Source organism: Scomber japonicus, chromosome 18 (assembly GCF_027409825.1).
Source record: "Scomber japonicus isolate fScoJap1 chromosome 18, fScoJap1.pri, whole genome shotgun sequence".
NCBI lineage: Eukaryota > Metazoa > Chordata > Actinopteri > Scombriformes > Scombridae > Scomber > Scomber japonicus.
Genome location: NC_070595.1, coordinates 14,466,206 through 14,527,153, shown reverse-complemented (window position 1 = coordinate 14,527,153; position 60,948 = coordinate 14,466,206). Strand labels below are relative to the sequence as shown.

The 60,948-nt window shown below is 39.9% G+C and overlaps 6 protein-coding genes and 2 non-coding genes across 12 annotated transcripts in view; 7 read left to right on the top strand and 1 right to left on the bottom strand.

Annotated features, from left to right (window-relative positions):
* Positions 1 to 814: 814 nt before the first annotated feature.
* Positions 815 to 12,181, bottom strand: rfx1a (regulatory factor X, 1a (influences HLA class II expression)). Of its 3 annotated transcripts, none has more exons than XM_053339078.1 (18): positions 12,078 to 12,181; positions 9,945 to 10,325; positions 8,439 to 8,548; positions 8,241 to 8,336; positions 7,352 to 7,449; positions 6,808 to 7,231; positions 5,948 to 6,129; positions 5,333 to 5,452; positions 4,949 to 5,082; positions 4,595 to 4,713; positions 4,367 to 4,473; positions 4,068 to 4,219; positions 3,448 to 3,545; positions 2,907 to 3,056; positions 2,356 to 2,564; positions 1,896 to 2,049; positions 1,739 to 1,784; positions 815 to 1,652 (listed from the first exon to the last, which is right to left on the bottom strand). In XM_053339078.1, the coding sequence occupies exons 2-18, from the start codon at positions 10,303 to 10,305 to the stop codon at positions 1,486 to 1,488; spliced, it is 2,727 nt and encodes a 908-aa protein (XP_053195053.1). In that variant the 5' UTR covers positions 10,306 to 10,325; positions 12,078 to 12,181; the 3' UTR covers positions 815 to 1,485. The 3 variants fall into 3 exon arrangements, with proteins under 3 accessions (XP_053195053.1, XP_053195055.1, XP_053195054.1); XM_053339080.1 differs by having other exon boundaries at positions 5,948 to 6,123; positions 6,859 to 7,231; XM_053339079.1 differs by having other exon boundaries at positions 7,394 to 7,449.
* A 2,481-nt stretch (positions 12,182 to 14,662) lies between these two features.
* rln3a (relaxin 3a) lies at positions 14,663 to 15,664 on the top strand. The gene is made up of 2 exons (XM_053339091.1): positions 14,663 to 14,822; positions 15,378 to 15,664. Exons 1-2 carry the CDS (start codon positions 14,663 to 14,665, stop codon positions 15,662 to 15,664), a joined length of 447 nt encoding a protein of 148 aa, XP_053195066.1.
* Positions 15,665 to 18,551: 2,887 nt separating this feature from the next.
* il12rb2l (interleukin 12 receptor, beta 2a, like) lies at positions 18,552 to 26,593 on the top strand. Of its 2 annotated transcripts, XM_053339082.1 has the most exons (15): positions 18,552 to 18,687; positions 19,153 to 19,251; positions 21,077 to 21,224; positions 21,341 to 21,492; positions 22,044 to 22,201; positions 22,400 to 22,538; positions 22,691 to 22,764; positions 22,878 to 23,112; positions 23,411 to 23,611; positions 23,902 to 24,006; positions 24,128 to 24,262; positions 24,888 to 25,064; positions 25,251 to 25,314; positions 25,483 to 25,567; positions 25,754 to 26,593. In XM_053339082.1, exons 2-15 carry the CDS (start codon positions 19,179 to 19,181, stop codon positions 26,144 to 26,146), a joined length of 2,139 nt encoding a protein of 712 aa, XP_053195057.1. In that variant the 5' UTR covers positions 18,552 to 18,687; positions 19,153 to 19,178; the 3' UTR covers positions 26,147 to 26,593. The 2 variants fall into 2 exon arrangements, with proteins under 2 accessions (XP_053195057.1, XP_053195058.1); XM_053339083.1 differs by lacking the exon at positions 18,552 to 18,687 and having other exon boundaries at positions 19,097 to 19,251.
* A 938-nt stretch (positions 26,594 to 27,531) lies between these two features.
* On the top strand, positions 27,532 to 41,346 carry LOC128378326 (transportin-2-like). 2 transcript variants are annotated; one of them, XM_053337805.1, is made up of 26 exons: positions 27,532 to 27,607; positions 28,808 to 28,907; positions 29,422 to 29,497; positions 30,056 to 30,205; positions 30,427 to 30,533; positions 32,495 to 32,628; positions 33,056 to 33,137; positions 33,261 to 33,383; positions 33,704 to 33,822; positions 34,132 to 34,192; positions 34,432 to 34,603; positions 34,731 to 34,883; positions 35,235 to 35,460; positions 35,658 to 35,829; positions 36,843 to 36,929; positions 37,052 to 37,159; positions 37,266 to 37,424; positions 37,538 to 37,625; positions 37,721 to 37,819; positions 39,073 to 39,108; positions 39,727 to 39,822; positions 39,948 to 40,023; positions 40,237 to 40,336; positions 40,473 to 40,547; positions 40,825 to 40,973; positions 41,222 to 41,346. In XM_053337805.1, the coding sequence occupies exons 2-25, from the start codon at positions 28,809 to 28,811 to the stop codon at positions 40,930 to 40,932; spliced, it is 2,706 nt and encodes a 901-aa protein (XP_053193780.1). In that variant the 5' UTR covers positions 27,532 to 27,607; position 28,808; the 3' UTR covers positions 40,933 to 40,973; positions 41,222 to 41,346. The 2 variants fall into 2 exon arrangements, with proteins under 2 accessions (XP_053193780.1, XP_053193783.1); XM_053337808.1 differs by lacking the exon at positions 39,073 to 39,108.
* On the top strand, positions 28,639 to 28,706 carry LOC128379682 (small nucleolar RNA SNORD41). The gene has a single exon (XR_008323452.1). It is a non-coding gene; the product is annotated as a small nucleolar RNA SNORD41 (small nucleolar RNA).
* LOC128379683 (small nucleolar RNA SNORD41) lies at positions 32,680 to 32,747 on the top strand. Its single transcript, XR_008323453.1, has one exon. It is a non-coding gene; the product is annotated as a small nucleolar RNA SNORD41 (small nucleolar RNA).
* A 12,290-nt stretch (positions 41,347 to 53,636) lies between the features above and the next one.
* fbxw9 (F-box and WD repeat domain containing 9) lies at positions 53,637 to 57,491 on the top strand. Its single transcript, XM_053338332.1, has 7 exons — positions 53,637 to 53,919; positions 54,007 to 54,154; positions 54,586 to 55,603; positions 55,763 to 55,911; positions 56,011 to 56,214; positions 56,307 to 56,372; positions 56,511 to 57,491. The coding sequence occupies exons 1-7, from the start codon at positions 53,831 to 53,833 to the stop codon at positions 56,583 to 56,585; spliced, it is 1,749 nt and encodes a 582-aa protein (XP_053194307.1). The 5' UTR covers positions 53,637 to 53,830; the 3' UTR covers positions 56,586 to 57,491.
* Positions 57,492 to 59,812: 2,321 nt separating this feature from the next.
* dhps (deoxyhypusine synthase) overlaps positions 59,813 to 60,948 on the top strand; it is a 6,791-nt gene continuing 5,655 nt past the window's right edge. Inside the window, exon 1 of the mRNA XM_053338096.1 lies at positions 59,813 to 59,925. The gene's annotated coding sequence lies outside the window, so the exon portion shown is untranslated. The remainder of the gene's footprint in view (positions 59,926 to 60,948) is intronic.

Here is a 60,948-nt window from a genome sequence, read left to right as displayed (position 1 = left end):
TAAAAGACATTAGTCAATATGTGCAAAGAGGCAGGGCCTTAGCCTGTTCGTGGAAAAAAGTCATCAGATATGGTAAGAGGATTGAGAGCTGAACATACAATCACAAATCAATAATGCACACAAAGGTTGCTTACAATGTGTGACAACACAGCACCATACACTGCACAAGAGGTTCACTTAGTGACAACAAAATTCAAAATAGTGGATAAATACAGTAGAATATAAGTATATCACCGTTCTTACTCAGGCACAGTCCTCCTTAAAACATATAAAAGATCATTTAAAAACAATGAGATTTGGGATCAAAGCAAACAGGTTTGGCACAGATATGGGAAAAAAATCAAGTGAAATAAGGCTAGAAAATGATATGTCAAAAAGGGAAATGAGGCCACAGAGGAACTTATTACATGGACAGGAATGAAGCACTTTGAACATAAATATATGACACAGTACAGTACCTCTCTCGTCAACAACAGGAAATCTATGCCTGTCTCCAAAACTTAAACTGAATGCCTTTAGAAAATATATACAGAGGAAACAGTCTGCACTTGGCGTGACTCACTGTCACACAACCAGTCATACACACCTGCCACACAAGTGTACACACCTTCATGAAAAAACCCTTTCAGTCAGCCTCCAGGGATAACAGCAGAGTGGCGTGACCCCAGTGTTCATCCGAGCATACAGGAAACACACAACAGGGGCTATGAAACACACACACACACACACACACACACAGACACACACACACACACACACACACACAGACAAGCACACTCACAACAAACCCAGCTTAAAAATCTCAACCGCCTGTTTTCCACAAAACGAATGCCTTTTATGAATAAGTAACAACTAGATTCAGCAACCGTTTACTGCTGAGGTTCCACTTTGAGTCCTCCTCCTGTAAAAGTTACCTTTACACACGCACACACACATACGCACGCACAACACACATCACAGTATTTTCAAGACCACTTTGATACGGCAGTGACAGTTTTAGGAGGATCTAGGGTGAGCACAAGTTTCTCAGCAAGGACACAGCGAGGCTACGGGTTGCAATGTGATGGGAGAAAAAAAACTAAAACACATGCCTGGCTTCAGTTCATTTTTACAGATCCAAACAACTGAAGGTTAAAATGCTCTGTGTGTGTCTCTCTCTTTGCACCAAGAGATTCTGGTGTTTATCCTATCGCAATTCCAATAATTGCGTATTCAATCAATAGCGCCAACAGGTGTTTTGTGCCATCCAGGCAGCAGCAGTACTGAGTGGGTGTGTGTTTCCACTGTGTGTGCATAAACAAGTGGGAGAGTTACAGTATGCAGGACTGACTGCGCACACATTTACAAGATCTATATACATGTGACAAATAAATTGACAAGTATAAATTAGTGTTCTTTGTACATCTCTATGTGTGTGTGTGTGTGTGTGTGTGTGTGTGTGTGTGTGTATTATCAATATTGAGACCCACGTCCAGTAGCGTTAGTCTATGCTAAGTTGTCAGCTGAGCCGGTGGTGAAGAGGACTCTCTGGTCAGTCCTGGCCAGCTTGGCAGGGGGCTCCAGAGACTCGTCTCCGAGCACCACGCCGTCTGAGGGGAGGGACAGTTCCTGACCCTCATCATCACTCTCCTCCTCCTCTTCCTCTTCTTCTTCTGAGATAGACACCAGTTGTTACTTTACAGACAAGGCTTTAGGCATGAATGTAGTTAGTCTGAGTCACAGTGTCAAGTGTTATTACCTTTGTCAGGATCCAGCTGGTTTAGACCCCGGCCTAAACTAGCAAACTAATGAAAAAACAAACAAACAGGAAATGTGTTAGAGCTGTAAACATGGCCTACGCACATATACATATTTGTTTCATTTAGGTATATTTGAATCTGTGTGTGTGTTGGTACCTCTCCCATGACAGCAATCGGGGTCTCTCCTTTAGCTTGGGCTACTCTGTGCTCTATCAGGTAATACATGTACTCATCATACAGCAGGCGGATCAGGTGAAAGGAACCAAAACTGGCTGCACTCCTCAGGGTCAGGTCCCTAATCACCATGGAACTGGAGACCAGAGAAGTTGTGAATTCAACCATTGTGCGGCATATATTCTGTAACTGTTTCACTTCCTCTCTAACACTTAATGGGTCGTGTCTGTCAGTGCTTTGCTATGACACAATCCTGTTGCTAAAAACTCAGCAATGACAAAATATAGAGGAACTGTGGTTAAAACCATGGTTACATTTGTTGGTTAAGTTGAAAATGTGCAGCTGGAATGTGGTTATGATAAATAGTCCTCTTCATTACCTGCTTGGCACTGACATTGTCTTATAACCTGCAACTGACCCTACTATTACTGTCCTATCGCACCTGTAAAAGGACCACTTGAGCAGGAAGAGTTTGGCAGCCTTAGGGAAGGTAGGGCTGTGTTGGTAGGGCTTGAGGACCTGGGAGACCACACCATCCAGCCACGCAGCCCATTGCTCCAGGGAGTTCTGCTGCTGGAGAGTAAGCTTGAAGTCCTGCTCTAGCCGCTGAACAACACGGTCTTCACATCGACATACCCATGAAGCCTGCTCCTGCAAAGGGTAGACAGGATGGGGGCAATGTGTCAATAAGATTCACACCTGTCATTAGTTGCTGCCAAATTGTCTTTGAGCGATACACAACATCGCATGTATTTAACCACATGCGCTCTGAAGGAAGGAGAAAAAAAGATGAGTTTCTGAGAAGAAGCAAGAGGTCTGGGTGTACACTTCCTGGGTAGTGAAGCTGCAGAAAACAATGATTCACCCCCCATGCTACAGTGGAAATTGCTGCACATGCACAACACTGAAACCAATGAAAGACTCAACCACAGGCACTAGTGTGTTTGAGTTGAGATGAATGTTGCCAGTGTACAGCACTCAGACTCAACTAACCTGGACATTAGCAAAGTCAACACGGTTGAGGTCAGAGAGCATCTGGTTGATCTGGGCTGTGTTCTGGAGGACGGCACGGGCTGCCTGGGCGAGGTGGTTCAGACTAGTGTAGCGACGCAGTGTCTGGGCAAATGCATTAGCGGACGTTACCTGTAAGTGCACAAGCAGAAAATGATGGGGTGTGAAGTAGGCTTAATAAAGATACATGCATGTAGACAGATGTTAAAAATATATTTCATACAAACCTACTATATTCACCAACATTGCATTTAACATTGCAATTAACACTGTCAAGATAAAAAATGGCAAAGTTGTCATTTTTGTCATTGAAACAGAAAAGCTGTGACAACATTATTGTTTTTACAGCAAGTGGGGTTTTTTTCTGGACTTTTTGGTTCAAAGTTTCACACCTCATAAATGTTTAAGCTTGCAGACATGTACTTTTATAATGGCTGATCCTGCTGGTTTAAATATCAATATGCTCCATTGCTCAGAAAACATGTTGCTCCAGCAACAGCGAGCTAATACAAAGGGAAAGTACCTTGATGCGGACCATTTCCTCTGGGATGTTCATCATAGCGTTGGTCAGCCAGCTCTCCAGGCTTTTGGCAAAGTTCCGGATGGCTTGAGTTAAGGCACCTGGGGGCAGAGGGAAACCAAGCACAGTGACCAAGGATCAAAGCAAACATTTCTGAGACGGGATGCGGGAAAAATTAGTCATTGACGTACTCAAAGAGACTGAAGTCAAAAGTATGACTAAAATTGAAACTAAAACAGAAAAATGAAAGAAAAGTCCAGTTAGTCAGTTTTCCTGCAAAACTCCCACTACAGAGTCACTCCATCAGTACAAATCTTTCAACCAGGGAAAAGAACATTCTCGCAGAAATGTTGAATTATTTGTACATGTTAAATGTCAAGATGACCTCTGCTCTGCCAAGTGTTCATTCCAAAATCAGTTTCAGTGCACTGAGGTTCTTATTTTGGTATTTGTATCAGCATAAACTTTAGGTATGGTCAAATAATGATGACTGTATTTATAACCCAGTAAGTTAAATGGGCACATTTTAAACCTAAACAGTATGATACAGTCAGATAGATTTTATACATATATTGTTATATATACTGTTTAACACATCAGTGTCTGTTGCTGTAGAGCCTTACTGGGGATGGGCCTGAGGACATCAGGAATGAGGATCTCCACCAGGCCCTGGTACAGGCTGTTGTCACAGTCACGGCTCCAGCGCAGCACTGGATCATACTTGCACAGCAACACCAGGCAGGACTTAGGGAGACGCTTCTCTGACTCATCATGACTGCCAAGACATGTGATTTGAATTGCATGTGTTTTGTACAAAACAGTACTGCTATTGCAATAGACTTATTTTTACCATGTTAAGGACAAAATAAAAACTGACAAAAAAAACCCACTTTTGAACGTTTTATGAATTTCAATCACTCACACAGCCAAGGTGGCATCTCCCGCCTGACTCTGGCTGAACCTCCAGAAGGTCTTCCACAGGGTCTCCACCAGGGTGAACTGCAGGTTGACCATCACATCCAGTATGGCCTGACATAACATAGAGAACACATTATCCGGACATTAAGTATTTATGAACCTCCACTGACCCACTGACATCAGGATAAAAACCTCAAAAATACAGCCAACCAATGTCTGTTCATTTCGTTACCTCACAGTGTTCTCTGTACAGAAGCTGAAAGCTCTTTATATGTTCAAGCTCAATGCCCTCTGGTAGAGATTTCCCCTGGAGGTCAATGTCTGGGAATTCTGGGAGTGCTCTGGATGCATCTGGGCACAGGACGCAAGCTCACTGGTTACTCAGAGAGAAAACACTTCTACTAAATGTAAGAAAAGATCTGCATTAGCTGCAAACAACACTGTAAAACATGTTGTACATGCATTCGATTTTCACAACACCATCATCCCAGAAAAATATTTTACATCTTTGACATGACTGATATTACTACTATGCTATAGATATTTTTTTGTTTACTGTTGGCAGGCATCACTGCCAAAAACCCACCTAGGAACTGCTGGTACTGCTGAACCTGGGTGCTGATGTCGACATTCCCTGACCCCTGCTGCTGTTGCTGCTGCTGGCCTACTCCTGATGCTGTCCCATTGGTCATTCCCTCAACTTTATGCACAGGCTTCAACCTAATAGGAACATAGTAAAGTACGTTCATCTTATTGCATTTATGGCAGTCTGACTGTAAGGACTGCAGGTGCCTGGACCATGAGATGGTTTAAAATAACATGCTTAGTGTGAGAGACATATTGGATAACAGGAAACAGTGGCACAACTGTACAAAAGGAGATGGATGCAGCTAAAAGCATTTAAGGAAGATATTAAGGGAAATGGTTATTGTTGTGTAATGATAGGCAAAAAGAGTGTGAGTGTGTATACCTCTGTTTCTGTGAGAAGGGCTGCTGCCTCATGGCCAGATGTTGCTGGTCTTCCATCAGGCGGAGAAGAGAGGAGCCTGCCTTGATCCTCAGCCCATAGTAGTGGTATTTAGAATTACCGCTATCAGGAAAAGGTAAGGAGAAGGTTTATATTGTCCACATAAACATAATGTTACTCCCCCAAAATTACATAATGTCAATACAGACAGATTTAAATATAACATATATCTTTAATTTCATAAATGTACCTTCTCATTGAACATTAAACTAATATTACCAAACATTACTAAAAAGTCAAACCCACTTGCTCACTCTCCCCCCCTTTGTCAAACTCACTCACCCACATACATGCTGTCGGTCTTCATCTCTACCCACATTCTTCCTACACTAAGTGAACAGATTTTCCAAGGAGGATCTCTACACGCAACTTTGTTTGATAAACATTAGATGTATTCAAATGTATCACATGCATACAGTATGTTTCTGTTGGTGATATCCTGGAAACCCTGCAATGTCATGTGTATGAAAAAGGTTGTATGTGTTTGCACCCCTGTGTCTGTATATGGTCAATCATGTCTTTGGCACCTCAGTCCAGGTGTTCAATCACCCATCTTACCGTGTGCCCAGACGTCGTGTACGCAGACCCATGAACACAGATCGAATGAGTTTCCCAAAAGAGGCGGCATTAACAGGCTCTAGTTTCTGCTCCTGACAGTGCAGCAGATAGTGGCAGTAGAGTGTGGAACGTGGCAGACTCACGCCTTCAGCTGTCTCATAGTTGTCCAGCAACCACTGTACCTGACACGCAGGCAATGAAAAAATAAGAGACTGGTTCAATTAGCAAAGCCAACAGATACCAACAGGAAATGTTCACACCTGAACATAAATATGAACTGTTTACAAACACATCACAAATCCGGCTTAATATAAAGTACGTGCATGCACATTTATCTGTTCAATAAATTATAACAGACACAAACAAACACATTCGCATTTGCAGTTTGTCGATCATTTGGAAATGAAAACACATTTGTTTGCGTGCCGTGGCATACAACTTTGGTATGCAATGAAATCAATGACCTGGAATACTGATGGGATGTCTGCCACACATAGGCTGGTAACCATTATCACGTGGGGTTCAATATGATGAATTTGCGATGAAAAATATAGTGTTGGGGCATTTCAGGCAAATTAAAAATGCCCCTCATCACATGCACTGTAATGATATGAAAATGATGAGGTCATGGTTTTGTTTTCTCTGAGCAGAAAATCACAGTTAAAAATACTTTTACAACTTTAATTGTGTGTTTTATCACCCAATTCTAACATTTTCACATCAATGCACGAATCAACATTTTTAATTGTGCTTTCCACTTGACAAAACTCAGCTATGACGTCATCGGTATGCGCCACCAAAAGGTTGTGCAGATGAAAACAAAACGAGAAGAAATTCTTGCGCTTGGCGCCTCTGCATACCTTTTTGTCTGCCGACGGCACGCTACCCTCCTCGCCCTCTGTAATACTCACAGTGGCTGGGGAGGCGCGGGCGGTGTGTGAGTAGTTCTGACTGTTGCCAGCTGCCGCTCCGCTGCTGCTGCCCAGCATGTAACCCCCCTGGATCACATAACTTCCTGTGGCCCCACCATTGGTGCCTGCCCCATCCCCTGCCCCATTGGTAGTTACACCTGTGGACACCACTGTGGCCCCTCCCCCTGCAGCACTGGTAGGCTGGGCCACAAACATAGACACGCCACCTGTTGTTCCAGTAGTCACAGACACTGTTAGAGGTGTGCCAGGGGTGGAAGCCTGTGACCCTGAGGTTGGCTGACCTTCATAGTACTGGGCAGCTGTGGTCTGGGTGTACAGGGGTGTGTCGGTGTAAGGGAAGGCGCTGGAACGACTGAATGAAAGACACAGAATGATGTGTTAGAACGAGAATAAATGTTGGAGAGATGGAACTGTAAAAGAAACACGTTCTGTCTACGAATGTATGAGAAAATTATGACAGTTTTATTCTAACATGGTGCTGGTGGTGTAGTTCGTGTCTCCTCCTTCCACATACTGCACTTGATTGGTGTACACATGTTGCACTGGCACTGATGTGAGCTGCTGCTGGACCTAAGGAGTGAGCACACACACACGTAAATACACACACAGATCCAATAAATCCTTGTCTGCCTATGTAGACCATAGCAACTGTTTAATTGCCTAAGAATCCTAAAATCTTTTGTGTACAGATTATTTCCAGGTATAATATCACGTAACAAAAAATTCTTAGTAACAGACAGATTCTTTTTTTTTTTCCTTAACTCTACAGCAGCAATCTACCTTCTATCCCTGACCTACTTGGAAAGTCGTAGTTGCAGCAAGCGTTGGTGACTGATCGGGGCCTGAGATGGTGACTTCGGGGTGGGCTCCTATCTCTTTCTCAGCATGCATAGAGAGCAGGTACAGGGACTGGTAATACTGAACGAGGTCCAAGGGGAGAAAGAGAGGTTTGCTGCTGCATTCTCCTCTGTAGTCTGCTGATGCCCATGCCGGGCACTCTGGCTGTCCCATCTCATGATGCTGCTGCCATTCTTCTAGACTCTTATCTCTGACTAACGCTGTCACCTCAGGGCTAGGGAGGAGCTGGAAGCCAGCAGAGGCATATAGCTGACTGACACTTAACCAAAATGTGAAGAAGCTGTTAAGTTTAGGATGAGTCAGGAGTGATCCCCTTTGTGATGGAAGCTGTGACAGCCTGTGTGTTTGTTTGTATTCAGCAAATGTGTGTTGGTCAGTGATCAGTAAATGATTGTCAGACTTCAGATGTGATCATCATGACCTCCACTGATGAATTGTGTTACTATGTGTGGGAATGTGTGTGTGTGTGTGTGTGTGTGTGTGTGTGTGTGTGTTGGACTTACCTCTGGGCTGATATGAACAGGCTGTAGACTGGTGACACTGAGCTGGGTGCCTGGCTCAGTCTTGGCTATTTGAGAAGTGGCCTGCACCACAGACCTCTGCTGAGACAAAGATACAGACAACATGGGGGAGTTTTATGAGTAAAGGAAAAATGTATTTCAAGTTGTGTTTATGTGTGTGTATGAGTGTGAATAATTTACCTGCTGAGCTGTCTGTACCTGCTGAACAACCTGCGTGGGCACTCCAGTCTGCACCACTGCTGGAGGAGGACTAGAGTCTGACACACTGTCACTTGAGTGAAGGGAGCCCTCTGAAGAACAAAGAGGAAATTAAAGTACTGCCACAAGTTGGTGGCATTATTTCACTTTCATGAGGTTCTTGACATACTGCCATTTTTTGATTGTGCCACTCTTTTCAACCATTCATCTCTCAATTGTTTTTAGTTGTTATAGCTCCAGTTTCTGAACAAAAATCAAGGAATGTAATCAAGAAAAAAAAAATCAAGGAAGGCTTGTGAGCATGTAAAAGCATCTTATTTCTACACAACTACAATTTTAAAAACACAGTCTTAACTGATAGCCCTTTAAGAACATGCATTGTTATTCAGTTTAATGAATTCAGATATGGCTTAAAAAAAAAAAAAAAATACAAAAAAGTTGTCTTTATATATAACTGGTCTTGTGCAAGACCACCAAAAACTCATTTAAAAGTTAGGACACAAGTCTTTAATTCCATTTTAAGGATCGGTAACCATTTGATTTTGGATTGGTGGAGTGAAGCAGTAATTATGTGCATGTGTAATTGCAAATCCATAAATCTCACCATTCTTAATTACTTGTGATTATCATTGGGGATTTTGGATAGCTGAAGAGAAAATCACATTATTTGGAATATGAACTTTAAATGCTCTAAAATATCATGCATGATCCAGGCAAAACCAAGGGTCGGATGTCAGAAGATATTGGCTGGTTTCTTGTAAGCCTGTTCATTTTCTCTGCCACCAGGCAGCCACTTTTCAAATCTACGCATATCTGTTGCCGTTGTCAAGCACTCTTTTCAGAAGACCAAAATGAATCCCAACATTACCAAATTGTTTAATAATGTTCATTACTCTCACAACTTGTAACTTAATCAAACACAATCATGCATGTTCAATCACTTCCATGACTGCTTTATTGTTAAAATCAAATGTTTCTCTTAGCAATATACAAGCACCTATGCTTTTGATGATTTTATATTTTGCATTGCTTTCCACTGAAAGACAGCAGGTGAGTTGTTGCTTATTACTGCCTGTACCTGAATGAATCTAGGCATCTATTAATATTTACATTCTTTACAGATGTAAGAATGTAAATATTGAGGGTAGAGGTGTGCTGTGTGAAAGTAGTTTAGTTACAAAAGTTCAAATGGGCAACAAACCAAGGTAAGACTAAAGAAGTGCAAGAAGACTGTAACAACAAAAGAAGGCAACAGAACAAACGTATTTCATTGCATCAAGCAGAAGCACCTGGTTGAGTGAGAAGAAAGCCAAAAATCCCACAAGGATTTTGTGTCAAGAATATCATTATTGCAGGAATACTCTAAAAGATTGTATTATTTTAGGGCCATGTCACCCACCCCTAGTTGAGGTAACCTTTATTAGTGAATAGGGGGCTTAAAGGGTCCTGGTCTGTTTAACATTAGTGCCAGTGATATTCAGTCCTTACCTGTGACAGTAACAACGATGTACTGAGGAGTGCTTTGAGTATTTCCAGACTGTGTGGGGGAGCCCTGGATCTCTGCGGTCACATACTGTGTCTGAGCTGGCTGGGCTTGTGCCGTGGACTGGGCCTGACTACCAGCAGTAGGCTTCTGAGTGGTGATGGAAGTGGTTTGTTCAGTGGGGGTAGTTTGGCCTGTGGGTGTGACAACTGTGGAGGTGGCTACAGTGGTCTGAATCTCAGCCAGAAACTGGGGGGCAGTCGCAGGGCTGGAGCCGGCGTCCGGTTGCCCAGATGTGACAGTGACACCAACCCCCTGGGGTTGGGCTCCCGGCTGGATCTCACCTACGTAGCCTGAGGTGGCCATTTCAAGTACTGGGAATCACACTAGGAAAAAGAAAAGTGAGTCGTTACATACTGGTTAATATTAGTGATCCACTGAATCAGTCAACCCAGGATTTCATCTAGATACTTTAAATTAAGTTTTGTTTTTTTATCAGATTCTATTCTATTTTGATTATCATAATGTTATTTTATCCTTAAAGTCACTCTATAATAATTCAGAATCAATGTAGGGATAGACACAAGTTCCTGTGTTGGAGAATATGGCAGAAAAAAGTGTAGCTTCCTGTAAAGAAAATGCATCAATGTGTATCTACTGATTAAGAAAAGGTTATACGAACATGAAACAACTGATGGTTTCCTCACCTATTTTAACATGTGATTCATTTACACTGTGCTCTTTTTTTAGAACTTGAGTTAAACATAATGCATTTGAATCACTAGGTCAACACTTCATATCCTGGAAGAGCATTAAGAGTCTTTCTACTTTCTCAGTTGTTACCTGGATGTAAATGGGGACTGTTTCCTGAACACTAATGTGGCTGACCTATTGTTGGTGTGGCTAATGTGAAAATTTGGGGGTGGAGCACTGACAGGACCAAGCATGTCAGTGTTTCATTACCTGTAATGTGATCACTCAGCCTATGGCCTTTCACAGTTTTGCCTGAAGCACAAGTTGGCAAAATTACCTTGCACACAGCAATAATGTTGCAATGCATTCTGTCATTATAATTTATTCAGCACACAATCACCAGGAGAGTACATGTACACCTTGTTCTAATAGCATATTCTGGATATTAACTTATAAACTTGGTGTCTTTGACAGCTAACTGTAAGAAACAGGACTGTGACAGAGGAAAGGTTTTTCTTCTGTATCATGAACTAACAGCTACATCTGTGTTTCCAAAACTAAATATGGGTATTTTATCCTTACATTAATGCTTGATTAGAGACAAAAACACGTTATTATACATTTATGAAGTGACTATCAGTAGACAGTTTTATTTTAATGATTTCAGAGCTACAAAGCACCTGCAAAAACGCCCTCTTTCGCCACGCCCCTTAACGTTAGAGCCTAAATGTCCGCCACCTGCTCCAGCTCTCTCAACTTTCCATTTATCCACAATGGTTGCCCATTGATTATTCCAGCCCTGCCTCAACATTCACATTGCATGCCAAGTAGATAACGCTACACTTTTATCTCGACCATTCTACTTTGGCCTGCCTTTCGTGTAGATAACGTTATGTACCCAGGGATGTGCTTTTGTATTGAGCCAGTGTTGTGTCCGGTTACTGGGGAAAGGGAAATGTTCAAACGCCGCAGACTGCACGTAAAATACCACTAAAAAAAGATGAGTGTCCGTTACGGGCGACTCGTTCAGTCAGCTGTAAGCATCACAGCGAGCACAAGCCTGTCGTGACAGCACTGATGCTAACTATCTAGCAAGGTAACACGGGTAGCAAGCTAACTGGTCTCTACAACAACCGCCATTTTGTACCTTTTGCATTTGACATCGCCATAACAACGGTCCGCTTGAGTATGCATCTGTGGCTGCGTCGTCATGGCAAGCACAATTCAGTGTCACTCGAATGAGAAGCGGGGCACAAACCACCCCATTGAAGAAACGCACTCGACTGATTATCTGTAAGACGGCTAGCTCGCAGGCTAACCTCTGCTAACATTGGCAGGCAGTTGCCTGTTATGGCTACTGAAACAACAAGGGTAAAAAAGCAACAGCACAATTCAGTTGAAGCATTAATGGACGTGAAATATTTCCTTTATGTTAAGAGCTTCACCTCTGGTTCCAAGTGTGTATTTCCCACCGGTAAAATATCTTCTTTTATATTTATGGCGGATTCAGTTGTTGTTGTTGTTGATTCTCGTTGCTGGGTTCTTGTCGCCAGGGCTACCGTGGCTATGGCGCTTCGTCCTCACCAGGGCAACTGTTGCTACCCACCCGCTCCCTTCCCTCCCCCTTGGTTGCTCCGATTGGCTGAGAACTGCCAAATTATCTTAAAGTCACAGGACTGTCTTTTTTTTCCCCTTTTTTTTTTTTTTTTTTTTATTTTTTTTTTACTACAAAGCCCCCCACGCCCATTTGTGGAAGATCTCTGTCCATCATGAAATCTTCTACTAGTAACATATGTTACGCCGGTAATAGGTTAACCTTAGCGCCTGTCAAAAATGTACTGTTAGTGATATGATAGTGTTATACTTACTGTATTTCAAATGTTCCAGAGTGGTTGTAATCTTACATGTACTAACCTATATGTAACTGATGATGATACATGTATGTCTGCACGTGAAATAAATCTCATTCATTAAATGGCCTCACGGTCTTGCAGTCAGTCAAATACACACACACACACACACACACACACACACACACACACACACACACATGTACGTTTGCTATCGTTGTTGGAACATTGCATTGACTTCCATTCATTGTGGACAGCCTAACCCAAACGCTAACCTTAACTGTAACCAATTCATGCCTAACTTTAACCTTAACCTAACCTCAAATCACACCATAACAGCCAGGACCTCAAATTGATGTTTTGCCTTAGGACCAGCCTTTGGTCCCTATTACGGCTAATGGTCCAAGTTGGTGTCTACACTGGTAAATGTCCCTATGAGGTAACAAAAACATGCATGCACACATACACAGACGGACAGGCACACATACAAATACAAATATGTTAAGTAGGCTATACATCTAGCTCTAGTATTACAAAAAAAAGTCAATTTCCTCTCATTCATTCATGACATTGCCTGTCATCATCTCTGTATAACATTAAACATAGTAGAGTTGTATACGTATATATTTGTCTTGGTTGTATTGCATAACATCTAATAGGTGTTAACAGCTCAGTTATGAGTTGCTGCTTTCCCTGAATAGCCAGTTGGCAGTTTCCCTATACAAAATGTCTTATCATGCAGTTGTTGTACAATAGAAATGCATGACAATACCTGTTGTGCACTGAAACAAAAAAGCAATTTATAAATTATTATGGACCAAACAATATTATCTACATTATGTACCACACTGTGCATTATCCATATGCAACATGTTTATAAGTATCCTCCATAATTTTGATATAGCTCCTGTGACCTCCTGACACTGTATTAATGAATGTCAGGGTGGACACCCTTCTAAAATGCCATTTTGTTTGCTTGTTGTCGTCACATTAATTACAAATTCATCATCTCCATTGTAATTTCCTAAATGAGTGACCTTTCACTATGGGGATACACAGATGAAATGTGCTTTATTTTTGCATGACTCATAATAAGACTTAATGTTATCTGACTTTGAAAATGTCACTGGTCCTGTCTCAGTCCTCCCTGTTCACCTTTCGGCAAAGAGATAACAGAATAAGCAATTTTCAAGAGAAATGGAAATGATACATACGCAGAAGTTATCCAGGGTCGTGTGGATTAAATATGGCAAAAAACATATGTAAATATTTGTGATATTGGTTACAAAGGCCTAAATCCTGTATATCCACGTAGTGAGTGAGTGTCAAATTTTGTCAGTTGGAATACGTGGCAACATGCATAATTGTAACTGAGAAGTTCATTTCATTTGTTCAGGTAATGTAAGGTTAGAAAGACATTGCTTTTCCAAAGGATCTTCTTTCAGGGCTCAAGATGTTGCTGCTGTCAGCTGACAAGTTGAACATCCATTTTGTGTTTTTGTTGTTTTTTTACTACTACGATCTCATATACAATTCATGGTATGAGTAGGGAAAAAGACACCATGATATCTAGTGAATTTGGCAATTTACAGCACCATAATAGAGCAAAAAAAGGGGCACATATGCAGATACTGTATATCATGCCATACAAGAAACATACAGATAGAGAGAGAATTGTAATTGGTCATTATGCTGTAGATGTATATTAAGTTACATATAGTATCATACCATTTACTTTTGGTTGATGTCAATGTGATGTGATTAATGTCAAATTTTCCTCACATATTAACACTCATGATTATGGAATGTTTTACATATTAAATATAAGTGGGATTCAACAAAGTCAAAACACAGGGGGACATTAAAGGTGACAAAAGTACTTCACATGCTGAAACACAATTAGATCATACAGGCCTCTGACATATGCGTTAATTATGCCACCTTTGGTCTGCTTTTTATCCTCCATAAAGGTCTCTGACTGTATCTCTCTTTCGAATCAGTCATTCTCTCAGAGAAGGCCTATGCACGCGTAGCTTGCGTGGATCTCTTGCAGGGCTTCAAACCCCTTTATAAACCACACCTGGGTCACCCAGAAAGTCATAGCTCCTTTAAACAGGGAAACAGCAAGCTGCTCAAAGCAAAGAGTCATTTTCTCTCTTGCTTTATTTACTTGGGGTACTATGTGGACATCTGTGGTGCTGGCTATTTGTCTTTTGGTGGCTGGGGTTCAGCCCTTGGAGGACCCATCATATGGGGTGAAGCTTTGTGGCCGTGAGTTCATCCGGGCAGTCATCTTTACTTGTGGAGGCTCACGATGGAGACGGTCGCTCAGGAGTGCAGGTGAGACACAGACTTATGGTGTAACTTCTCCTTAACCATTACTGACCTTGTGATATCGCTTATCTACAAGCACTGTTTGAGTTTCACTTGGTAACTTTGTATCCCATTCATTTTATAGGATCAACTTATTTCTCAATTTGTATAATATTAATAATAATAATGATAATAAGAAGAAAAAGAAGGAGAAGGAGAAGAATAATGATAAGAATAATAATCATGTAATTTTAAGTCCAGATTGACAGAAAATATCACTGATTTTATTTTTTATTTGGTTTAGTTTGATTAGTTAGTGTTTACAGTGTGACCAATAGAGTCATACTCTACATTTGATGATGAAAGAAAAACTTACTGATATTTTATAATCCATATTGATTTGGCATATATCCAAGAACTTTTGCATATTTGGACATTCACTACCTCAATCATGCCATAATCAGCAATTCATTTACTTTTTCTTTCTTTCTCTGATTGCCATGTCAGGCATGCATATTCTTTAATATACTTTAATATCAACTTTGAATCACATGCTTTATTTGCCCATTTTTACTGCTACAGATGTTTCAGAGGAGGACCCGTTCAGCTCCCGTCAGGAAGAGTCCTCAGAGGGAATAAGTCACAATTCTGTGGTGGAGACGTTGCTACAAAGGAACAGACACCTGGGCCTCTCATCAAGAGACAACCAAGAGGGAGTGTTCAGCAGGCCGGCCCGTTCTTTCATCACTGAGGAAATCCTGGAAGCCTTGCGCAAGGCTGATCGCAAAGGCCGGGATGTGGTGGTGGGTCTGTCTAACGCCTGCTGCAAGTGGGGCTGCAGCAAGAGCGAGATCAGCTCCCTTTGCTGAGAGTCATACATTCAGTAGGCAGACATATATTGTACAATTACGCAAACCTTTTTTTTCCACTTCTCATGAATCTTAGATTTTATATGCAGTATCTTTCACTTAAACCATTGTATGAATTGTTTAAAATGTTATTTAAATTTTTTAAGTATTTATGAAGTGTACAGAAAGGGCTGCCTTGTGTTCAAAATGTTTTTTTTTCTAAAAGATGAATTCTAGGCTTTATTAACAGCCTAAAGTAATGCTTTATGAAGTTCATTTGAAAACAGCTGCATAACAAGTGAGAGACATCTGTATGCCACTGTATTCTGTAATGCATTCATTTTAATAAAAATCATTTTGTTTGATGAATTTATTTCTACATTTGTTTCCTCAACAAAACCTTTTACAGCCACTCATTTAAAAATAACATTTTAGAGCTGGTAGAGGGAGGTTTTGTAAATTACAGTTCGATTATGGAAATTTGTTTCACTGCAGATAGTTTTCATTACACACATTTCCTTTTTATCTTTCCTCTGTTACCAAGGCTTAAACACACTATTACTTCCCCTTAAATATGTTGTCCTGGAATGTTTTACATTTGATGCATCCTTAACTTTGAGACATTTTTTGTGATGAGTTTATACACCTTAAAAAAAACCTTGCAGCGAGGAGTGAGGAGCAGACTGCACAGTACATACATTCAACACAATTAATGTTTAGTTTTATCAATAACCTGGCATAGTTTAGTTTAGTTTATTTATTCAAACATGTTCAAATAACAAAATGAAGTATAGAAAGCAAAATATAACAAAATAGAAATGGCAGCAACATTTTTTTGATCAGCAAAAAACTAACTGTTCAATGTTTGAAAGGGTATAAGATGAAGTAAGGAACTTTTTTAGTGCTACCTCTTTTTTCTTTTTTTAAGCTCTAATAATCAAATCAAGTCAATAGCAAAACAAACAAACAAAAAACAGAAAACAAGAAACACAAGTCAAAATGTCACACTGTACCAAATCACACATTATTGCAGTCCACCTTTTTGTTCATCCTTTCTATATCTGTCCAAAGTATTATTTTTAAAGATCTTTTCAAACTTATTTAATGTTCTATCTGTTGTCATGTTATTTGTTCTTTAGTACAGTTGTTCCAAAAATGAATGTCTTTTTTTTGTCAAACAATGAAGTTTTGTATTTGTCCTTACAAATTGATGTGTTTACCTTCCCCCAATTAAAAGAACCCTTGGATACTGTTTGGTAGCTCTTGATTTTTGACTCTGTACATGATTTGAATAGTCAAACAAGATCCATAAACTTGAATGCTTTTAGTCTAATGAAGAGAAAGAAAAAGTTATTGATGTTTTATAATGCTGATAGATTTAACATTTATTTCCCATAGACTTTGAACATTCACTCCCTCAATCATGCCATGACCAGCAATTCATTTTCTTTTTCTTTCTTTGATTGTCAAGTTAGGCATGCATTTTCTTCAATATACTCAGACTTTCTTTCAAGCTCAATTTTGTATCACATGCTTCATTTGTCCATTTTTACTGCTGCAGATATTTCATGGGAGGACGTGTTCAGCTCCCGTCAGGAACAGTCCTCAGAGGGGTTAAGTCGCAATTCTATGGTGGAGAGTTTCTTACAGAGGAACAGACAACTCGGCTTCACATCAAAATACAACCAAGAGGGAGTGTTCAACAGGCTGGCCCGTTCTTTCATCACTGAGGAAATCCTGGAAGTCCTGTGCCAGTTTTGCTGTTGTTTTGTTTTTAAAATGTTGTGGGTTATCTGTAAGAGATTTTAATTACAAATTCTTATGGCAATTTTTTGCAGGATGAATATTGGATGTATATTTGTTTTTATGTGTTCCCCCATACTTCCACACAGTAGTAGTAGTAGTAGTAGTAGTAGTAGTAGTAGTAGTAGTAGTAGTAGTAACTTTATTGTCATTATATTGAGGGTCAGATAACAATATAATAAAATTTAGACAGCACTCGCTCAGGCATAAAAAATAATATAATAATCTATAAGGGCAATAAAGTGCAATATGCAATATAAAAAGGTGCAAACAGCAGTAATGTTTGTAACAGTACGCCATATGTAAACAATTGAAACAATTTATTATTTATATTATTACACAAAAAGAGTTTTGATTTATAGTCATCCAGGGAGTGTGTGTGAGTGAGTGGGATGAGGGGATCAGGCTATGTTCATTGGTTTAAGAGCTTGGGGGAAGAAGCTGTTTTTCAGTCTTGTAATGTGTGACTGAATTGACCTGTATCACCTGCCAGGGGGAAGTAGTTGGAAATAGTGGTAGCCAGGGTGTATTAAATCATAGATGATGTTTAAGGTCCTGCCCTGACAGTGGGATTGGTAAATGTCCATGATTGCAGGAATCTGGGTCCCAATGATGTATTGTGCAGGCCCTCTGGTCCTTCTTGGTTCAGCTGGCAAACCATGCTGTGATGCAGTGTGTGATGATACTCTCCACAGTACACTGGTAGAGGTTAACCAGTAGGTTCTGTGGCAGACCAGCTCTCCTCAGCTTCCTCAGGAAGAAGAGACACTATTGTGCCTACCCAATGACGGTGGATGAAAGGTCATGTATGGGATTATGAAGGAACAGTACAGGGTGTATAGTTATGGTTGATTTAAAGTATATTTGGCTCTATATAATATTGCAATTGACTTTGAAATTTTTGTTTTAATATAATCTATGTGATCATTTCTTGCATGTGTGGAAAACATTTGATCATAAAATTGTTTGCTTATGATAAAAAAAAGACTCCTGTGATGTTTCTATGTGATTGCAAAATGCTTTGTTGTGTGCGTGTGCGCGTGTTTGCGGGTGTGTACGCGTGTGTGTACGCGTGTGTGCGTTTACGTCATTGGCAATTCCAGACAAGGGCGGGGCCATCGTGCCCGCTGTCTGTAAAACTGAACAACTCAACTTTACGATCACAACAAACTTTCTCAGTGAACTTCGTGTGGTATCGTTACAGGATGCACCAGAGACATCTCAGTGTGTCTCGAAATGAGGTAAATAATTTATAAACATGAACTATTAACAGTTAATTCGCTAGTGAAGAGAACTGTTTGCTTGAAGTTAATTAAGACCTCTGGATATAACGTTACCCTTTTGACTAATACGGAGCATTATTATCGTGCTGCTTTCTTTCTTTCTGTGTCAAGTTAGTAGTTGTGTCAGTAGTACAACACTGTTTTGAGCTAATTTATATTTCAGTACATCAAAGAGGTGTCAGTGCCTGGCACATAGAGTGTCGGCATGTGCGGTGTTTATGCCAAATTACAGTGTACAGTAAGTCTGTGACGCTACCACATGTTGATAATTAAGCTATTCTCAAAACACTTATGAAACAATACCAACAAGGTGTAGGATTGAACAAACGTGGCTTTTTTCAGGATGTAGCTCCTGTGGTTGTATATACTCTTTATGTGTGTGTAAGTGTACTGTATGTAACGTTACATGTGTGTTTCTCACAGGCACTAGAGGCCTGGGTCCAAATGTAATGGCCACATTTAGGACAAGATGGTTTCTGTCCATCTTGCTGGTCATCCTGCCAAATTCTTGCGTTGCATCAGGTAGGCTGATTCAAATGTGCAAATGTTACTGAAATACAAGTACCATACTGTACTGTACTAAATATGTGCATTTTTTTTCTTATTCTGGAGTGCTTGTGCTACTTTGCTTGTGTTTTTTTTCCCAACTTCACGCTTCATGCTTCATACTTTTACTCCATAATCCTTTTTACTTTTTGACATTACAATTATTTAACAGCTTTGTACCACTACTTCCCTTCCAGAGTAAGATAGGCAGAAAGATGATTATCTTGTTAGATGTGGTGAATTGTAAGGGTAAACTACCAGAGAAACTATGTTAGGTGAACTCAAGTTCAACTGGTTACAACACTGATATTGTGTCTACATGTTAATGTCCTCTGAGGCTCAGATGTTCAGATAAAGAATGCTTTAGGCCAAAAGTCAGACAGTCAAAAGCCTATAAGTTTACTCATCTGTAGATGGACCTCACAGGACTGTCTGTACTGAAGGAGGAAGTAGTAACAAAGGAAGGATGCAGTCATTTAGACTCAAACCGATTAAAATTTTCACTTCCTGTTTAACTGGCAGCATGCTTCCCTGCAGTGCGTGTGCGAGGGCCTTAAATCGATCACCGTGAAACGTGTGAGTCCTTACGAGAAATAGGTTAGAGTGGGTTCCTGTCAAAGTCTTGTGATGAATAGAAAAGGTGGTTGAGTTTATGGGGGTGTGCATAAATATGTATGAGTGGGGGAAAATATACATACATATATATATATATATATTCTCATTTTATCTCATTTTATAAAAATATATTTTTCTGATACATGTCTTTTATCAGTATCCTTTATTATTGCTCTCTGACTCTTTCTAAAATGTTCCCGGGAAACAGGAAACACACTGTTTCTCTCTCTTTTCTCTTGAAGTTATCTCACTAAAATACTAATGAATATTACTAATAATTGATGTCACTTTTGCAACACTCATAGCGGTAAACCAGTTCTGATGTTTTTAAAAAAAATCAGTTTCCTGTTTGATATTAGTGTGACTCTTTTTTTTTTTGCTGCACAAAGAAAGTGCACAGTAGTGTCACCTTTGTGCTACTGCTGCAGTTTGCATCTATGGAGACGTTTTGTTTTTGTTTTTTCAAAACATAAGGACATATGTAATAGAAAGATTTTTTCAGCAACTATGAAAGAAACTCACACCTCATTTTTGGTCTCTTGTCTTTTTATTGATTCATTTTTCCTGAACAAAGATTTTTTTTCAGATACAAGATATGCTATACATGTCTTGATTTTGTTTAATGCTTTATATGCAATGCTAGTCAAGTTTCTCATTACAGGGAATGTGGAAGCATGTCCAAATCATACTGTGTTGGAGTGGTAATAGTTTTTGTGACTCATAATATCCTGGCAGTGTGCCGCAGGGGTCAGTACTGTTGACTGTAATTAGGTAAATACTTCTTTATACACAGTCAGCTCAGAACGGTTGCTTTTTGTGACTCATGGTGGTAACATTTTGGACTGGGGCATTTTAGTAAGAGCTGTTGCCCATAACCTTCACTAACTAACATATCGTTGTATTTCATTCAGTACAAGAACTCTTCATACAAGGTGTCAATAGGTGTTAAAAAAACCCAAAACAAACCTTAACCTATTGTCTCCAGATGTCATGTTATGGGTCAAAATACTAGGTTGCAAGTTTGTTAGGTACTCTTACCTAAAACTAACATTTAAGCTAATACAGCAGTGTGTCCATTTATTTTTTCTTTGGTGAATGCAAAGCACTGATTTGTCCTGTATGTGTTTGAAGACTATGACTATGAACTGGCCTTTGTTTTTATTCCTTAATCTCTTTCTTTCTCCAGGTCCTCCTACTCCCCCCTCTAACCTTGACTGTTATATTCCATGTAATGGTGGTAGCTGTGGGGTAGATATCCACTGCACTTGGGATTCTACGTCAGACCCTCAGTTCCCCACTGACTACATCCTGCACTGGGAGTCGAAAGATATCGAGTAAACATAACCAGACACCCACGAGAAAAAAATAGTCTCGGTCTTAGTAATCTGACAATGTTAAGTGTTGATGGTAACTGGGTATTTCTCTTCTCTCTTCTTCTTTTTTCTTCCAGTGAGGATCCAGTGACTAAAGGGACCAGTTTGAATCGGATGATTGAACGTGAACGTTATCCCAGCCACAGTGATCTTTATATTTGGGTGCAAGCTAAGAACCAGTATGGCTCTGTCAACTCTAACAAGACTGTCTTCAACACGGGGAATATCAGTGAGTCAGTCCTGTCGATTCTTGTTCCTCTTTTATGTAGTGATGGGGCAGCAGCATGGGGGCTGCAGACAGGAAGAGACTGTATAAACTGATCAAGAAGGCCAGCTCTGTCCTGGTATGACCCCTCCACCTAGTGGAGGTGGTGGCTAAGCTGTCATCTCTGATAGAGAAAGATTTGTGGGACACTCTGACTGCACTGGAGAGCTCCTTCAGCAGCAGACTGCTCCACCCCAGTTGTGTTCCAACTGTTCTTATTGCTTGTTTACTTACTTATTATGTGTTGTTCTTTATTCGTTTTATTGATGCTCTTTCTATTTTTGCTATCCACTTTGCAGCTCTGACACTGTAAATTTCTCCATTATGGGACTAGTAAAAGATTATTTTATCTCATCTTATATCTTAATAGTTGATCTTGCCAATCAAAATGATTGAGCTGCTTTTAATGGAAGAAATCCATTATAGTAATGTTGTTTACCTTCAAATTATTACTCAACGGTTGAAGTGATTTTTTTTTAATTAATTTGTTTTTGGGTATCTGTCTCTCCCTGTAGATAAGCCATCCCCTCCTAAGATCAATAAGATCGATGGTAGCAACCTGATCGAGGAGGAGTCATTGGAGATTTCATGGAGTTTCCATCGTGATCCGCTGTCCTGTACGCAGAAGTGTGATGTCCAACATCGGACTGAAGATGACCCAGCCTGGATTAAGGTGTTATTGGTTTGGGTTTTGTCTTGATCGAGTCACTGTAAAGCTATTGTGTGATGGAATAAAGTAGTAAGGGGACAGTGCTAGTAAATGAACAATTTTATGGCAAATAAGATCATCTGGCAAGAAAAAATGTATACTGTTGATTAAGTAAAACTCTCTGAAAATATGCTCAAGCTCCATGTTTTCCTCTCTATGCAGACTCCTGTTCATTACATGAATTCCTTTCCATTGGACAATCCCCAGCCTTGCAAAGTCTATGAATTTCAGGTTAGATGTGGCTGTAACACAGGCTTGATGAGTGACTGGACTGCAATCCAAACAGTGAACTTGACGTCAGGTGAGTCCTTACTTAGTGAGGTGGTGTCTAGGTTTAGTTTGAACTCAAATAAAAATCTGAACAAAAGTTAAGGCATGGACTACCTGTCCACCTGAGTGTGTAATTCTGAATTTTCACAGCTTCTTGCTATCTCTCTTTCCTGTCTTACTCAGCCCCTATCGGAGAGTTGGATCTATGGATGGACTGTGGGTTCCCCACAACCACTGACTGTTTTCTGACCTGGAAGGTAGGTAAACAGATTCCCCACAATACTTATTCTGTGATTGGAATAATGAGCTGGAGTATCATTTCATACAGACTCACCCCTTGCTTTTCTCTCCTTCTCTTTATCCAATTCAGCGGCTTCCTTTCTCTCAGGCTTGTGGTTACATTCTTGGATATGAGGTCACACTGTTCGGCAATAATGGCCCAGTATCAGTAAATGTGTCCACAACTGAGCCAGGGGACCAGTTGGTGTGTGATGATATGAAATGTTATCTCAGTTACTCTCTTAAGGATATATTGTCAGCACGGGTGTCAGCCTACAATGCTCATGGTGCCACAAGACCTTCTCATCTAACCATCCCAACACAAGGTATCAATAGTCCAGACTGTCAGATATGGAAAGCCTGTGTCATAATTAGAATATGTGCTGTCATGTTTGACATGTGTTTTATGAAATAATATACAAGTTTGTTGAAAGTTGAAAGTTTTAGTGAAGCGTATACTCACAGTTTGAGTGCCTGGTCTCTCTGGAAAACAATGGCACAGTAATTATGTAGTTATTTGTTCTAATTCTTATTCCTATGTTTGTATTTTCAACTAAAAGTAAAATAGTTTTTCCTTTTCCAGTAACTCAGCAAAACTAACAATGGCATTTGTCTTTTATTTAGGTAAACAGGAAAATGCGCAAAATATTCACCTCGATATGAATGAAGACAACCTCACTGTGTCCTGGAATCAGTCCCCCCAGCTCTTTGCCAACCCCTCTTTCAAGGAATATGTGGTACAATACAAACAAGTAGGAAGTCCTCTATGCCAAGAATTTGATTGGGTCAAAGTGGGGAAAGACCATACAATGGGAATTTTAAAAGGTTTGTCTGATTTGGATATTTTTATATAAATCCCAAAGGTATTTGAAAATGCTATAAATATTAGAAAAGATGTTACAATACTGCCTGAGAATTTCATTTGGAGACCAAAACATCTCACTGAACAGAACAGTCCAAGAAAGTATTAGAGGAGATTCATTTTAGAAACTATCAATGAATTATCTTAATCGATTCAAAAGTGTAAATTACTCAAAATAACAAAGACTGTCACTGGAAATGTGTTTTATTTTATGCTGGATGCTTTGTACTCAGGTGTGTGTCTCCACCTATAGGTCAGTTTAAAAAGTACACACCCTACCAAGTTACACTGTTCACAGTATCAGATGGCAAGGAACGCCATCACCAGTCATCGGTTATTGGATACTCTCTTCAAGGAAGTAAGTAATGTAGCTTTAATTAGCCATTGTTCTTGGACAGTCCTTTTCAAGAGATTTTCTTTACTAATCTTTACCTCTCATCTCTCCTTGAATAATAATCATTTTCTCCATTATTTTTCAGCCCCTTCCATTGTGGCTCCATTTAAAGTGGTTTCCATTTCTGCCACTGATGTGACGCTGTCTTGGGAGCCTGAGCCATTGTCTAAACAGAAAGGGGTGATCCTTTACTACCAAATAGGATTAGTAAATAAAAAAGGTAACCAGCAACAATATACTGTAATACAGTTGTACCAATTTCTAAGGGTTCTTTGCAAATACTGTGTCATAGCAGTGGATCAGATATATTTGTCATGAGTCATTTTTAAATGACCTGTTATATAAAGTAAACTGGGGCCTTCCCGCAATCAAAGCTTGGTTTACTTACTTGGTTTTTGCTTAATTCCTGGATGCCTATGGGGTCGTGATTGTGTTATTTGATCCCACTCAACAATTCAGCCAAGGTGACCTAATATTGCTGTTTGATACACTTCAGATTACACAACATACATAAAAAAAGGTCTGTCTGAAGGCATTAATTAGTTTTTGATTCTGGAAAAGTGGGAAAAACAGTATAATTCCCAAACCTACTATATCTCTGAAGTATCTCTTAAGCCAGATCACACACATATAGGCTATTCTATGTGATCTCCTTATGATAACTAATGTAAAAAGTAATGTAATGTTTTTTTCACTTCCATTCACTGAGCCTCCCCTGAAACTGTTTGGAGCCTCATTGGAATAATGATGTGTATATAAAGAAAGAAAGTTAGCTTGGTGTGTCTCTGTCAGCTATACTTTGATTAACTAACCTTGCTTGTAACAATTTATTTCTCTTACAATAGGTGTATACAAGATCCCGTCCCAGCAACACAAGAGTCAGACTTTTACTCTGCAGGGTCTCAGTCCAGACACGGAGTATGTTGTCTGGATAAATGCTGTGACTCAGGCCGGACCTGGAGACAATGCCACTGTAAAGTTCCAGACACACCACCAAGAAGATTATGATATAGCATCACATTGTTAGTCATCTCTTATTTAACATGATGGGCTTAGTATGAAATGTATGATTAAGTGTTTCTAAGGGTTGTAATTTGATATTTCACGCAACATAATAGGTGGATTAATCATATTATTCACATGTGACACATCATTTTAATGACCTCTCTCATTCCATTCCTCTCTCTCCCTCTTTCTTTCTTTCTCAGCGATCATAATCATAGTCCTGACTGTATTTGCTCTGGTTTTACTATTTTGTTGTGTATGTAACAGGTGAGATTAGCATCCTAAACAAATTCTCACTAATCTTGTTGTCATAGTAAATCTTGATGTGAACACTAAAGCAAAAAATACTTGTATGTACACATTATTTGAGTGGTGCTTGTGTGATTGTAAAGAGTGTCTTTTTTTTAACTATTATGTGTCTGTCTATATTTGCAGAGCAAAAAGCAAAGCATGTAGAATGGTCTATGAGAAAGTGCCAGATCCCCACAATAGCCGCATCTTCAAACAGATGAAGTACCAGGTGAGAGACTTTATAGGGTTTCTTTGTCTTCTCTGAACCTGGGTCTAATCTCAAAACAAGAATGTTGATCCTGTGTAATGCCCTTATCTTCCACCAGGAACTGCTTATCCTGTTGACAGCTTAGTCCTAGTTTGTTACTGTGTGTTGCCAACATGCAAAATGGTTCTGTATCTGATCTCCTTGTAGATTAATGACCCCTTGGCTTGGTCTTGCATTTCCATCAATGAGCCACATCCTAAGATCTCTCAGTTGGAGATAGTAGAAATCCAGCCCAGTGCTTTGGAGTCCTCTGTGGAGACAACCTCCCACCCTGATGGATTAACTAGGCCAGCAGTGGGAGACGGAAGCACACAAATCGACTGCCAAGACAATCAGAGGGAGGATGCTGTTACAGAGGAGTGTGACAGGATAGAAGGCAGATATAGAAGAGAAGAGTACAGCAAAATGGTTGATTCCGACGAGGAGAGGGATGGGGAGGAGGACCGGGGTGATTCTTGGAGCTCATCAGAGGAAGAACAGTTCACGTCAGGTTACGAAAAACACTTTATGCCCACTCCTCTGGATGTACTGGAAGTTTGATTGACATTAATGTTATATGTGTGTTGTACTTTTTTGTACAAAAAAGTGTGCAGAAACAAGTGTCATGTGACTGGACTGCTTCTCTCTGTGGGACAGATTCAGGTCTACTAAAGCTAATGGCAGCCAACCAGTCCCCCTCTCTACTCAGGTTTCTACTGTATGTGTCTGTTTTGTTACATTTGATTAGTGTTGGTGTTTTTAGTTTGTTTCAGGAAATGTTTGTTATGGACGGATTAATAGCACATACTTGTACACATGCTCTCAGGAAATCAGAAAATATAAAATTCTGTGTGGAGTATACAATTTAGAAGGAACATCTACCTTAAAATCCACATTCCCAAAGCTGGGAAACCAGACCATAATGCATTTTGTCGGCAATGTCATCAATTAACACTGAATTAATACTTAATCCTGGGACTGGAGATTTCTTATTTGAGTTATTAACTCCTGGATGAACTCTTGAAAGTACATATCTGTGAATGGAAAAATGCTCCTGTAAACCACACATGAATCTAAGTATTACAAAGGTGTGAGAATTCCTTGAACCCACAGAATGTACATTTTAACATAATAGGAGCTGCTTCATGTATCTTTCCTGGCTTGAACAAGTAATCCACCATTTTTATATTGTTCCTCATGCTTGTTTTTTTTACAATTGACAAAACTGCAATATGTGATGTAATAAACAATTTAAATAAGTCTGGCTGCAGAGTTTCTGACTAATTGAATTCAGTTCACTTTAGTGACTGCACAGCCAGGTAAATTTGTTATTTTATTAGAGCAGTACAGTTCTAATACAATCATCACACAGCCACAGCATTATAGTATTAAACTTATTAAGAAAACACACAACATGTACTACATTATTTCTGTTATGTTGACATTGTCAAAAGGTGATAATTCTACTTCATGTTTATTACTGAGGTCGTACTAAGTGGTAGTGGCGTACTGAGGTGTATTACATTGACTGGTGTTCCATATTTTGCCCTCCTCATGTATGTTAATGGAGTGGACAAAATATTAGGAACACTATACAATATACCATTTCCCACTATGACCTCAATAATCAAAGTAAAGCAGAATTATCACCTTCCTAACAATGTCAACAAAAACTGAGAATGTATAAACTTCATAAATGTAGAATTTAAAGCAGAATCCAATTAGTATTGGATTGCATTAGATTGCACAGGTGTACCTAAGAAAGAGACCACTGAGAGTATATTGTCATTTTTTTTTAATTGTAGTGTTTATTTGACATTGTATTATTTACCACTCTTATAAAACGGAGAAGGAAATAGCTAAGGTGTCCCGGAAAATCTCGCGTAGTTAGCGCAATGTGTGTCGAACGGAAGCCGCCATAGGTCAATTCCAATCGGCGTGCTCATTTGAACAAGAGGAACCGCTACGAGGCACGGAGGAAGAGCGGCCCAGTACCAATAATTCAACTCTCAAGTCAATATTGTACGTAAAGTATTTTAAGGTTTGTACTTTGACGAAACATTTCATAGACACACCAGGCTGCTTCATCGAGTAAGATGTTCAGATAAAGACAAGCGTCAAAGGAAGTGTCCGTTATGTAGCATTAGCTCGGCTAGTAGCATTAGCTTCGTCAGTTCAACACGGTGCCCAGGCAGCTTAGCGGCTAAAACGTGCTCACCAAGTTTGTAACGATTAAGTGGAGAATAATGTTGAGTTAACCGCAGATTAATGAGTACACTCAGATGAAGACTCTCTCGAAAATGATAACTTAGTTTAGAGCTTCCTGCGGGTGAAGATCAAGGTGGTATTGGCGTATTTTCATGCCGGGCACATTGTGAGCACCCCGCCGACCAGGCCCGAGCAAGAAGGGCAACTTCAGCAGCAGCAGGTCAGCTGTAATCATTTATCTAAAAAAGGTCCATAATTTATCCCCTACTTGGTTAATCTTTAATGGGTGTTACTAAGGGAGTGAAATAAGTTTTGCAGGTAGATGTATTTGTGGTCAACTACACGGATTGCTGACTTGTAACCGGACACAAGGCGGTCTTGCTACACAGCGAGCTAACTTTATTTCCTCTTAACTTTTCTCTCCCTCTGACCAGCCACAACGTCTGCAAGTAGACCACGCGCTTCACACCCGCCTGCAGTAACGTTACACAGTGTAAATGCATCTTTTAAACGACAGATATTCAGCCATAAAGCATTTCCGCAACTTAGACCGACTGGCCGGGTGGGGGTGGGGAAGTTGGGGTAGGATTAACTTGAAGCGGTTAAGCCGGGTCATAGAGATTTTAGCTCGCCTAATGTCCTCGTTTTTGTGCCGCAAGCCGATTTCTAATTACAATTTTAGGTGTTTGCCGGCTGGTACTCCGAGGACAATCGCTGCTGCTTGTTCATGTTGCATATCACATTTTTTTTAGCCCTCGACCAACTCAGGCGGGCCTCTATCCACATGTGCACCCTCATATGTGAACGTGCTCTGTGCATAAACTCTGTCCGTTTGCACGTGGCCTTTGGAAATGATGCATCAAATACATCTGATTCCCACTGATGGTGTTAGTATTCATACTGTCTGATCCAGAGGCCATTTTTGTACCAAGATAACCATATTTATCTTTGTTAAATAGTGCATTAGTGGACTCTTACCATGTAGATTAACTTATGTGTTTGTCTGTTTCTCAGGATGGAGTGGCAGCCAGATGAGCAGGGACTTCAGCAAGTCCTCCAACTACTCAAGGATTCACAGTCGCCCAACACAGTCACGCAGAGAGCTGTCCAACAAGTATCCTACCACAGTCTGACTTTAGGGTGTTCTATGTAAATCTGATTAATTATTTAATTGTGCCTTTATGAATTAAATGCATGATCTGTACATCAGCGCACAAGGGCTAAATGATTGAGGTGTGTATCTTAAGGTACTAGTAACACATTTTCACATTGGAAGTGGACAGTGCGTTCCAACAGTTGAAGATTTTTCTGTAGTTGCCCTGAGCTGCAGAGGTGGGCAGTTCATGTGCTGGTAGCAAGCCTCCATTTTAGACTTGAGTGAACTGCAAAGCGAGAGAAAGGGGAAACAGTATTTTTGTAAAGTATATAATTGCAGGTAAATACACTTTTATGGCAGACTTTTAAATCAAGACTTCATACTTTCAACTGCATTTGTGAATAGAATTGTTATAACCAAAAATCAGTCCTTAATGTAGTTATATATTTTGTACATGTGAATAAAAGAACATGTCATTCTGTATTTGCTTAGTTTGCAAACTCAGTGAAATGCTCCTTAACTGCCATGCTAGAAACTTGAACAACTCAACCAGTTCCCTGACTTCAACAACTATCTCATCTTTGTTCTCACACGACTCAAAACTGAAGGTGAGTAGTTAAATGTAATGTATAAATGCCACTTCTTTCATCCATTATATGTATATTATAAGTCATGTGATCCACGATGATCAAAGTTCCTCCTAAACTCCCTTACTTAATTCAGTATGTCAGTTTTGACTGGGTCTGTGGTAGGCAGTCACTGGGATTGATGAAGGACCTTCGGATATAGTTCAACAGTAATGATCGTAACAAACATTGGCTGAATATCTGAATCGATCAACCATATTTCCTTTCATTTTGAAGTGAATAGTGCATTTTAGTGTGCTATTGTGCACCGACATAACATACACACGTGGATATGAAAAAAGTCTTTTAAAGGGATGTACATGCCTTAATACATTAGACGGTGTCAGTACAGAAGAAAAGAAAATTGGCTTATTGACCAGAAGAGGCTGATCAACATTATATACTTGTTACTAAATTGTGACCATGTAACGTTATAATCCTTTTAGAACAACATGATGAACACCTTGCATGTTTTATTGGGCAGCCATTTTCTAACCCGACTTTTTCCACACCTACCTCCTTTTACTTTCCTCTGTTCAGATGAGCCGACTCGCTCTTTGAGTGGTCTGATACTGAAGAACAATGTCAAGGCCCACTACCAGAACTTCCCCTCAACTGTTGCTGATTTCATCAAGCAGGAATGTCTCAACAACATCGGTGATCCCTCGCCGCTCATCCGTGCCACAATCGGTGAGTTCCTGTATTGTGGGCAAGCTTCCACCCACATTCCCAATACCCGTACTCGCCCTCTGCTTCCCTTCTGTTACATGGAGATGATGCATAAATACATTCCAGACTTCCAGTGAAGGTTTTTGTATTCATACTGTCTGATCCAGAGCTGAATGTAAAGGTACTTTCGGTCTCTTCAGTTGTAATTCCCTTTCTGAAGCCCTCTGTTCTCCTCTCTGCAGGCATCCTGATCACTACTATTGCCTCCAAGGGAGAGCTACAGACATGGCCAGAGCTGCTGCCCCAGCTCTGCAACTTGCTCAACTCGGAGGACTACAACACCTGTGAGGTCTGCACTTACTATACTCTGCCGTCATTTTCTCCTTTTTATAACATGCTATTAAAAATGGTGCCCACGACATCTAGATCAGTGATGGTTATCGGCCCTAAAATGTCATATTTCAGATTGGAGCGTGGCTAATTTAAAAGGCTGTTGATTTGATTTTTAGACTTTTTGGGTGGTAATTTATGCCTTTTTAATTGATTGGCCATAGAGGGAAAACAGGAAATGAGGAGAGAGAGACATGTAACTAAGTATATTGATGTTCATAGTTAGCAACTTAGTGCCCAAACCCCCCACCCTATACAAGCGTGTTTTCAGTTATTCTGATTAGGCCTCTGCTTAGGTTGACGGTAGACTAAACTTTGCTTGAAATTAAACAAGGTCACTGGACTCCATGCGTCCGTAAAAATGAGCAACAAAGTTAACCCAAGACAGACGGAGATGTAAAAGTGTGCATGTGTATGAAATCACTCTCTATTTACGTCATAGCATGTTAACATTTTTAATATCATCTGATGTTAAATCTTTTCAAAGTTTTAAATTGACATTTAAAAAGTAACAAAGTTAATCATTGCTGTATTTTACTATGTTTCACTGTGAGCACAGATTGGTCCTTTCTGCTGTGCACTTACATAAACTTCACAGATAAACCACAGTGTTGTGCTGAATGATATCAGTTAATTAGCAGATACAAATTCACAGTTTCACAACCCCGTTCATCTGCACGATTCCTCATTATTGGCCACGTGCATCTACTTTCTGTTTTTCACACATTGTTTTCCTGCAAGTTGGTTAAATAACTTTCAAACGTGTCTTGTTGTAATTATCTATCATCTTAACAATACCGACTCAGCAGAGCCAAAAGGGGTATTAAACTCTGCTGAAACTGAGGAAGTGCCTCATAGTAATAAAAACGTGATTTTGAAAAAAAAAAAACAGAACTACAGACATTGGCTTGTAATTTATCCTGCCCGACCAGCTATGATTCTGCTTTAATAACACATCATTCTTGTAAGTCAAAGTAAGATATGGAAGAAGTATTTATTTTTTTTACATCTCAGAATTATACAGACTTTTATGTCCATCTTGCATCTGGAAATGATGAAACACCCAGCTCATTGATTCACAATGATACTTTAAGTTCCTAAACTTTCTGATCCAGATTTGTCATGACTGTGTTATTCACCCTCTGCCATTTAATGTCAATGTCAGAACTGTGAGATGGAAATATACTGAACATATAGTGTCGATGACATTTACACAACGTTCTGCTAACAATCCCACAATGCTTATAGATACAAATATTATCATTGTGACTCAGGTGCCAGAAAGTTGCCCAAAGTTGTCACCATACAGTAAACTACTCAAAGCTTATTTTATAGGAAGTAGTGAGTAAACAAGGAAGTGGCCCTGCCCTGAAAGAAGAGAAATTGCACAAAAAGAGTGAAACATGTGGGGTGTGCATGGCCTTTCAAACAATGATAGACATAAAGTAATGGTAGACATTCTCAAAAACATAACATTCAAAGGTAAGCATTAGCATGTTAACATTTTTAATATCATCTGATGTTAAATCTTTTCAAAGTTTTAAATTGACATATTTAAAAAGTAGGAACCTAAACATTTCTCAAGGATCACTTAAGGATAGCAGCAGTGCTCTTGACAGGCTGATTTTCAATATGGAGTCAATCATGTGTGTTAAGTGTGACAGCACAGCCGTAAGTGTAACAATTAATTTTAGCTGTGCCGCTGTGCCATCTAAACACAATACATGATACTGACACATCTGAAATGAATCCAGCTGTTATTTAAGTTTTATGGTCTCCTGTTTAGGAACCACTGGAATCTATGAAATTCGTACACGAGGCACTACGGCTTAATTTTGATGCAGTCTTATTCTCTCCTCTGTGTCCGTGTATGTTTGCGTTTGATTTGACAGCCTCTCTGTGTGTGTGTCCGTGTCTCAGGGCTCGTTTGGAGCACTGCAGAAGATCTGCGAGGACTCGTCCGAGCTGCTGGACAGCGACGCTTTGAACAGACCGCTCAACATCATGATACCTAAATTCCTTCAGTTCTTCAAGCACTGCAGCCCCAAGATTAGGTACAGGACAATGGACAATGGGACTCATTTTTAATTTTCTGTCATTAGCATCTGGGCGTGATGTATACCCAACAGCTGACTCACGATGAAGGTTGTTGTATTCATACTGTCTGATCCAGATATTGTGTTGCTTTACCCCTCACACTGACACACCACTGAATTGAAGAGTTATGACTGCTACAAGTACTTCATTAAGAACATTTCTTCTATCATCTTAATATGGAACACTGTAATAACTATTTAAAAAAAACATTTCTTCTGACACAGTTCATACGCAACATAAAACAAAAATTGCAGATTTTTTTGTTTTTTGAAATGTTTTAATGAAACATGAGACGAAACCAAATGTTGCTTTTTTATAGGTTGTGAAACTGAGACATTTTTACCAGTCCTTTGATCACAACTTTGTCCTCTTGTCGTCCTGCAGGTCACATGCCATAGCCTGTGTGAACCAGTTTATCATTGGCAGAGCGCAGGCCCTCATGGACAACATTGACACCTTCATAGAGGTGAGCTGTGTGTTTTGAATACTGAAGTAAATCACACCGCATAGCTGCACTACCATACCAGGCAAAACCGTGTTAGTCATTCTCTAATTTTAAATTTTTTTTATTGCCACTCTCCCTGACTAGAGCCTGTTTGCGCTGGCAGCAGATGAGGACTCTGAGGTCAGAAAGAACGTGTGCCGAGCCCTGGTCATGCTACTGGAGGTCCGCATCGACCGCCTCATTCCCCACATGCACAGCATCATCCAGGTAAGTGCTAGACATCTGCCCCACCAGCTGTGTTTCTGCTTCAAGAACACATCATTATTGTAGGTCAAAGTAATTAGATATGGAAGAAGTTTTTTATCTCAGCATTATACGGACTTTTATGTCCATCTTGCATCTGGACATGATGACACACCCAGCTCATTGATTCACAATGATACCTTAAGTTCCTAAACTTTCTGATCCAGATTTGTCATGACTGTGCGGTAGACTGTTGCACAATAGTGGCGTTTTCTCTGTTTCCACTATTAGTTGTCAGTTCAAACTCGGCTGTGCTCAGTCTTGTACTTTCTCATCTCCTACAGTACATGCTGCAGCGGACCCAGGACCCAGATGAGAACGTGGCTTTGGAGGCCTGCGAGTTTTGGTTGACTCTAGCAGAGCAACCCATCTGCAAGGAGATGCTGTCTGGACACCTGGTGCAGTGAGTACAGAATCAACACGTTCTTATCAACTACATGATTTTATACATTTTGTTTGACTCAGCAGAGCCAAAAGGGCTATTAAACTCTGTTGAAAACTGGAAGAAGTTTTTTTTTTAATCTCAGAATTATACGGACTTTTATGTCCATCTTGCATCTGGAAATGATGAAACACCCAGCTCATTGATTCACAATGATACTTTAAGTTCCTAAACTTTCTGATCCAGATTTGTCATGACTGTATGGTAGACTGTTGCGCAATAGTTTACCGTTTTCACCAAGAAAGTCTTCTTCCCTCCTTCTTAATACAGACTGACCCCTATCTTGGTGAATGGGATGAAGTATTCAGAGATAGACATCATACTGTTGAAGGTGAGTTAACTTTGTTGCTGTTGTGTTTTTAATATATTCCTCTTCACTTTTATACAATCAGACCACCATATGATTGAAATTTTGAGTATTCTTATGGCTCCAATGCACTAATTTAGAAATTGAATTTGTGATATCAAAGGGTAATGGCACAAGGTCAAATGCAGTCATACTCACTGTGACTGGAGAACTGTCTCCAAAAGAGATATAGTGCTTTTAACTGGAGTGAAATGTTTGTGCAGGGAGATGTGGAGGAGGACGAGGCCGTGCCAGACAGCGACCAGGACATCAAGCCTCGTTTCCACAAGTCGCGCACTGTCACCTTGCAGCACGAAGGAGGGGAGGGAGAGGAGGGAGAGGACATCGAAGAGGATGACGATGATGATGACGACACGCTGTCTGACTGGAACCTGCGTAAGTGATGAAGAAACACACTTAGAGAGCTTCTCTCTGCAGGTTATCATCTTTTATCAGATCACCTGTGAGCAGCAGTTTGGGGGTGTGAGAACAGTTGTAATCAGGCTTTTTGATTTTAATGCAGGAAAGTGTTCGGCTGCAGCGCTCGACGTGCTGGCCAACGTGTTCCGTGACGACCTGCTGCCCCACCTCTTGCCGCTCCTGAAAGGCCTGCTCTTCCACCCCGACTGGGTAATTAAGGAGTCCGGCATCCTGGTGTTGGGAGCCATAGCTGAGGGTAAGACTCAGAAGTAGAGTTCTTAGAGGAAAAACAGTCAGCTATGTTTCTGCTTTAATAACACGTCATTCTTGTATGTCAAAGTAAGATATGGAAGAAGTTTTTTTTTATCTCTGAATTATACGGACTTTTATGTCCATCTTGCATCTGGACATGATGAAACACCCAGCTCATTGATTCACAATGATACTTTAAGTTCCTAAATTTTCTGATCCAGATTTGTCATGACTGTGCGGTAGACTGTTGCACAATAGTGGTGTTTTCTCAGTTTCCACTATTGTCAGCTCAAACTCAGTACTTAATCCTTTTCCACTGTCTTCTTCTCATTCGCTCTGCTCCCCCTTGCCTCAGGCTGCATGCAGGGTATGGTGCCCTACTTGCCAGAGCTCATCCCCCACCTCATCCAGTGTCTGTGTGACAAGAAGGCCCTGGTGCGCTCCATCGCCTGCTGGACCCTTAGTCGCTATGCACATTGGGTGGTCTCCCAGCCCCCGGACTCCTACCTTAAACCCCTCATGACAGAGCTTCTTAAACGCATCCTGGATGGCAACAAGAGGGTGCAGGAGGCGGCATGCAGGTGAGCAGCTTCACACCCCTGTCCTCGTCACGTGGACATGATGAAACACCCAGCTCATTGAAAAACGATGATACACTTTGTTCCCATATTGTTGTCTGATCCACATCCTGCATTTATCATTCCTAGACTGGTAGAGCTACTTATATAGGTTAAGTATTGATACACAGTCCTGACCTCCATTTTCTATTTTCTCTTAGTGCGTTTGCCACCCTGGAGGAGGAGGCATGTACAGAGCTGGTGCCCTACCTGAGCTTCATCTTGGACACGCTGGTCTTCGCCTTTGGGAAGTACCAGCACAAGAACCTCCTGATCCTCTACGATGCCATAGGAACTCTGGCAGACTCAGTGGGTCACCACCTGAATCAACCTGTAAGTACCCTGTGAAATTCAGACACACAAATGGTGTTTTTCTTACCACAGTTTTTTGTCCCTAATGTGGTTTTAAGTTTTAAAAGAAATGGTTGATGGACACTTTGAGAAAGAACTTAGCTAATCATTGCTGTATTTTACTGTTTCACTGTGAGCACAGATTGCTCCTTTCTGCTGTGCACTTACATCAACTTCACAGATAAACCACAGTGTTGTGCTGAATGATATTGGTTAATTAGCAGATACAAATGCACAGTTTCACAACCCCGTTCATCTGCACGATTCCTCATTATTGGCCACGTGCATCTACTTTCTGTTTTTCACACATTGTTTTCCTGCAAGTTGGTTAAATAACTTTCAAACGTGTCTCGTTGAAATTAATTTTCAGTCATCTTAGCAATACTGACTCAGCAGAGCCACAAGGGGTATTAAACTCTGCTGAAACTGAGGATCAAAACCAGTTATAAAATTGGGCAATGTGCAACTGGTCAATGTACTAATTCAGGTATACTAAGTGAATTCACAGGGTATCTGCACATATCTCAGTAGAGAGAACGATAGGAAACTTTGGCATCAGCATACTGAAATTGGATAAAATCACCTGTTGAAAAGAAACATCACAAAGTGCCTCATAGTGATAAAAATGTGATTTGGGGGGGGAAAAAAACAGAACTACAGACATTGGCTTGTAATTTATCCTGCCCGACCAGCTATGATTCTGCTTTAATAACACATCATTCTTATATGTCAAAGTAAGATATGGAAGTTTTTTTGTTTTTTTTTAATCTCAGAATTATACAGACTTTTATGTCCATCTTGCATCTGGAAATGATGAAACACCCAGCTCATTGATTTACAATGATACTTTAAGTTCCTAAACTTTCTGATCCAGATTTGTCATGACTGTGTTATTCACTTAGCTGTGTCGGGGTGCATTGCAGGACATATGATTATTTTGCATGTAAACTTTTACATTTGAATGAGTCAAAATAAAGCAAACTGTTGTTTCTCAGGAGTACATTCAGAAGTTGATGCCCCCCCTTATTGCCAAGTGGAACGAGCTGAAGGATGAAGACAAGGATCTGTTCCCACTGCTGGAGGTAAGAAGTTCTCCATTAAAGCAGTACTGTCACTTAGGTAATTTTATTGTCCTCCCTCCACCCCCAGACAAAAAACATGTTTGACTGCCTTTTTACAAATCCTCTTTTTGTGTTTCTCTCAGTGTCTGTCGTCAGTAGCCACCGCCCTCCAGAGTGGGTTTCTGCCTTATTGTGAGCCCGTTTATCAACGCTGTGTCACACTAGTCCAGAAGACACTAGCTCAGGCTATGGTGAGAATGCAAACATCTAACTAAAATGGGTCTGAAATATGCTGTGTATATATTTAGGGATCTTTTTGCAGAAGCTCTGTAACTTGTCTTGTTCTTTTCTGCACAGATGTACAACCAGCATCCAGACCAGTATGAGGCTCCTGACAAAGATTTTATGATCGTGGCCCTGGATCTGCTCAGTGGCTTGGCTGAGGGTTTGGGCTCTAGTGTGGAGCAGCTAGTAGCCCGCTCCAACATTATGACCCTGCTTTTCCAATGCATGCAGGTATGAAGGCTTATAAACCAACAAATGAACCATGTTTTTTTATTTTTATCTTTTTTTAACCCTGACACATTGACCGTGCAAGTGTAACACTAAGATGTGTGGTTGTGTTGCAGGACACTATGCCTGAAGTGAGGCAAAGCTCCTTTGCTCTGCTGGGTGATCTAACAAAGGCCTGCTTCCTCCATGTTAAGCCCTGCATTGGTGAGTGTGCTGCTGTATTAGTGTTTGATGTAAGTGAAAGAATGCTGCAGGGCTATTGTGTTGTGACCAGAGTGTGTTTTATGTCCTCCTTCCAGCTGAGTTCATGCCCATCCTGGGGCTCAACCTGAACCCAGAGTTTATCTCGGTGTGTAACAACGCCACCTGGGCCATCGGAGAGATCTCGATGCAAATGGGTGAGAAAGCAGGTTTCAGTTGCTGATGCCTTTTTTTGTTTGCCCTCAGTCAGTCTTCTTTTTTTTTTAAGTGTGGTTGCCTTCACAAAAACAAATGCTCATTATCTGGATATGATGAAACACCCAGCTCATTGAACTACAATGATACATTTTGTTCCCAAACATTTTTTTCTGATCCAGATATTGCAGCTCTGACTTGCTCCAAACTCAGTGATTGAGTGCAGTGTTGGAAATGAACCTTTCCTGCTAAATTTTACTAGTCACTATTTTGTAAAGCACTTGTGTGGAACTAACTTTTGTGTAATGTGTCTTGCTTTGAAAAAAAACAACTAATAGACATTTAACCCATTTAAAAAAATGTATTTAATATTTAGTCACCTATGGATATCGTTAATTCTGTCACTGAATTGGCAGATGTTGTCTCCAAAATATACTTTACTTTTTTATGATGCAGACCATCTTTTTGTGGCATTTGGAGGCTTTGTGGTCTTTGATAGCCACCGATTTAAACTTTTTGGTGCCCACGATAAATCGGTTTGTAGAGATGCATCGATTGGCCACCGATGGTTGTCAGCTGATCAGCCATGATTGGTGACCAGCTTCAATCAATCTCACATGATTTATTTTATTTATTTTTAAGACGTGAGACAAGTGTTCACATCATTGCACACACAACAGCACAGACTGTACTGTAATAGTCACATTAGCTAAAACTAAATGAGACCAATTACTTCAGAGACTTTTCATCGACTGGTAACATTACAACACATCACCACCATTGCTGGTAGGGTCAGCAAGTTTACCAGCCACTCCACAAATGGTGCAGGCCAGGCAAGCAAGAACCCCCACCAGGCTCAAAAAATAGTTTTGAATAAATAAATTTAACTGACAGCCAAAGCAGTCAACCCAGGGGAAACACTATTTTTTGCTTGTATTAAATAGGCAGTGAAGAGGCAGACATGAAACAGATAGAGATGACATGCAGCAAGGGGCCCCAGCTGGAATCGACTCAGGGGCATTGCAGTTATGTGACAGGCACAGTAACCATGTTGCTACTGGGGCGCTCCACTGTTAGGACTTTGGCAGTGTGATGTTAACCTTTTTGGCTGTCCTAACATCTCTGCCGTGAAATGGCATTGCACCCAAAACCAAACCTAGTTATGCCTGCACGTTGTGTGACCCTGTGTTGGTGTTGGCAAGCCAATGTGCGTGACCCAGTCAGCCCACTGACACTCTATGTGATATCCTTACAGGCAAAGATGTCAAGCAGCAAACAGAGGATTGTCCAGGTGAGCTTAGGGGCACTAGCAGTCATCAAGAGTGCAGTGCAAGAGTACAAAATCAAGTTAGATTTTCCTTACAGTTCACAGACCATGTCACAATGATGGCAACTGTTGCGAGATTTTAATTCTTTATTAAAACATGGAAACGAAGTTCTCCTGAACAAATGTTCCTTCATTCTGCTGTAGAGATGTAGACAATAATGGCGTCAAGACTTCTTTGTTGGTGGTAATCAAAACATCCATCTGCATATTTCAGTATATGTGGAATTCATGGTCCTTCATGTCTCTTACAACTGAAAGTTGACTTGTCTGATGTGGCTGTAAAGTGTGGTTTTCATTTGTATTAGCATCATCAGATGATTCTACGAGCTGATATTTACTCCAGAGGTTGAACGAATGCAGAACGCAGCTTTATTTATCATCATGTAACCACGTTGCCTGAATGGTCTTTGACCACAGGAGTCAATGCTCAATCTGTTAAATCAAACAACTGAAAGCTAAGAGGAAAAAAAGCAGTCCAGCATGTCCTGAACTGAATCAATCATAGTAACAGGACCATGCAGCAGGATGCTCATCTCCTCAGATGGCTGATGGTGTGCTTTGTTTCTATGTGTGTGTCTCTAGGTGCAGAGATGCAGCCGTATGTGGGCATGGTTTTGCCACACCTGGTGGAAATCATCAATAGACCCAACACACCCAAGACTCTGCTGGAAAACACAGGTACACACATAGTCACATACACACAGCATGAGTTGATGCTCCTGCTTTTCTAAAAGAATGTCGTACAGTGCTGATGATCATGTTTGGGCGTTCAGATAAATTGATGTTTTGTCTCCTGTGTGCAGCCATTACGATCGGCAGACTCGGTTACGTGTGTCCTCAGGAAGTGGCACCACAGCTTCAACATTTCATTAGACCATGGTGAGTTCACATTACTACTATCTGGATATCATGAAATATGCAACTTATTGATATAACACCAGTCTAGATAAGTAGTTCTCTTGAGATGGAAAAAGGAAAGGAAGCAGTGGGAAAGTAATGAGTTATAAATGCAAGAGGGAGCAAGTCATTTCAAGACCAGTTGAGAGTGAAAGTGTGTATGAACATCTTTGTCCTCATTGTTTCTCTTCTCAGGTGCACGTCATTGAGGAATATCCGAGATAATGAAGAGAAGGACTCAGCTTTCCGGGGAATCTGCGTGATGATCGGCGTCAACCCTGCAGGAGTGGTGCAGGTGAGCGGATATTTGAAATGTGCAAGTTGATTTTGTGCACAGTGGGGGGTTTTTTCTATTCCAAGTAACATGACATTTGGGTGCTGTCCAACTTTTGTATCCATTGTTAACATGAATCCAACTTCTTTCTGTCCAGGACTTTATTTTCTTCTGTGATGCTGTTGCCTCCTGGGTCAACCCCAAAGATGACCTGAGAGACATGTTTTATAAAGTGAGTGGCTCATTTAAAAAAAAAAAGCAATACTGTATCACTGATCTGTTGGATGGCTCTGTTCTTGTGTAGCGCTGGCTCCCCACACTCCGTGATGATCACTCATCAGACATTCGAAATCTGATTATTTGGTGTGGATTGTATTTGAGTCTGAGAAATGTGGGAGAGCTTTTTGTTTTTGTGAAAGCAGAGACATTTCAACATTGAAGTATTAACAACTACACATCACCATCCTGAAACCTACTTCCACTTTCATGATTTTATTTTCTCTTCCAAGATCTTACATGGCTTCAAGGACCAGGTTGGGGAGGAGAACTGGCAGCAGTTCTCTGAGCAGTTCCCTCCTTTGTTGAAGGAACGCCTGTCGGCGTGCTATGGTGTCTAACCCAGCCTCCCCCTGGTCTACACTGGACACCGACCTGTTAGGTATGTCCAGTAAATGTCTCACCATGTGCCACCCCTGTCTGGAAATGATGACACACCCAGCTCATTGATCAACAATGATACATTTTGTTCCCAAACACATCTTCTGATCCAGACTTTCTCAGCACCGGTCACACACCGCTACATCCTTTTGACCGCTGAATAATTTCTCACAGCTCTATAATTTCTAGTTTTTCCATCAATGATTTTAAAAACTTTTCTCTTTTTTTTTCTATTTCTCTCCTCCCCAGGTTAATGTAGGGAAGGGTTACTGGGGAACTCATTGCACTGCCCAGATCGTGGGGTGAAACAAGAGCTGGAGGGATGTGACTGGCCTTGACCCTCCACTCAGCGGACGGCCTCCTTTCCCCCGCGCCCCTGTGTGTCTCTGTGAGGGAGGGTGGGAGGAGGGTGGTGGGTGTGGGAGGGTAAACTGGGGATATACATATACCTCTTGGATTAAACGCCTCACTAAATCCAACACACTCAAAAGTGGCTTTCACCAACAGCACCGCAGGGATCCTAGTTAGGTGAGGGCAAACAGGGGCTGGCTTTGACCTCCCCCTCCTCCATTTGATTATTCTGTTAAGATAGATGACGGCTGGGAGGGGACGGGGTGGCAGATAGGTACATTTAAAAAAAGGAATTATCTGAACCAGCATATGGTGCCACAGTCCCGAATACCACAATGCACGTAGTCAGTAGAATGACACACATATGTAGATGTGTTTAAAACAGGCTCGTGTGACTTTAATATTACTTGTCACCTCCGGGCTTGCCAGAGGCTAAACAAAAAAATAAACATGAGACGCTTTTACTACGTAATGCAGGAAATGTGCACAAATCTTTTTGCACCTTTTACGGCAAAATTGCATCCACCATTTGGTGTGCATATACATGGGTCTTATTCTCTTTTCACATGTACATTTATCTGAAGTTCATTTCCTTCCGTATCCCTTGGTTGCTGAATTCCTCTTGAGTCATAGTTTTTTTTCCCCCCCTTCATTTGGAGGCCAAAAAAAAAAAGAAAAAAAAAAAGATGCAGTAGGTCTGTTCTCTAAGGTTTTCCCACCGCAGTACCAAGTTATTGCATGGCATATGATCACCTCTTAAGTGACGCATGTTTGAGTGAATATCTGTCTTGTAGCTCCAAGTGCAAGTTTGATTTTTCTCGTCCTCGGTATGGGGAGGTTGCCATAATATGAAGCTGTCAGGTGCTTGGTTCTTTTCTCCCCCCCCGTACATTCATATACATATTCATACATATTGTCTAATCAGTGTCGCTATAGTTAAATGGAGGTTTGCATTCGAAGACCAACTATAGGTAGATGAATACAGGACTACGCTGATTGTTTGGAAAATCACTCACGGCAACAAGAGTTCAAATACTGTAGGCAAGTTGATAAAACTTCTGCTGCTGCTGCTGCTTCATTTTTTTTTTTTTTAGAGTATTTACAAAACGGACTTAATGAGAGCGATAAGACATCACCAAGAATGAATTGGTTCTTACTGATATAAATGCACTTTTTCTTTTGTAAGAAATTTAGAATTTCAAATGTAAACATACAGTGATAAATATGATCTTGAGATATTGTTTTTTTGATAAGTGATTTTAGGACTGTCAAGGGCTTGCTAAAGTAAGCATAATGATAACGTTAAGCAATGGTAAAATGACTAGGTAAGACTTGAGGCCTCTTAACATAGTTAATTTCATAATGTAGCGCCTTCTAAAATGGATTGAATAGGATGTAAGAGGAGGGAGACATCATAATTACAGTATTTTGGATCCATGTCGCAGTCCACCTGTCTATCCATATCTGTGTTTGACGATGTCCCCCAGAGCTTTTTGTTAAATGACCGCTGTCTGAGCCATCAAGGCTTCTCCTTGTCATGAACATTGCATGCTTTTCAATGAGTGTTGCTCCTTTTTCTTTAGTCATTTTATAACCGGTTCCTTCTGAAGGGATCTACCTTTATAAGAGCTTTGTCAATGGCAATGCAACTCGCTGCTGGACTAATAAGGTACTATTCCAGCTCATGATCAAACTAGTGATTTGATGTTGCCAGTTGCCATATATTCACCCGTTGATACTGTGTAGGATATGCCTGGAAATACACTGATTCAGAGTCCTAATAGTTCTCCCCTGACACTGGTTATTTCAGAGAATTGTGGTCTTTATCCATCTTTATCTTTTTAGTCATTGTCCATAGTGGACATAGTGGTAATGGAAGTGTGTATGGCTGTTAGCCTGTTGTTTTACTATAAAGGTGTGTACGCAAGTACTGCTTAGATGTAATATTTGCACCAGCCCTACCCTAAGGTTATGTCCAGGACATAGTTTGAGTCACGCCTGAGTCTATGTGGCCACAGCAAGCATCAACATTTGCCTGCCAGTTAACATCATCAGTTTGATTGTCAGTGTGCTCAAAACTCAGAAGATGAAGACCTTCACTAATACTCAAATCTATTCCTGCCTGGTTAAAAAAACAACTTAATGTCAATTCAATTTCTGAATTATGTATTTTATAAAATAAGTATTTCATCAACCCATGTGACATTGAGTGTTTTTGTAGCACACGTGTTACCAATGTGCGCGCATGGTGTTTTTTGGAACCCGGACACCCTTTGTAAACTCCTACACCGGGGTGAAGGGTGAAAACTAATGGTATCATCTTTATGTTTAACTGGTTGGCAAACATTGAGCTCAGAAGTGGCTGCTCATTGATCACAGGGTGGACGGACGGACGGACAGACGGGCTCAGGGCAGCAGCCGGTGAACCATTCATTATAAGAATGTTTAAGAAGGATGCAGCTCTGGTGCCACAAAGAATGGATAATAATTTGAGGCTTTACCACTCCTTGCCATGTTGTGATACACTAAGCTATATACAGAAGTAAATTTAAATGCAAGTTGTCCACAAGTTGTTTTTTTATTTTATTTTTATGCTCGTGAAAGTTTCGTTTTTATTTATTTATTTTGTTTTTTTAATTTTTTGTTTTATATTTTTTTATTTTTTTGTGCTGATGTGCACAAATTGTTTTGGACTTTAAAAGTTTTTTGTTTTTGTTTTTATTCTTTTAATTTAAAGAATTTTGTTTTCGTTGTTTTATAGCGGACCATTTGATTACATCAAATTTAATGTGGATGGACTGAAGGAGAGTCGGTGCTTGGTGCATACCTTAGGGAAGAATGCAGAAAACTAATTCATAACTTTGTTCAATCTGATATCAAGGCTGGCAATTGAACTTGATGTACCTTTTCTTTTTTCTTTTTTTTTTTTTTTTTTTTGCTCAACTGTGGTGCAGGTGGGATGTTATCAGATGTATCCCTTTTTATTTAATTTTTGTGAATAGGGGAAAATAAAGTTTTTTTTCTATTAAACTGAGTCTGCTGGATTTTATACAATCACCAATATGTTGACAGAAAAATGCTTGAGACTTCACATCTTCAGCTTTCAAATGGCACACAGTCACCTGGTGATCTTACAAGTCACTAATTTAGCAAAAGACATGTGAATTTAAAATCAACATACTTTTACTGACTGACACATTCCTTTCATGCATCAATCAGTTTAAAGGTATACTTAATATAATACAGAAGTGCTCACCCCTTATTCCATTATGTTCATGTTTAGACTATATAACAAACTGTCTTGGACATAAAATAAACACGTGTCTCTGCCTGGTGTTAAACTCAACCAGTTGAGCAGAAGTTTGAACTGTCAAGTAGGTTTTCATCTGGCTTTTTTTTCCCCCCTCTACACTCCTCTGTAGTCTCTAAGGATTCCTCTGGTGGATCCCGGATGGGGTTGCTTCTATCCCGAGTGTTCACCTAAAATGTTCTTTTGGTCTGCTACAGCATACATGCATGTTCTGTAAATCTTTTTATGTGTGCAAATGATAAAATATCTAAGGTACTCATTTCTAGTAATTGTACAGTTTATCCTCACATTGTATTTTTCAACTATTGAAAGTTATGGAATATTTTTCCTTTCCCAAAATGTGTCACTACTGAAACACACAGCATATTGAAAGGATTATATTGACTTCATAATTTTTTTATCTGTCATTTTTTGCAATTTTATTAAAATGTGTTAGGAGATAAAACAATAACAATTAAAATTTTAGCTATTTTGAGAGTAATTTTTGAAATTCATTGGATTTTGAATCAGATTTTTCTTTGTAAAGAGCATAAAGTTGATCATACTGATTTCAAACTTCAGGATACATTAGTTTTAATACACATTAAACCAAACACTACCATAACATCTTACATGATAACTCAATGTACTTTATTTTTGACAAACATCCCAAGTTCAGATGTAACTGTCCATTTTTCAGTAGTGTCACCACCTAAACAACCATGTCACAGCACGAATTTTCACTATATGTTTCGGTTGTGACAAAAAAATATTTTTGAGTATCTGAAATATGCTAGACAGCACAGTTCTGAACAGTGGTACACATGAAAACTATATTTTATCAAATAAAACTCATAAAAGTGTGTTTAATTGCAGAAAATGGGTGTTTGGTAATGAAACTTCTTAAGGTTACATGCTGACTTTTGAACCTATTTGCTCCACATGCAGCCATGACTAAGGAGGGTGGGGGCAGACAAACTTCCTGATCATAAATGTACGAGTGTGGCTATAATCAGTCTCAGTCTCAGTCCACAGACTGAAATGTTCAGTGTTTAGGTAGTGAAGCATTTTTTACATAAAATTACAAATTAAATATAACATTTTTGGACTTTACTTTCAAAGATATCAAAAAGATCTACTTAGAAACAATGGAAAAATTGGCAAAAATTATTTCAGTATCATTTTCACTCATTGAGATTTAAGGGTTGGGGTTAGGGATAGCCACCTCGCAATAGAAAGTACCTAGAAATGATGATTTTATATATATTAAACTTACTGCTATCTCAAATATTATTTTGGGTTTCAATAGATATTAGCAGGATCTTTGTTAACCTCTGAGATTTATAAACTTAAATGCTTTTTACATTTGTTTTTTTGTTGGGGGACAGCAGTTTGCACCAATTATAGTAGAATGGCCAATAGGTTTCATGATGGCCATCCTCTCTTTGCTGGAGTCTTGAGACATTATCTTGATACAGAAAATCAAAGCTCGCATAAATCTAAAAGAGGTGTTTGTTAATTTAGTAGAGCAGACACACTGAGCCTGATAGCCTCCTGCTACACAACACATAGCCAGACTGACTAATGAAGGGATTCGTTTATTTACTTTATTTGATCAATTAAAAAACAATACACATGTGCACACAATAGTGAAGTAGTAAGAGACTGAAGGCTAAAGGACAAACTCTTCTAACCATGTGGAGGGATGTACTTATCCCTTCATCCAGATCAGCGGGCACACAGATGTTCTAGAAATTGTAATAACTGTCTGCTAAATTATTTAATCTGACAGTGTTTTGCTACGGCAAAGAGATTAGGGCCAAAAATTTAAGGTTTCAGGATGAAGTTGAAATGTTTTGAGAATGGGGTTGTGATATTTCATTAAAAAAGTAATTTAAAAGAAAACAATGTATTTCATGACACAGTTATAATTTAATGAAATTTTTTTTTTTGAGGGACAAAAGTCAAGAATTAACTAACCCAACAAGAATTTAAAAAAAAATTCTCACTGTGAAATTGCTTTTTTTTGGATTTCTTTTTAATTCTGTTGTAATTGTGTAATATGAGTTTTTCTTGTAGGAATATGTCCATATCTCATAATACTACTTAATATTGTTCCTCAGAATTGTCAAAATATTATATATTATATTATATTAAGGTTTTTTTAAACAAAAGCTGAATGAAAAGGACCTGGCCGTCAATAAGAATGACACTGAGTGGAAAACTAAATGTGAAGATCTGGAGGAACAGCTTAGGTGTCAGGAAAAACAACATACTTGGAGAAGCTGAAGAAAGAGAGAAAGAGAAGAACAAGAGAGGAAGGAGAAAGAGGTTAAAGAAAGAAGAGAGAAAGGAGAATAAAGAAAAAAGAACATGAGATGAAGGAGAAAAAGAGATTAAAGAAAGAACATAAAGAGAGGCTGAAGAGGGAGAGGAAAGAAAGAAGAAAGAAAATTAGGGAAGAGTAACACTCTCTCCATTCCTAAATGTCCCTTACCTCGTCTCCCTCCACTTGTCATCTCATCTATACATCCACACACACACACACACCCCTACCAGGTTCTGAGTAGTTAGGAAAGACTTGAGTCAAGAGTTTGGCTCCATCTAGTGTTGTGATCACTCACATTCAGCCCACCAGGGCACCTTAGTGTTCACTTCTGATTGGCTTCAACCCAAATCAGCTGGTAGTGCACAGACTTGTGTGATCAGCAGCTACTTAAACTCAGGTGTGTCTTGCACACTTTTAATCACTTGTGTTCTGTGTTTTTTATCTCCAAGTTCTGAACAAGGTAAAGTACCTTCTTTATTTTTATTCATCACAACAGACAATATGAAACATTTGCATTGAAAGTTGTTCACTGTTTCTAAGCATTACATCTGCAACTATTGGTATTATACTTATATGTCTGAATTACATCTAAGTCTGATTAGTCTGATTGTAGGACTCTGGGCTGCTTCAGTATAGTATAGTCTTTTTGTTCAACACTGTGGCAGATGGAGAAGCACTACTCAGATTTATTTTGCTCTCTTTATTTATATAAACTGTCACCTATAAAATGTGACAGTTAAACACTATAATTAAATAAATATAACTTAATGAGTTCATGTTCAATTGGCTGTTACTAATTCCACTAAATATTATTAGTATTCAAAATCTGATATCTTATATCTCTGCCATTATGCTCCACTGCTTTCCAAAACGCATCACTGCCCATGTTTCTTCATCCCCATAAACACAGTACTGTAATTTATTTTGTGGCACTCCACTGCACATCACCCTGCTGTTGGTAATACTCAGAGTACCAAATGTGGGTTAATCTGCTGCTAAAAAAATGGTCCCCAATAATGCACAATTTGATCCTAGTTAGGTAACACTTGCTAAAAACAACAGTGGCCAGATGTTCTGGAAAATAAATAAATGATAGGAGCTTTTTTCTTTTTTTTTTTTTGTCATCAGAAGAACCAATGGACTTAGGGCTGACATTTTAATTTTTTTTTTTTTACTAGCTTTGGTGTTGGCTTGTCAAAAATATCTTGGGTGTGTAAGGTCATGCTGGGTGACTTAATCTCAGAACTTCTAAAATTCTGGATTTCACCATGATTTCTTTAATGTTATTTGTAGCACTATTGGTCCTCTGACACTTAAAGCTAACATTTGTCCTCTGATAAAACAAAATATTACAATTAATTTACCACTATTGCCACATGAATGGCCTGTGGGACCAGTGGAAGGTGCCTTAATGTTTCAAATAAAATGTTTTTACAAAATATCTGCTACACTAAACGTAATATTTAGACTGCTCCTATCATGGCAGTGTGTCTAATTGTCCCTCCTTTACCTCTGTAGGTTGAATATGGTAGCCACAGCAGCTGCCAGACTGCCACAAGCTCATCCAGGACCGGATGGAGGGAATGGCAGCACCCAGAACCCAGGACCATCATCCCACCCCCAGCACCATGTACCTGCCCAACCTGTCTTCTATGTCCATGCTCAACCACCACCTCCTTTCCTCCATTACCAGTGGCCCATGCCCTTCTCTTATAACCCCTTTTCTGGCTTCCCAGGCATGGGTGAGTCTTGTGCTTTTTTTTTTTCTTCTCCTTTTTATATATTTTGGAGGGACTATTTGTAATTCAGGTTGTAGACTGTCCAGTGATGCCCCTTTTACTGCAACACCCAAGGTTTAAGCTAAAATAACTTACTAGATATTTTTATACTTTTATACTAGATTTTTTTTTTGAGAGTATGAAACTTGGACATAACAACATAATCATCCAGTACAACAGCCCTGACATATGCAACTTGAGACATTTTATGAAAGTTTTCAAAACTTATCAATTTTTAATGGATGTTATGTAACAGCCATAATTTAGGTCATATTCAGCCATTCCTTTCAGTAATAATGCTATTGATCTACAGGACTTGCTATAGTTATGTACTTGTCCTGTATGAGCAATTTGAACATGTCAGCTTAACTCTTTCTTGCCAGCCAGAGAAAGTAATATAATGTATAAAGATCCAATCTTCAATTTATTGGTCCACATATAATAAAAAACCATACATATGGAGCAGATATTGCAAGGTAATACTTACTGGTCTTCATTATATTGCAACGTTGGTTACAATGATCCCTGTATTTTCTCATTAAGTATTATGAAACTGGAACCATGACCTCAGTTCAGTTGATCAATTTCTTTTTCTTTCTTTTTTCCCCCCTCTCCAGGCTATGGTATGGTCATGCCCCCATTTCCCCCTCCTCATCCTTACATGGAGGCTCCAGCCTACATCCTGCCCCACCCTCACATCCCACCAGTGGACTACAGACTCTTGCTCCATCCCCAGGTCCATGCTCCCAACGGGCCCTACCAGAACCCAAACCAGACCCGCAGAGTCCGTCACCCTCATTCTTTCCCTGCTAGAGAGACTGTGAACTCTGAGGTCCAGACAGAGCCCCCACAGAGAGGTGGAGGTGGTTTTGATGGGGGAAGCCCACTCGTCAGCACAGATTCTGGGCATGGAGCTGCCTCAAGCTCTCTGTCCTCCTCACGCTCCAGCGTACATAAACATGGGTCTCCCTCAAGCCCTCCATCGTCCTCACACTCCATCTTAAAAAAGCAAAGATCTCCCAAGGTTAAGAACCACGAGTTACCTAGCAAACAAAATAAGCAAGAAGACTTCCAGCTTGACAGAACATACTCAACTAGCTCAATTAAACATGGCTTCAACATTTTACATCCTACAGGATTGAAGACTGCCCAACCTTGTATCAGAGCAACTGCAGAAACACAGAATAAGCCTAAAGACAGTCTAAGTAAGGAGAATGCAGTCTTTTGCAGAAACACTCACTGCAATATATGGTCAGTGAGTTCGACAGATAGTTTGACTCCTATGTGTAACTCTTCTCAACGAGAGGATGAAGTTGTCAAACAGAGACGTCTCTCTGTTCCTGACATTCTGAGTAGTTGGGGAGGTGGTACACCACACGCAGCAATACTGAAAATGACAGACAAGGTGCTACCTCAGAATAAAGACCAGCTGCTGTCCTCTAAGGTAGAGTGTGAAAAAGGTGTTTACCAGAGTCTGACTGAGACAAAGAATGGCCCCAATGTGGTGGATGATGATGGTGCTGATGCTGAGGGCATCTTAAGTTCTAAGGACACTGAACTTGTGTTCAAGATCCTCAAATTGCCTTTTGCTCTACATGAGCTCTTAGAGTCCAGAGGAGATAATGACCCAGTGAACTTGGTTGGTTCTGTGCAGCATAGCTTACCCTACAATGATGAACTGCTGCACTCACTAAACAAATCACAGAAGCTCCATGAGCTAGAAAATGAGAGTGAGACAAATCCACATGAAGAGACTATAGAAATCATTCCTTCTCAAACGTCTTTTAATAGCAGTCATATAAAGAGAATGAATGAGTCTGTGTGGTCTGTGGAGTCTCTAGCCCCCTTTGTCCCCACTAAGGATTGGCTGACGCAAAATAGCATGTTTGAGTCTGAAGTAATTATTGAGATGACAGAGGAAGCTAAAAATGGTCGACTGTCACCCCAAAATGACAATCTAATTGTCAAAGCTAGTAAAGAAAGGAGGCTGAGTCGCAGGTTTTCTTCTGTATTTAATTCCCCAGCTGAAAAGCTAAGTCTACCAAAGATGCCAGAACTGGAGACTGAAATTGATGCCTCTGACATGGGAAGACTGTCAAAGCAAGGCCAGAGTGTAGCTCCTTCAGAAAAGGATCCTGTGGCTTATTCATCTACCCCAAATCAAGAAGATGTGGGTGAAAAAAGGTCTTCTGAACCTGAGGCTAATCAAAGCCCAAACCAGGAAATGTATGTTGTACTAATGCAGCAGGTGAAAAGCCCAATCCAGGAATCTGATATTGTAACTGAGAAACAGGTGGAAATCCCCTGCTCTCCTGAGCAAGAAGAAACTCTTGCCTCAAACTCTACAGCAGGGACGAAAATCCTGTCTACAAACCACTCTGATAATGGGGACAACATGAGGGTGGAGGAAGGAGTATATGGCAATGAAGATGGTCAGCTGAGAAATGAGCAATTACGTGTCCCCGTGGCTCATCCCGAAATGGTCGAAGTGTCCCCTTCCAAGGGACATTTGGTAGACTGTGGCATCCAATGCACTGAATTACAGGAGCAGAAATGTTCATGTGAGGACTTGAAGACCAACATGGGACCAAATGGAAAATGTAATTCAACAGTGTTAAACATTTACCTTTGCCCTTTTTTCCTATTTGGAAAAACTTTGTAAATGTGTTGTGCTTTAACTGTTCTCATAGATATGAAGAATGGCAAAGCTGAGGGTTTCTCTTTAAATGGACACATGCAGAAATACCACAAGAGGCATGGTCAGAGGAGGAACAACCGTCAAGGTAATATGTGGTTTATCATGTATGTGTGCAATGGACTTATAGTCTGTCAAATGTGTGCAAGTTGTCATTACAACCAAGTAGTACACTACCACTGTCACAATTTTTCAATCAGGACTTTAACTTGTAATAGAGTATTTCTATATTGTTGTATTTGTACTTTATTCTGATTGGTGCACAAGAGTATGCAATATTGTTTTTGTCAGCTCAATCCCCTGACCTCAAACTAGTTGATGTAGAAATAATAAACCTATACAGAATTCTCTACAGGGGAAATGACCAACAGTTCAGACTTTGGCTGGGAAGTGTGACCTTCAGATTATAGAATTAAGAATATAAAATCTAACAGCATCTTTCTCGGTCAACAGAAAAGCACAACAGTCCACCGGATGCCTACAACAGATACCAAGGCAAGCCTGGAAAACAGAGGGGTAAGAAACCTCAACTTTATCCTCTTGTCTCAGTATTGCTGATGATGTTGTGCAGATTGCTGAGAAATGAAGGCCAAAGATTACAGTGAAATCATATCAGTCTTGTTTTTATATAGGACAGTGAGAACTGTGTGTGTCCGCTACCACTGGATGGTGTCTAACACTTTCAGATCCTGCCATAGTGGCTTTTAGGGATCTGCTGCCAGAGTTGATGCCATTGTACAAATGTCCTGACTGAACTTACTTATTTTAACCTGCAGTGTTTGACACTAATGGATCAAAGCAGGTTTTCTTGGCCTTAATGCAGTTTTCTTCTTCTAGGTGGAAATGGAAGGAACCCACAGTACTGAGCACTGACTGCACTCTACAAGACACTTGGTTTTAAATAAAGAATTTAATATTGAAATTAAATTAAAATGTAATGTTTTTGCAATAAATGTTTTGTATATATCAACAATGTTGTTTCTAAAGATTTTTTAAACATGGTTTAAGATATCTTAACCACAAATTGCATGTCTTTTTCCTTCCACTCCATGCATAGCTTATAGGTTTGCTTTGTGCGTGTGCGTGTGTTTTTTTTTTTTTGTTTTTTTTGTTTTTTTTTTTTTCCCCCACCCCCAAGAAACGTGCTTTATACCCAAAGCGCAGTACTTAAAAGTTCATTACCCAAAAGAAGGGCCTTTTTATTCCAATAGAAACTTTTGGATGGATGGATCGATTTTTTTTTTTTTTTTTTTTTTGCTAGAGGAAAATGCTTGTCACCGGGAATGGCATAAATCAGTCAGACGTTTTATTTGAAACATTTTCATTTGTTCATAAGTCATTCTGCTGATAATTATTTTTGCTGGTGTTATTGGTGGTATTATTGCCAATTCAGGTGTGTGTGATGCATACCCTGCTCTAGGGCGAATACGGGGACAGGGAAACCATGCCAGTTTGACCACAGAAGACAACCCCGTTCATTCAGTTTAGGCTGTAATAATGCAGGGAAAACACTATTTATTAATAATAATGCATTTTATTTAAAGGCGCCTTTCAAAACACTCAAGGTCACCTTACACAACAACAGTACATCAAACAATATATAGTTGAGTCAAACTTTATTTTTATAGCACATTTCATACACACAACGCATAAAGTTGTCTTTATGTGTAACATAAAGTTACGTTACAGTAACGATACAACCATGAAAGTGCAAAAGATAAAAATGCGCCAGTAGGTTTTATTGCAGTCATACAAATCAGTAAATTATATATATACACAACTTATTGACTATTAGTGGTGATTTTATATATATGATGGTACACAAAGGCCGTTCTGCGCCTTTAAACTATCTTGACCCGCAGTTTGATGACGACATCTCGCCACCGGAAGCGATATTTGAATTTGTAGTCCTCCCTGATAACAGCTGACAAATGACAGCTGAAACTCCTTCATTTCATGACATTTCTGTCTTAATTTGGGAGCCAACATTTTGTCACAAGCGGACTCGGGCGACGACTTTCGACCACCGGCTCACATTGTCAAAGAAAGACTGAACTTCTTCTTAGTAACATGTAGCAGTAGCTTATTGAAGCTAACGACAACTTGCTGTGTTACAGCTTTAAGTTTGTCGTAACCCTAACCCTTTTTCTTTAATGTGAGGTTGTTTTTATGTAGTTAAGAGACCGTGTTTCCGGTAGCTATTTAATGCAACCGAAAAGAAAATGACCGTGTTTATGGTCTTTTGTAGATGCACCATTTGTAATGTTACTAATGTAGCTCACCCTATAAACCCATAACAGCTAATATTTCGTTAATAGTTCAGCTTCTATGTATGAAATGACATGCAGCTAGCAATAGAAAATATGAAGTAATGTTGCTTTAAAGTGCATAAGTCAGTGTATTAAGAAGAGAAAAGATGATGTCTGAGGCAGGGTCAGATGGTGAACAGGGCGGACCCCCTGTGAAAACACAGATAAGTGAAGCTTCCAGGCCTGACCTACATGGGTAAGGCTGTGTTTCACACTATATTAACGTGCGGTTCATTTGGCAATATGATATGAGGTTAAGCAAATCTTTTTTATATGCCTTCAGCCTTCTGCCAGGTGGTAATGCATCCTCAGCAGATGTGAGCCCCTCTACTGCTGCAGAGACCAGTGGCTTGTTGTCATTACCGTGGGAGATGGTAACCCACATTGCCTCACACCTTCCTGCTCAGTGTGTCATTACGGTGCTGCCAAAGGTTTGTTTTAAAGATTCTTTGACCCATGACTTCCAGAGAAAGGAAAAAAAAAGGTCACTTATTGATCCTTAGTTAAGTTTGTTGTTTTGGAGGTTACTGTTTGTGCTCATTGACAACTTTTAATCTAATTTGTCTAGTTTTCGTAAATCTACTTTTTATTTCACATTAGTCTCAAATTGTTTTTGTTGTTTATTGTCTACACTTATTCTGTCTTATTATTGGCTTGTCAGTCATCTGTGAGGCACTTTAAATTGCACTCTGAATGAAAGATGATATACAAGTAAAGATTGGTTGATTGATTAAAACACAGGAAAATCAGGTATAGATTCCCAGAATACAACTGGCTTAGACTTGGTTTGTTAATATAATCAATTAAGTCGTAGCTTGATGATGAAGTAACTGTCTTGGTTGCCTCCTCCTCCTTTATTCAGGTATGTCATGCCTTGAGTAATGTGGGCAAAGACAGCACTGCTTGGCAGATTCGGGCACGCAGACTGGTAGGATCCCAAGCTGGCTTTCCGGTGGGGCCAAGGGAGGAGTTTGACTGGCCCACTGCTTGTCTGGAGATGGAGCAGCTGATCACCTGCTGGAGGAGTCAAGCACATCTTGTGGCCAGACAGACTCAAGAGGATGATGAAGAACAGGATAGAGTGAGGCAGCAGCAAAGAGCAGGGCAGGATGGAGAAGCAGTAGCAGAGGGACAGGAAGCTGAGAGAGAGGGTATTGTAGAAGAAGAGGCAGTGCATGAGGTTGCATATGGTGTTGATGAAGGGATGGAAGTGGCATTGGAAGGTGAGGATGGTGAATTGCAGCCTGCTGCAGATGGGAACCAACTGGCAAGACATGGGGAGGAGTTGGAAGAGAGACTAGAGGATGATGCAGGGGCAGTAATAGAAGGGGAAGGGGACCACAGGGTGGTGTTCGATGATGATGAGCAGCAAGATGGTGCTCTCAATCAACAAGAGGAATTGGAAGACCCCAGATATCTGGCTAATGAAAGACATGTAGAGATGGAACAAAGTCAAACCCCCAGAAGTCCTAGCCCACCCCCAGCACTAGAGTGTATCACCCTCCCCTCAGGACACATTGCCCAGGTCAACTCAGTCCTCCTCGTGGGGGGTGAGGGGGCAGTTTGTGCCACAGGGTCCAGAGACTGGAATGTTAAACTGTGGGATCTGCAGGCAGACTCTGATAGCATGCTGCTGCACACATTGGGAGGGCAAGGCCACTTCAGCACCCATCTGGGCTGGGTCTGGTGCCTGGCATCTCAAGGACCTCTGCTGGCCTCAGGAGGCTTCGACAGCACTTTAAGGCTATGGGACCTACAGGCAGGTGGGGCAGAGAGGGGCCTGATCAGGGCTGGGGCTGCTGTCCTCTGCCTGTCCTATCAGACAGACGTGTTGCTGGCTGGTACATTTGACAAGAAGGTCAGCATGTATGACACCAGAGGTGAGGGGGTTTCACATAAATTGCATTTCAATTTAGTAGGTGTTAAACATGTGAGCATAACATACCAATAAACATAACTCTTCTAGAAATATTCTTATAAATGTATGTTTATAGTTCACTTGGTGTCTGATGTTGATTATGTCATAATTTTGTCCACAGCTGCTGAACCCCTGGTGAAAAGCCTCCGTCTCCATGGCAATGCTGTAATGTGCCTGGCTGCAGATGACAAGTACATCATCTCTGGGAGTAAAGACTGCACTGTGGCCGTCTATGACCGCAGGGCCGACAAAGGCTTGAATAAAGTTCGGGTAGATGAAAAAACAAACAGACACACTTTAGAAATATGTGTTTATCTGCAGATATGCTCTTATAACCAGACTAACTCCAACTAACCCCTGCACTTTCAGCTGGGCTCTTACCTACTGTCCATGAGCTACAGTGACAAAGAGGTGTGGGCTGGAGACAACAGGGGTATGCTCCACTCCTTTTCTATGCAGGCGGGAGTCTTAAAACTCCTGTCCCAGTTTGATGTGGGACACACAGCCTTGGTCACTGGCATCCACAGGTCTCCTGGAAGCCTCTACACCTGTTCGTCTGATCGTACTGTCAAGGTAGGTTGAGGCAAATGCCTTGTTGCCACTGAATATTCTTAAATTGTAGTTTCTCTCACAGATTTAGGTGTTTTTTCGTGTCTGTGTTGCAGGTTCATATCCCTTGTAGACCTCCGAGGACATTATGCACACTGCGTCACCAAGCTGGAGTTAATGGGGTAAGTGCCACATCTCATTTAACTTTTAAAATGTCAAATGGTTTCCTTTTGAAGATTAGGCTCATCCTCATTTCTGAAATGTTTTTCTTTCTGTGTCTTTACCTTCTCAACCATACACCACCCGTCTTCAACTGTCAGCTGAGTGTGGAGGCAGGAATCCTTGCTGTGGCCTCTGGGGATATGTGTGTGGAAATCTGGAAGCCCAGAAAATGAAAGAACAAGACCAGCAAATTTTATAACAAGAATTGAAAGCAGGTGGGGACAAAGACTGATGCCAGTCAACAACATAGTGGTCTTTCAGAATTTTGGAATTTGGAAAACAAGGCGTGCATTAAAAAAAAAAAAAAGTCTCTCTTGCTGTGCTGGCTGGCTGGCTGTATCAAGAGAGATGTAAGTAGTAACTTAACAAACACTAGAAGTGGAAATTAAGAGAATAGAGCCCCTTGTTGCACACATGAACAATTTAATTTATTTTGCTTTACTGCCAAACACAGATGTTACAAAGTATCAGTTGTGCTTAAGATCTCTAGAGTTTTTAGAAATATTTGCTCCAGTTGTTTGATGCTAATTAATTTTTTTGTCAAAGAAGAGGCTAAATCTAAGAGGTGTTGATATTGTTTTTATGATTGAGATGAGGTTTGGGCAAGTTCAGCTCACATGAACGTCAACCAAAAACCCAAAAGGTTTTTGTAATTTCTTGTCTGGTATTTTTTAGTGATGATTTTTCACCTTTATTTGACAGTCGAAAGTGTACGTCTCTGGCTGGGGTCTAACCACTGCAGTTATGTGGTATGTGTCTTAATCAGTAGACCACCAGGGTTCCCCTTGTCTGACATTTTTCTACAACCAAAAAACGTGTGTGTGAAAACAGCGATGGTGTTTATCACTGATGTTTGTCCCGCGCACTTATTTTCTCATTTTGTGCCAGTACTCAAAGCTTTCATCAACACTACATTTGAAGAAGTGTTTGTCCAGCATGTTCAAACGCTGTGGAAACTACAGACATTTAAAGGCTTCAAAATATTTACATGCTCGCAAACTGACTGAATCTGTTACATTTTACCAAAAGCATCTCAGTTGTCATATATGGTGAAATAAAGCCCTCTGTGACACACTCGATTGTATTTGTAAAGCCTAATGAATAATATTTTACTTGTAGATATGCGTGGTCCTGCATTGTTCCACTGCCTCAACAAAGTAGCACTGTATATGTGTGTGTTTGTGTGTGTGTGCGTGTGTGTGTTAGTTTTAACAATTATTTAACTGCCTGGGTAAATGTAACTATAACTCATTTGCACAATACTTGACAGATGTAAACAATAAAACACATTAAACAACTATTTCCAAAAAAATGGCTGAAGGTCTTTTTTCACTGCCTTGCTGTTATGGTGGTGCATGAAGATTGTTTGGATTGGACAGAGAAGTTGTTCAAATGTCATATTGTCTTTTTAATGTGTGTAGCTTTTGCAAATGTTGCATTATTTGATTTTAATTTGGGTTTAGGGGCAATGTATAAGCAGTATAAGCTGTAAGATGTATGGTGAAGTAAAGGAAACACATCAGTAGCTGCATTCATCTGTACTCAGGACTATAAAGCAGCACACAAGTCTTCTTATCTGTGGCAATGAGCATAAAGTTACTTTTGCCTGTGGTCCTGAGAGTACTTAACATAGTATACTGCTGTGAAGGAGATCTTTTGTTGACAAAGGTGATCAGGATGACATGTTACATGATATAACACAATGTAACAATTACAAAAACAATTTAAAGTACTCATTGTGGACATCCTGTGTTAAATAACAGACATGGAGCATGCCAGTAAACACTATATTCTGAGCCATCTTCAAACATCCTGTGTAGGGCAATTCAGACATAAAGTCGTGCTGCTAGAGAACATGTAGTTATTCAGATTCTTACATACCTTAATTCTCTCCATGCTTGCCTCCACCCAAAGTGTATCCACCACGTGCTGCACATCTTTCCTGACACTGGCTGTAGTATACCCCTATTACCATATGTTGATTCAATATCCTCCCAATTGATCAACAAGTGAAATATTTAGAGCTGCAATGAAATAAAATTGTAAATAGGTAAAAAGCAGGTATTATTTTTCAATTTCTGCAATAATAGTAAGGTCTTAATTGATTTGGTGTATTGTGTTCTTATAGTGAGCAGAAATACATGGTGTAAAAATAGCCAAGCATTTCTATTAAATGCCTGCAGACAAGGGACTGCACATGGGTGTATGACACAATGGGCCAAATGCTAGAATATGTTCGTATTTTTCTAATTAAATCGGTCACACTTTTTTCGTGAGGTGGAAGAGAAAATCCAAAATACAAGAAAATTGGTCAATGCGGCAAATCCTCGTAAATCACTCGTACGCATGGTTGAACAACAAATCTGTGGTACGAGTTCCTGCATCTGGCCCGATGAGCATGCAAGAATGTGTTAGTTATAGGAAAACCGTTTGAATACGTCGACAAAGAGTGTCCCTCTTAGTGTATTATCTAAGAGGGACAGAGAATGATGTTTTTAGGTAGCCTACGTACATTTACTGAAGTACTGTACACAAGAACCGGTTTAAAATACCTGTAGGCTACTAAAGTATTTACATTCTTTGTGAGTTTAAACTTAACTTTCTCCTCAACTTTAACCTTGACAGCTACATTTGCTAGTTTGTTTGCTTAGAACCGTTTTATGTGTAAAGTTAACAGTGAAGTAATGAAATATTAAACACTTTTATAGTCTAAACAAACCAGTCAGAACAAACATTAAAACCATATTGATATACAGGTGAAAGCTGTGACCACATAGGGCACGTTTTAACCTGCCTAAGTACAAAGCTCAAGTATATTATCTATTTAAAGTAGTATAATAATAAAATAATGTTGCCTTGTGTCAGTGTGAGGTTTTGGGTAGTCTGTACTCCTCCTTTACATCAACTATACATGGGATAGGACAGAACATAACCAACAAAAACACTTTTTTGACGCTGTAAATAAAAGCTTAGCTATCACATTTCCACCAGTGTGATAAGATCCTGCAAGCCAATATAATAAAAAAACTTTATCAAAATAATGACTTAATAACTCAAAATGAATTTCAAATTATTGACTTAGTAACTCATTATAATGAGATACCTCAAAAATAATGAGAAACTATCCCAAAATAATGAGAAACTATCCCAAAATAATAAGAGAAACTAATAAGTCATAAGATAATTCATTATTTCGAGAATATAAGTCAATATTTTGTGAATACTTACTTCATATAATTCATTATTTTGAGATACTAAGTCATTATTTTAAGAAAGTCTCTCATTATAATGACTTACATAATTATTTTCATCACAGTAGGGGAAAAGGCCGTCCTTCAATTGCATTTGCGCAGAATGCGATTCGGTCAAATTTGTTCCTTTGCTCTTTCCGTAGTGTGAGTTTCCTTGCGACGTCTCATGCGTTTGTTTACAGGAATGAACATCACCCTTCTGTCTGGTGACACCTGTTTACTTCTCAACCACCTTCTTCGCTCATCGCATATTTGAGAATAGGTACGTTTGCATCCCTGTCTTTGTTATTTAATCAAGATTAAAGCTGGGACTTAACCAGCTCACAGTTAGCTTGTCGGCTAATCTACAGACCACGTGAGTTAAGACTTTTAGTTCATTTTCTGCACCAGTTAAAACTACACATACTTTTTCTTTAGGGAAATATCTGCGCAATTAATTAATGATGTGAGAAAACGAACCTCTGTGAGGCGTTTAAACAAGATGGACAAGCTGTGATGAAAACGACTTAACTATTAAAAGGGCGACACCTGCTGGGAATTTCTTGGTATTGCGTTTGTATTTGTAAATCAACTGATGATTTCAGGGTGTCTGCAGGCCTTAGAAAATCTTCAAAAGCATGAAATTAAGTTTAAGTTTCCTTGCAGGAGAGTACTGAAAATGTGATATAATAATAATAATAATAATAATAACTAATTCGAGGACATCTTGTCCTTACTATTTTTCTATCATACTTTCGTTTTTTTGGCCATCTGCCAGTATGATTATGAAACAAGTATAAACATGTATTCTATGTGGTATTAAAATATAAAAGGCCTTCATAAGAACAAATCAAATGATAAAGTGAACTCTATAGCACATTGTTGTTTGTAATTCCTGTTATGGATGCATTTACTGTGCCATATTTAAATGAAAAACATATTTTCAATCACTTTAAAGTTCCAGCATCTAAATTGCAAGCATTTTCTGCTTTTCTTTGGTTGGACAAAACAGCAAGTTTGAAGTCCTCACCTTAGGCTTTAGTGGGAAAAATACCCACTCATTTTTTCCACTGTTTGTTGCACTCTCTTGGCCACTGTATTGGCTTACTTCAGAAAATGAAAATAATATTTTGTTGCCATCCTACTCAGAGACTCAAACAAATCATGTGTACTTTGATTTACTGAATAAAATTAAACCTGCTTGAAATTAAATATCCCTAAACAAAGATCACAAAAAACAAAGGGGATTGAATAGTTTTCCAAACCTCTGCAGCAAGCGAACACTGCAATAAGGAAAACACATACA

Bases quoted from the DNA above. Each gene is read 5' to 3' on its own strand.
- fbxw9 (XM_053338332.1), top strand. From the start codon at position 53,831: ATGATGTCTGAGGCAGGGTCAGATGGTGAACAGGGCGGACCCCCTGTG. The intron at 54,155-54,585 runs GTTTGTTTTAAA...TCCTTTATTCAG, and splicing joins TCATTACGGTGCTGCCAAAG to GTATGTCATGCCTTGAGTAA. The intron at 55,604-55,762 runs GTGAGGGGGTTT...TTTTGTCCACAG, and splicing joins CAGCATGTATGACACCAGAG to CTGCTGAACCCCTGGTGAAA.
- rfx1a (XM_053339078.1), bottom strand. From the start codon at position 10,305: ATGGCCACCTCAGGCTACGTAGGTGAGATCCAGCCGGGAGCCCAACCC. The intron at 8,337-8,438 runs GTAAATTATTCA...TTGTCTCAGCAG, and splicing joins AGGTACAGACAGCTCAGCAG to AGGTCTGTGGTGCAGGCCAC. The intron at 2,565-2,906 runs GTTAGTTGAGTC...TACCCTTTGCAG, and splicing joins TTGACTTTGCTAATGTCCAG to GAGCAGGCTTCATGGGTATG.
- il12rb2l (XM_053339082.1), top strand. From the start codon at position 19,179: ATGGCCACATTTAGGACAAGATGGTTTCTGTCCATCTTGCTGGTCATC. The intron at 23,113-23,410 runs GTATCAATAGTC...TCTTTTATTTAG, and splicing joins TCTAACCATCCCAACACAAG to GTAAACAGGAAAATGCGCAA. The intron at 25,315-25,482 runs GTGAGATTAGCA...CTATATTTGCAG, and splicing joins TTTTGTTGTGTATGTAACAG to AGCAAAAAGCAAAGCATGTA.
- rln3a (XM_053339091.1), top strand. From the start codon at position 14,663: ATGTGGACATCTGTGGTGCTGGCTATTTGTCTTTTGGTGGCTGGGGTT. The intron at 14,823-15,377 runs GTGAGACACAGA...TTACTGCTACAG, and splicing joins ACGGTCGCTCAGGAGTGCAG to ATGTTTCAGAGGAGGACCCG.
- LOC128378326 (XM_053337805.1), top strand. From the start codon at position 28,809: ATGGAGTGGCAGCCAGATGAGCAGGGACTTCAGCAAGTCCTCCAACTA. The intron at 40,024-40,236 runs GTGAGTTCACAT...TTCTCTTCTCAG, and splicing joins CAACATTTCATTAGACCATG to GTGCACGTCATTGAGGAATA. The intron at 40,337-40,472 runs GTGAGCGGATAT...CTTTCTGTCCAG, and splicing joins ACCCTGCAGGAGTGGTGCAG to GACTTTATTTTCTTCTGTGA.